Genomic DNA, 53,905 nt, shown 5'->3' on the forward strand with positions numbered 1-53,905 from the left:
TGTAGACGGCGGCGGGGTCGCACCGAACGCGCGCGGCGTTCGTGACGTGCTTATGAAGAACGTGCCAACCTTTGCGTACACCCTATGGCGGTGTACCATAGCGACCATAAGGCCATAGTCCCTATGGTCACTAAATCATTGAAAACCACAAGAGCAGATATACTTCTCATTCTTTAATAGTTCAAATAACCGATTACACCATCACATCTTAATAGTCATAATTGGAAATACATAATCCCCACCATAGCACAGCTACTACGCTGGTCTTCCATCTCCACCCCTGTGGAAGGGCTGACAGTTTTATTGCGATAGCAATTATATGGACATTCCAAAGCAGATTTATGCCATCGGCGTCGCCGTCGTCGTCACTGTCGCCGTTGCCGTCGCCGTGAGGTCCCTTATGACGTCAGTGGAGATGAAATCGTCGCCGCGCGCCGCCGAATGCTGTATGTGCGAGTCAAAGGGCGCGAGGGACACGCGCTTTCACGGGAGTGAACCCACGGCGGAGAACAAACGCGCGTTCTGCGCCGTGCTCCCTTAAGGGCTGCACAAGTAGGCGTTCTTTCCTCCTTTACAATCACCATATATGTAGAGCAAGCGCGCCTTCTTCCGACGCGCGATAGGCCGTGGGGGGAAGGGAGGCAACGTTAAGCTGCGGCACCAAGTGCCTATTTATATCAGAGGCTCCGGCAACAGCCACCAACGCCGCACGTATGTTGTGCGAACGCGGGCAAAACGCCGACGGCGTCGACATCAGTTCTGCGTGTTGCCGGTGCTGCTACATGTCAAAGTTTATACAGCTGATAAAGCTACTATCATTACTCCGTATAGCTCTCTACAAATTTGCTGTCGCAATTGATGCTTCGCCTTTCAGGTGAAACGGCGACAACTTTTTAATTAAAATATAATGTCGGATAATCCTGGAGCGAAATAAAGTGAGCAATTTAAAACTCATATCGAACTACGTATATAGTACGAATTTGAACAAAGCCGGCAGCAGATTATCTGGAGATAAAAATAATCCCAAGAAACGCTCCTAGACAAATTTTTTCAGGGAGTACCGGGCATACTCCAGACATGTCTAACTCCAACTTTAGTGCTCGTCTATCTTATGTGCACCACATATGGCACTTTCCATTTTAGTCTTCAAATGCGCAGTCAGGATTGTGCGCTTCAGATGTGCAAATAGAAAGTTACTCACATGCACCAATATAATTTTCTTGGACAAGAAACCTCATCGAAAGGATCAATACTGACACGTATACATGTTTATCTTTCACCGGTGGCCGCTTTCCACCGGCTAACAAATGTTAAACGTTATCGCTCGGCGCAGGACGCGCCTGTATCGGAAGTTTCTAGAACGTTATCGATGCTTCTTTTTCATTGCCTGTTTTCACCGACGCTTCTGTTATCTGATTGCATGACTGAGGCGAATTGTCTAGAACTTTCTGGAAGACACGCGGGCATCAGGGATTAATCTAGAACCTTCGATGACTCAGGTATAAAAGCCGACGCGTTTCGCCGCTGATCAGATTTTCGACGATCGCCGACTGTGTTCGCCGCTATCGTTGTGCGTTGAGTGTACCTTGCTTTTGTGGGCACAGGTTCGCCCAATAAACCACCAGTTTCGTCGCACACAGTTTTACGACTGTTTACTTCAGCGTCACTACCACGTGACAATACATAGGCGTTCAATGAATGCTGATTCAATATTGCTGTATGAGTGGGTAAAAATATCCAGCATACATATTCGCAACTTAGTAAGTCCCTTGTTTGAACTCAGCAATATAACGGAGAACTCACGAAAAAAATTAGGGGCAGCTTCACACTAGTGGTGCGAAGACTGGGCAAACAGCGAAGCTGGCGCCCCACCTAGGTTTATCTCAGTTCGGCCTAGTTGTTGCGAGGTTATGCTTCGAGACTCGGCAACCTTTTGCGCAAGATTACCCCGGAATTATCGACAGCCCAAGGAGCAACCAACACTCGGTCATGAAAGTATCTTGACGCTTCTGGACCCTCAAACGCTTTTGCTCGGTTTCGCGGGATCGTAACTCCGGATCTTCTGTGAATCGCCGATTTTTCGCCGCCGCTTCGGCTGCGCGATAATCGGGATCGGACCGAAGTCGTCTCACTCGCTCTCAGGTAGCGGCGCGGCGGCTTTCGCGCCGCGCTTCCTCTTCTTCGGGAGTGACGCTCTTTTTCGGCTGCCCCATCTTCGCGGTGATGTACTCGGCGCGGAGACGGCTGGGCTTTTGTGTCGGCGCGGCGGCGACGCGGAGCTATATATCCCGTGGGTCGGCGCAGTGACGTCACGGCTTAGGTTCGCCTCTGCGCAGCAGGGGCAACCACTCCGCATGGCGCGGTGACGTCATGGTTTGGCAAAGCTAAGGCGAACCGATGCGGCGCGCGCGACGGCGTCACGGCTCACGCAGCTGTGGAGAGGCTCGGTGCGGTCGGCGCAGCTGGAGCGAAGCGTTGCTAGGTGACGCATTGTGACGTCATCGCCAGGCAGAGGTTTTGCGGCGTACACTCGACGGACCGTCCTCGAGCTTAAACAGCTTCGCTGGGTTCACAGGGGTAGGTGCCATTGCGCTTGGACCCTTTCCGCACTACAGCCAGGATCGGTCACGTGACAGGCAAGCGGTACAGCCAGATAGTCACGTGACAGGAAAGCGGTAGTTCTTTGCGCCTCGCGCGGTCGCCCATCTGCCCTGCATGATGTCTGCGTACGTGCGTGCGTCTGTTCAGTGCCGTGGAACATTTACAGAAGGAACGCCGTTCCCTCTGCCGTTCCTTCGTAAACCTAACAAGTTACTTTTACAGTTCCACCGACCCTGAACGAAACGGTGGCGTGCCTGCGTTCCTCCCAAAAGGAAATAGTTCCAGGAATGACGTTCCTTGGAGCGCCCTTCCGTACAACACTGCGTGATACAGACGTAAGCGACTCAGTCTCTTCCCCCTCCACCGCCGTGGTAACGCATGCGGGGGATGCATACCGGGGCTACAGGTAAACAGCTTCGCTGTAAAAGCGTAGTGCCGCGTAAAACGGGCTTCGCAGTGCGATGGCTACGAGAGGGCGCCAGGGTATTGCGCGTCAGAGATATGGAAACAAAGAACTGCATGAGCGGCGGTCTGCCTGCGGCATCTGCTGTGAATCGCACCCACACGTCACCTACGCGCTTCTTCTCGCGATCTCCCAATTAACGAGGAAGTCGCGCCACACTTCGCACCGTTTGCAACCTGCCGCACGCGATAGATTACCCGCGCCAGGCTGTATATCGCGAAATGAAAGCGCGTATTGAGCTGCGCTCAAATTTCGCATTAGGCAGTAGTGTTATCCTCGGTTAATTTTTTTATCAGGGTGGTTCCTGCAAACAAAGTAAATCAAGGGCTATGAAAAGAAGTTTTTGTAAATTTCAATCGGGGTGGGAATCGAACCCAGGCCTCCAGGGTGCATGACAAGCACGCTTCCCCGATGCCACTATGGCTTCTTATTTTGTTCTCTATTGTACCTTGTGATCAACGTTTCAAAGACATTGGCAAACAAAATGTACAGTAGTATCTGTAGCTCTTCGGCGAGTTCGTATGTACTAAAAGGCTTAATTTTGGCCAATTGACCGATAACAGCAATCCCCTCCGGTGGATCATTTGGTGCCTCATAGACATCTCGTATATAAATAACAGCTACAATGAAATACCATCTTGCGAACAAGAATGGACGTCAGACATGCGCACGTGAGTCCACAATCGGCAAGATGCTGTGCATACACAAAATCATGAACATATCGCTGGTGATAAGAGGTTTATTGACGGTGCGATCGTTCGGTCCAAGGACGCTACGAGTACGAACGGCGAGGCACCGTCTCGAAAGACACCAGCGACCAGCAGCGCGAGCAGAGCGAGCCAAGCGTTGGCGATGCTGCTGGATGGAGGCGCGACTTCCTCTTTACAATTGCCCCAGCAGAAAAGGGGCTATCGTGGCGACCTAAGCGGCTCGAAGCAGAGGGTCATGGCCACGTGGAGGAGGTCACGTCCAGGCCGGCTCATGCCGACAGGTGGAGAAAGTGGCTCGATGAGAAAGTTCACCGAGGACGTTCGCTCCAAGACGCGGTAAGGCCCTTCGCACTTCGTGACGAGTTTCGAGGAAAGCCAAGGAGTTTGGCAAATAACAGCCAGCCATACAAGAAACCGTGGGGCATAGGCGGGATTAGGAAAGGAGTCGGAGCGGCTTTCCTTCTAGCGCTGTTGTTCTTGTGATGTAAAGGTGTGCGCGGCTTGTCGGGCAGCTTCGTGCACAAGTGGGCACTCGGAAGCGTCAGGACGGTATCGAAGGAGAGTGTCGATGGTATGCGAAGGCTCGCGTCCATACAGGAGAAAGAAAGGTGAAACTCCCGTAGTAGCTTGTATGGCGGTGTTGTATGCGAAAGTTACAAAAAGAAGAACGCGGTCCCAGTTACCATGACCAGATGCCACGTACATAGCGAGCATATCGCCGAGAGTGCGGTTCATCCGTTCTGTGAGCCCGTTAGTCTGCGGGTGGTAGGCCGTGCTCATTCGATGAATAATGTGGCATTCCGAAAGCAGAGCTTCGACGAATTCGGAGAGCAAATCATCTACAAGAGAACAGAAAATACACACATAGTGTCTGAATTGAAAGTTCGGTGGAGAATCCTCTGATCTCCAACACGTTTCCTTGTCTTCTCGAAAAATGCTAGAAAAGAAAACTAGGGCATGTGATCACTTACACCAAACGTGATAACTTCTGAAAACACGTCATTTAGAGCCTGATTTGAAATGCACAAGTCTATGCATGTTTCAGTGTCCGTGGTTATTCTGGTTGGTGAACGAATAACATTGAAACAGTTAACCGATTCCAATAAATTGACAACAAGTTGCATTTGTGGATTTACCAGTAAAAAAATTAGGCTCAAATCTCCTACAAGAACAATAGGGAGGCACAAATCAGCTGCACATTCAAGTATACAGCAGTGGCATATACAGAAGTAAAAACGTCGCTGGCGACGTGCTTGCGGAAGAGGTGGCATCCTCTAATCATGACATCGGCAACTTCGGTCCGCGTTTTGTGCAGAGGGCCCGAGATGGCACCACAGTACCCGTGGCCGAGGAGAGGTCGCTTCAGGGTCTCGAACGCCGCTCGAAATAAATAAAAAAAATCAGCCTTCACACTATAACGAGCGCAAAAAGATAAAAACGGCGAACAAATACGAGATTTTGACGATACAGCCACAGATATCTGTTGAATATGTTCAATGCACCACCTCGAAGGTTCGCGATAGGAGGATACCTTCGCATTCGGATATGTGAACTCGTGCATTTAAACATATGACAGTGAAGTCGCGTTGAAATATGATAGAAGTTAGTTCAGTTTGTTGAAGTAATGTTTGCCTAGTTAGACAAAAATAACATATTAGCCGTAGTTTTACAGCAGCGACACGTACTGTCGATTGCTGTCTCGAACATTCGAAGCAATTAGCGGTTGTTGATTATGCAGAAAAAAATTGTTAATAATATAACCTGTGTTAACGCTAGCTTGTCGCATATAAAACTGAATTTTAGCGAAGTGCCAGAAGCTAAGCTTGAGGCACCGACGACGCTTTACGGCATGAAAAAAACATCCTGGTTTGGCACCGCGAGAAGGGGAGACAAGTTTACAGTGATGGCTATGTGTTTCCGATTCTCCTCTGTTCCCACCCGAGTGATATTTTTCACTCACTCTCTGTGTCTTATGTAGTCACCAAGAGACAGCATTACGACTTGATCCTTTAAGGAACACATCCATTTGGATGTGTGGAGTGTTTACGAGCGTAGCCAGTCCACCGTGGTGGTGCATTGGTTACGGTGACCGACTGCTGACCGAAGGTCGCTGGTTTGATCCCGGCCGCGGCGGTCGCATTTCGATGCGACCGCCGCGGAAGAACACCAGATTGTCGAAGTTTCCGGAGCCCCCCTACAGCGTGCCTCATAATCATATCGTGGTTTTAGCATGTAGAACCCCAAATATTCTCATTGTTACAAGCGTAGCTCTCGCACGGAGAGAGAAGGACGGCACACGCAGGTAGGGATGGTTCATAGAAAAGGACCAACTCACGGCGTAGATGAACTTAATAACGGCACCTTTTATGACAGTGATGTAGAGATGCATCAATTCGTGAACACATCGCTTTATTTTAGTTCAGCGCCACAAACAGAATAAAAAAGCACTTCAACTCAAGAGGAAAGCATTATTGAAGACACACATGAAAAACGAAAATTATGCACTTCAACTTTGAGGCAGCAACTCACTGGACTAGTTTTGAAAGCTTGCGCAACTTTTGAAATTTGTGGCTTTCATTCTATTTGAGTTGCATCCACACTCGTGACACTCCTACATAGTAGTGCAGAACTTGTGGCATGATGTCTACTTTATGTTCCTGACATAGAAATGACATGTTGTAGTTATCTAACACAAAGTCTATGGTTTTCTCTGTCTTTGTCAAGTGAGCAGGGCAGTCAGTAAACGTCGTCGGCACGGCGTCTTTTGCCAGAGCCGCCTTTCGTGGTGCACTCACAAGAACGAGTCCTTTGTAAACTGCTTTCCACGTCTTCGTCACGGACCTCGGCTCGAAGTGCTTCTCGCGCACGTAGTCAGTCGACTGGAGCACGCGGTCCGTGCGCGGAATCGCATGACGCCACATCTTCATGCGGTCCGCTTCTCCGGGTGCAGAAAAAAGCGGCACTTTTTCAGTGCAGGTGTTGCAGCCAGATTTGCACCGTGGCACAAAACACGTCTAGTCCATTTCACGGCTTGCTCACACGAATAGCACAGCTTGTCATCGCACAAAAAGAATGAAAACAAGGACGCAACGTGGCGACAACTGCTTCGACTAGACGGCGACCGCTCGTTCACAAATGCGCAATAGGGGCCAGCTCGCCCGGATCTCGGCCACGCGACCACTCCTGCCATCTCGCGGCATGATGGAGTAGAGATACCGATGTTCACCGCAGCGAGTGCACGGCGGCGGCGCTCCGTCGTTCCACCTGTACTTCTAACACCGTGATCCCGACTACAGAACAATGCTGATTCGCAGGGATGGCATTATCCCGCGTGCATCGCAAAATGGGAAGGTCGGATTTCGAACAGTCAGTCACTGAACAGTGACTGGCTGTTTGAAATCGGACCTTCCCATTTTCGAAGAAGGCTTTATTAGAAATGAGCGGGACCTTCTCTCAGCTATATGCAGTAAAGCCAATCATTACGAAGTTGAAGGTGGAGTTGAAAATACTTCTTCATATTCATTACTGCCCTTCACTACAAATTACGCCCAATGGCGCGCAAAAATTTGAACAGGCATAGAAGAAGATGGCCTTGCGGCCCACAGAACCGCAAATGGCCACGCGTGCGCTGAAATTTTAATAAAACAGGGAAAGAAACTTTGGCTCCTCGACAAACGATTTCTTAGCACCTGACTTGATTGCCTTTACGATAGCTGCCTTCTGTTTTAATGTGATCATGTTTCGTTTCCGCTTTCCAATTGGCCCTTTTGTAGCATCATGAAACTTCTTTATATCTATATCTTTGATATCTTTTGTCTTCTAATTACAGGTGCCAAATTTGAGGTCAAGCATCATTAGGAACACACTGAATTTTGTAGGTGTGCATCATCCTGTGCAACTGACAGAGTCAGCTCCCTGAATCTTGAAGCGACCAATGTGTGATAACTGGCAGCCACAAAGCAAAACTCCAGAAGGTGCATTAGAAACATCTTGCTTATGAGGTGGCGGGTTATTGTATTGTTTTAATAAAACGTATTTGAAACCTCTGGCCAACTTAACGCTTCGTTAATGTGAAAAACCATGTGTGAGGTGAAGCGTAACACTAATGTCTGGTATCACTTTTTTGGCCTTGACAATACTTAATTGATCCTGTAGTGGGTTGTTAAAAATGGGCCATTGACACTGGTGCTGCCAATACGGCCAAGATTTCCTTCAATATTGCAACGATTAGGAACATTCCCATTCGTTTGTCAGGTAGCAGGACACACTCAATTTTGTTATACATATTTTAACATTAAGAGGGTGTTTTGGGTTTCTAAACTCTTGTTTGTAGGCCAAATATTTAAGCAAGACAAACTTCCGTGATAGTGTGGTGGAGCCCTTAATAATATTCGATCTGGAAATCTCGAGCAGTGTTGCGAATCTAAGTAAAATGATCATGGGTCTTACCAGAATATCCCATGTGTGCAGTGTATGCCAGTTCTAGCCAGATCACTGAAGCTAAGCAGCATTTCGTTGATCGGTAGAGATAGGAAAGAGACAGACCATCTCGATTGCAATTATGTGAATAAATTTCTGCATCTACAGAATCTTTAAATTTCGCCACCTTTGTGCTAGTGCTTCCTCTGACAATCCTGTTCCCTAGGAGATTGACATGTTTGGCAGATCTCGCTATCATCTTTGCAGCTACTCCATCACCAAGTGAACAAGTGGTGCTTTTCAATTCAGTTTTAGGGTGCTGACGGTTCCATAAATGTCAAACAGTCCTGACTAGACATTGTGCAACCACTTTTTTGAAGAGCTTTGAAATGGCTTGAATGATGTCTTGGAATCATAAAGAACCTGTCCCTCAACAAATATACGGCGACGTTACGTAACTACTAACTAGCAGGCGCCGTACCTTGGTCTTGGAGAATCTGAATAAACGGTTAAAAAAACCTTTTAAAAGCAGCTCCACGATGTTCTAATTTCATTGTGTAAATATTAATAATACAGATAATCGTCCTATTCCTCAATTTGGTGGTGCATTAGACGGTCTTCACGAAACTACAAGATGTCTTCAGACATCCGACAAAGTTGCATTAAGATGGCTGCAAGACGTCTGAAATACCTTGCCAAGATTTCTAAAAGACGTCGTGTAGACGTTGAATCTTTTGCATATCTTGTAAAGACTTCTTGCAGACGACTAAAAGACTAATGTGTTTTGAGTGGGTACGCCCACAGTCATGGCATTAAGAGATACTGAAAGTAAAGGATAATCATCAATTCGAATATACAACTTACAGTTCTAGTGTGGAAGAAAAAGTAAAAATAGAAAAAGAGTACAAAAAAGCGTGGAAGTAACAAAGAAAAATTAGTCTTTCAGCGCAATATGTTATAGTTCTGCATATCTTAATACGCACGGCATATCAGACTACCAAGCAAACATTTCTGTTGCTGAACCGATCAATGGAGGCTTCAAAGGGCATAAAAATAGGTACAGATAAATGTAGACCAAGACTGCGAAGTACAGGGCGTTATATATTATACGCGCAAGCGTGAGGGTCCCTCGATGGGATGCTTGAAGCCGCGAAGGAAGCTAGCACCCGAAGAGGAAGGCGCCTGGAGGTGGAGAAGAGTATCGCGCGCCGAGGGAAAGTACGAAGTAGTACGCTACAGTTAGCGCTATCTTGAAAGCGATCTGCGATGCGGGCAGTCTAGACGCACTGAGGACCAACAGCTTCGTGTGCACTGTAGCACCCATGCGCTTGCGCGTCATCCTCGTTCACTACGTGAAACGTCACTGTAACTTCCTTTTTTCTTATTGCAGAGAATCGTCCACAAAAAACAAATCTGTGAGAGCCCATCTCACGATGACTGGCAACGGTAATACAATTTACAATGATGCACTATAGCGATGCACCATGTTTCTGAAAAGATGTTTATTTGAAATATGTATTGGCGATTCTGAGACTTCCGTGAAACCGTGGGGTTCTGCATGCCAAAGCCACAATTTGATGAAAAGGCAGGCCTTAGCAGGGGACTCGGGATTAATTTCGACCACCTGAGGTTGTTTAACGTGCACGCCATTGACGGTATACCCGGGCGTTTTTACATTTCGCCCCCATCGAAATGCGGCCCCTTTGACTGAGACTTCCGTTTATTCGGCAAATGCGCATACTGTTCTATGGTTTCGACCCACATCCCCACTTCTCTGGTATCGGCGTCCCTGAGCATGAAGACGAAAATAGCATTACATAATGACGACGCCCTGCCCACAATGCAGTTTCTTATGCACAGTCCTGGCGCATTCAGGTTCATTCATCATCATCAGCAGCACATATTTATATCCACTGCAGGACGAAGGCCTGTCCTTGCGGTCTCCAATTACCTGTGACTTACGCTAGCTGGTTCCAACTTGCGCCTGAAAATTTGCTAACGTCATCAGCCCACCTAGTTTTCTGCCGTCCTCGGCTGCGCTTCCCTTCGTATCCATTCTGTTACTCTAATGGTCCACCGGTTATCCATCCTACGCATTACATGGCCTGCCCAGCTTCATTTTTAACAGCGAAGCTAGCTGTTTAAGCTAGCCGTAATTTGTGGTGAGTAGCGGTGGTAGCCATGGCTACCCGGAGGAGGAGGAGACCGCGTGCTTGCGCACGTGGTCTCTTCCTAGCCAGCTCCCTGCGTTCCCGACCCCTGCCTCTCTTCTCACCGCGGCGCGCTGAGCCGGGATAAAAAAAAAGGCGAAGGCATGCACTGAACCGCGCAAAGCTTGATATTGCCGACTGATATCGAGCGGCTAGCCTCCAACGCGTTCGGCGTCGGCAAGCAGCAGCGTTCTTGGCATTATACCAACCTTGCTTAGCCTGCTTGCGTTTGTGGCATGCCAGGAACGCTGTCGATCGCACGCGCCGACGCGTCCAGCGCTAGTCACGCGAAATGTAGCGAAAGGGAAGGTACCTACGAAAATGATCGCTCGAGAATACCATCCTACATGCGTCGTTAAGTTAAACCACGTTAAGACCTAGCAGGCAACCAAGTTCATACCCAGCAGTAGCCACCAGTAAGCGTCGCTATGCCTAAGCTTTGCGCGACCAAGTGCAAACTAGCCTGATTTTTTCCTCTTGATGTCCAGTGCATACGGCAGGCATTGCCAAATATTGACTGGGAGCTTACCACTGTCGTTGAAAAAAAATTGTACAATCATTGCATTCTACTGGTGCTACCATATGGGGCCGAAACTTGAAGGTTACAAAGCAGCTCTAAAACAGTTAAAGAGTGCACGAACCGCAATGGAACGGGAAATGTTAGGCCTAACATTAAGAGGCAGGAAGAGAGCGGTGTGGATCAGAGAACAAACAGGCATAGCCAATATTCTAATTGACATTAGGAGAGTCTGGTTCATTACTATCATTCAACCTGATAATGGTACATAGTATATTGTGGCTGCCAATTTGCCACTCTGAAAGATGCGCTCATGGTGTGATGGGCTCAGTATCGAGGAACGAAAGAGCACAATTATTTCGTGCATATTGCTGTAACTGAGCTCACGCGGAGTTACACTGGTTTATAAAAAGTAAACGATCCATTCCTTATCACGACACCTTTACGTGGCTTGCGGCAGAATTTTTAAATTCCCTTTGCAGAAATAATCAATATTATTTCAAACTTACTGCTCCATAATTACCCTTGCTTACACTCATGGCCATCTGTTTTGTTTGATGTTGCAACTATATACCACTATTGATCGTGTGATCCGCTAACTCTAATAGGGTACCCTACAGTAATCCGACAGTATTGATAAATAAATAAAATGCGTGTCCACGGTATTCATGTAAATGTCCAAAAGGAAATTTTTACAAATACGTAAAGTGGTTGTATTGCTGATGTACTACTTGTTTTGAAAAGAGGATATTGAATAACAGCAATAAAATCAATAACAACTTAAATAGATCAGAATATGAGCGCAACGTTCTCGATCGGAAATCTCCGTCGAGTCCTAGTTCACAATTATAACCGATGGCGCGTTATATTTTAGAAAAGCACACAATCGGGAGGTCGTTTTTGGTATTGTATTTTAGTATTCAGAGTTCTTGGACGTCACGTTTGTGTCGTATTCTCTTGATTGCGCTATGGTAACTTCCGCGTCGGGTAATGGCTGGGACCATTCCACAGTGCTTCCTGTGGCGTTGAAATCAGATGTCTTTGTTTCTTTCAGCGCTAGTATTTCTTTCGCAGCGGTCTTTAGTCGAAAATAGGCGAACGTCTGTGGGTGCTCCTTCGTTCCACCCCAGTACGCAGCGCAGTCGCCGCTGGTATCCTCAAGTTCAAGGTCGTAAACAGCCCAGCCGACGCCAGCCGCGACGGAGGGGTCCAGCGCATGCTGTACTGAATGTGTCTGAAAAAAAAATGAGTAAGTATAGGTACACATTGCAAGTTAAACTGGGAAAAGGCTCTCACCACTAGCTCATTTAGGGGAGAAAGTTAGAAATTATATTGACAATTGACAACTTATGGAACACAATGAAGGGATGTGGCGAACAGTGGTCAGACAAGGGTTTTCACTCGAGCCAATGTTTCTTTCGATATGTGTAAGAGAAGGTGAAGTGTTTGCTGGTAAGGATAGCGAAGCCAGTACGCGAGGAGCTTTAGTGATGGTGGCAAGATTGCGCGGTATTTCATAGTACCACGGTCACTTCATCAAATAGCACCTGTTAGTTTTGATCGAGTGACCGTGATAGTACATGACTTTAGGAGAATGCCGTGATCGATATATGACATTTTTGTAAATTATAGCGACTGCATTCTTTGAGATAAGGCATTTTTTGAATATTTACTGAGAGACTTCCGTGATAGTACATGACTTTATGAGAGTGCTGTGATCGATATATGACGTTTTGTAAATTATAGCGACTGCATTCCTGAACATCAAACATTATTTTGCAGATTTTTGGCTTCCAGACTTTTAAACGAAAATAGATTAGAGCGCATACGGCAGGCGTTACCAAATAATGAGCGGGAGCCTGCCACTGTCGTTGAAAAAAAAACTGTGCAATTATTGCAATCTACCACTACTCGCATATGGGGCATAACTTGGAGGTTAACAAAGAAGTATGAGAACAAGTTAAAAACTGCAAAACGCGGTGCGAGAAAAATGTTACCAGTGACTTTAAGAGACACTAACGGAGCGGTGTGGATCAGAGGGCAAACGGGACTGGCTGATGTTCTAGTTGAGATTACGACAAAGAAAGGCTGCGGCAGTGCTCATCTCAAGATTACTGTTGACGTTTATAAATCTCTCACTTACTCACTCAGTCGCTCCATCAATCAATAGCCATTTATTTTCGCTCCAATCAGCAAAAGATTTTTGGTCATGATTTGGTAGGGCCAACAGTGTGCACTGAAGCTCATTCTTATTCTTCTGCAAACGTCCTTCTCATGATCAGGGTCTCCTGTGGGTAACTGGCTTAGATAAGCACAGCCTCGCACAGATTCTAGAGGCCAGCTGCCAACAATAAATTCATGTTCTCTTGCGAGGCTTGCATGGCTTCTGCATATTAATCTTCAACCCTTTCAATTTTTCGGCTAGGGTCCTTAATCATTTATTGCTACTCATATTTAGCGTTGCAACGCTAAATAAGAGTACATTGTCCTTTCAGCGTGCTGAAAGAACAATTTCGTCTACAAACCATACGTTGCTGATATATTCGCCGTTCATTCTCACTCCTGACATTTCCCAGTCCAATAGCTTCAAGTGAATACCTCTTCTAAGGATGCAGTGTATGGGCATTCGAGCAATTGTCTCCTTTTCTGACCCCTTTCTTAATCGCTATTGTTCCACGTTTCTTATGGAGAATTGTGGTTGCTGTGGAAGTTTACAGATATTTGCTACGATATTCACGTATGCTTCCTGTACTTTTCGACTACGCAATGCTCCATGACTGCTAGTATCCACACTAGATCAAATGCCTTTTCATAATCTATGAAAGGAGCGGCCGCATTTCGATGGGGTCAAAATGTATAAATGCCCGTGTACCGGGCATAGTTTGCTCATTAAAAACCGCAGGTGATCTAAACTGATCCGCAGTTTCCATCTACGGCGTGCCTCATAATCAGATCATAGTTTTCGCACGTAAAATGGCAGAATTTAATTTCTGGTATTGTGGGACGTCCCCGACCCCCTTCTCCCGTTCACGCGCGACTTGGGTCATTCGCCCGTGCGATCGCTGGGGACACGCCATTCCAGCCTTATTGTGGATAGCGTAAACTCCCCGGGCCGCTGGCGCCGGCGCGACGCGGAGCCTGCCGCTTGCAGGCGCGGCTGATGTTGCGCCGTGCGCCGCGCGTATGAACAGTGCCTGAGGATCGGGCCCCTCTCGCCCCGACATCTCTCTCCTTCAGCATGCGAGGTATGCGGGCCCCTTCTCCCGGCACATTCACCTTCTGTGCTGTCGGACGTGCGGACCCACTTGGTCCCGCGCCCTTCTGAACAAGGCGGCCCCCTTTGTGTAGCGAACCTAGCTCGGAAGTGCCTGTGTGGCGGAGTGGACTGCCCGAGAGCTCTCACCCGTATTCTGTGACTGCCACCTTAGTGCCGTCACCGCCGTCTTTTATACAGAACATTTATACGCATTTTATAGAAAACTATGAATAAAGCCCCATTCATTTGTACCATGGCTGGAGTCATCTCCAGCTATGGTACAAATGCCTTGCCGGTGAGTCAGCGAAACTGCTGATGCGCCCCTTTGCGTGCGCTCTGAAGTCGGGACGAGCTACCTGTCCCCTTAGGCCTTAGCTAACCGGTACCGGGGACGTTAGCGGGAAGCCTACATTATATTTAGGTTGGTTGAACATCACGCATATTTGAATTGCCTGGTTGATGACACGAATGTAATTCATTGTAGAAAGACCCTTCCTGAAGCAAGCCAGTGTTCTGAGTTGGCTGAAGTCCAGCGTTGCCCACAGTCTATTTGATTACCTTGGAGAATAATTTGTACAATATTTAACGCAAGTTAGGGCGCCTATAATTCTTCAATTCTTCAATGTCTCCCTCCATATGAATTAGTATAATGTTGGCATCGCTCCAACTGGGTGGTAGACTTGAAGTCTTGAGGCACTGCGTATAAAAGGTTGCAAGTTTTTCAAGCACATGTATCTTGCATCTTTTAATTGAATCGACTGCTATTCCTTGTTCTTCTGTCGCATTTTCGTGGTACAAGCTGGTACAAGAGAAGCGAAGCTCAGTCGAGAATGATAGATAATTGTTGGTGTGAGGCAATTGTGAAATTTGCAGATGGAAGGTAGAATCAGCTGGCACAAGACAGGAGTAATTGGAGATCGCTGGGAAGGGCCTTCATCTTGCAGTGGACAAAATAGGCTGGTGATGATGATGATGAGTGTCTGAGTGCGCGTGGTCTCATACCTGCGCAGAAAACTATAAAATAAGTTCAGTGATGCTCGTATTCACATGATCGGTTTGTCCACGCTTTCTTATATCCGCCTATGAATCTAGAATTTTTTTTGCCACAAGGGAAGTAGAGATAATGTTTGTTGGGGCTACTGCGACAAAAGCAGCCATTTTCAACTTCTCATCCCCTATGTGCTTTACATTCCCATGGTCAATATGTAGCCATGCAGTGAGCCTGGATTTCTAGGTTCGATGTAAACAGCATTTGCCCACACAGAACGAGCTCAATAAAAGGTAAACATCTTACTTGATTCATGATGTCCGTAGATGTCATGAAAGTGCGCCATCTACCATGTACTGGGTCGTCCTGGTAATGACACAGCATGCTTTCTCTTTGCCCACCGCTCTTGAAGGTTGACTTGGTATTGCACACCTTTAAAGAGCAAACGGCGCACCTTTAAGAGAATCGCTATTTTTTATTGCGGTATCAATTACACGGACGCTCGAATCTCCACCGTCTTTGGCGCCGCCATGGCCGCCGATGTCGTGCAGTCATTCTAATGGCGGTGTAAACGCGGCCCTGGCGTGCAGAGTTAGAAAGACTGTAGAGACGCCCAGTGCACTTGGCTAAGCAAGTGACGAATTGGATGCTAGCGCATGTTTCGTGCGCAGTGTGCGCACACAAATTAGTGTTCCTGCTGATCAGCTGTGTGCAAACACTGTCGGTTCTCTTCAGGCCAGTGTTTGCACACAGCTGATCAGCAGGAAAACTAATTCGTGTGCGCACACTGGCCTGAGCAGAACCGACAGTAAAGTGAAGGTAACTCTCTGTAATCTATTTGATGGGGCGGTTACAAATGCCGACAGCTTCCGTTCGGTCTAATTTCGTGAACCATCAAGGAGCGACGTCTGCAACGACGGCCGTGGCCTGTCCCTACAAGCTAGCTTTCTCAGACGCCTTCAGTGCAACGCTTAACATTGCTATCACTTCCACTGCTTCACGCACAGGTGAAACTGCCAATTGAATCTTTAGTCTACTTAATTGAGACGGAAATATCTTATCACAGCATTTCTCCGTGACACTGCTTGTTTCAAGCCTTCTATGAGTCATGTTCCTCTCAGATGGCTGCGGGCACAGAGGCATGGCCCAAAAGGACAGAAGCAACTTAATCCTTTCACCGAGACATTCCTACACAACGATACCATATCGTGCAAGAGTAAACCAAATTATTTCTCCAAGGCGCGTAGTCTGTGCACTTTAGTGCCTCAGTGACACAAATTCGTTTAGTGCGGCGGTTGATGAGCGGCGGTTGATGAGCGAAACCGCGTACGTGAGCAAGAAAGATCTGAATTTGATATTGTTTTTCATTATTTTCGCCGGTGTTATGATTGTAAAAAATACAACCACTACAGTACGCGGATCGGTAAAATATTACGGCAGGAACAGGGGACCACAACGTATAATGCAATATTTCGTGAAGCCAGCTTATCTCGATATCGCATTGCTATTGTTGAAGATAAAATAGATTTTATCGTAAGTATGCCTCATTTAGTCTAGAAAACCAACGTTTTGTTGTTTTTGTTTTCTTGTGCGTGCTGGCGCCATATATAGCTCTTTCCCTACACAATAAAGACAGTTTCACTCACATCGTCGTATTTTTTTTAAATTGGGGCATCTATAATTTGATCCTGTTGGACATCAATGACCTTGTCAGTCGAGGCGAGCGCACGTAGATAGTATACCACATGACATTTTAGCTGAGGTCAAGACAACTCGTCGCAGAACATCCCTCGCGTGAAACTGCTTTAATAAGCAGCTGTTCTCGCCCAGTTTCTATACTAGTGCTTGGCCTAGCATGACATCCTAATTGCAAATGCTACGATATTGCAGATTATTTACCGTCATAATTCAGCAAAATTCAAAGCTTCGAATTGGAATGCCATTTTGAAATTGATATACAGTAATTCTGTGTTGCTGTGTAGATAATTTTCGCACAGTCAGGCAGGCAAAATTTCTTTTGCTTTGCTTTTTTACCATTTACAGCACTCATGCGTAGAACTCTCAGGAAATAAACACGTGATGGGTTACTAGTAGATCGCAGCAGTGAGACGCTATAAAATGTTATTTCTGCTCGTTTGCATGATATTCATTCCAACGTGCTTAGGAATTAAATTTTTTATTTATTTATTTATTTACAGAGTACCTACATCGTCATAAAGGCATTATGTAGGGGGGAACAAAACATAACCAGTAATACAGAATAGCTCTTGCACAGATATACTCACAAACAGAAGCACTACAATAGCATTTAGAGAGAGACATACAAGTAATGTGAAACAAACAGGTTTTCAAGATATATAGCAAATACATTTGTTTTACAATGTATTTGCTTACAATGTATTTTACAGATTGTATTTTACATGTTTACAAAACAGCGCTGGTGTGTGTCCCCTTCTTGTCTTCTTGTCGTGTTTTTCCGCGCTGTTTTCCTCTTTCGAGTATGTACCGTACTAGCCCAAGCCTCTACGGTCTTGTTTTACAAGAGTGCCGTCACAGCATAGAATAGAATAGTTCGTTGTTTGACACATTTACTATATCATTTGATAAAGTATTCCATTGTCTAATTGATTTAGGGAAAAAAGAGTAGTAAAACGTGTTTGTTCTGCAGTTATAGGCTGAAATCTTTGTGTTGTTATCCCAGCGAGTCGATATGTAATCTGGTTCCAGAAGATAGATATAGCGATTCATACCCGTCTCACTGTTATATATTCGGTGCAATATTTTAGCCTTAACTTCGGCCTACGCATATGTAGCAGATCCCATCCTAAAGTGGCCTTCATTTCGGAAACGCTAGAGTACGGGCTGTAATTATTGGAAACAAACCTTACTGCTTGGTTCTGTAGTTTTTCCAGTCTATTATTGAGGTAATCTTGATAGGGATCCCATATTACACAAGCATAATCAAGTATTGTTCTGACATGTAAGAAGTATAAAGTTTCTTTAACTTCGCGCGTTGCCTGTTTGAAATTTCTGCGAATAAAATGTAACATCCTACTAGCTTCTGCTATGACAGTGTCAATCTGTTTATGCCAAGTGAGTGATTCGGTGAAATAGACTCCTAGATACTTGTATTCCGACTATATGTCAATAAGCGTGCCATTGATGTGATATAGGTGCAGAAATTTGGATAATTTTCTGGAAAAACTTGTGCTACTTCACTTCTTTATATTTAAATTCATGTTGCATTTTTTACATCAGTTCGCTACCTTATCTAAATCTGTTTGCAAAGTATCTATGTCATTTTCAGTAGTAATTTCTCTGTAAATCACACAGTCATCGGCAAATACCTTTATGGGTGATGTAATTAGTCGACAACGTCATTTATGTAGATTAAAAAACAAGGGGCCCAGTACACTTCCCTGAGGAACGTCCGAAGAAACAGTTATTGGTGAAGATGCGGCGTTGTTTAGGACTACAAACTGGGTTCTTCCGTTTAGGTAGTTTCGTATCCAATTTTGAACGTTTTTGTTTACATTTATTGCAGCAAGCTTTACATCTAAGAACTTATGGGACACAGTATCGAAAGCTTTTTAAAAATCAATAAAATACAATCTGAAAGGCTATATTTTAACCATGCTTGGTGTTAGTTAAGATATTTACGTAGGGTGTGGCGCTTTTCTGCTGTGCCATGTACTTTGTAATAGATACTTTGCATTGACCATGCACTTATGAGATTCCTGAATTTCACAAACATTGTGAGAAATCTCCGGCAAAATGGGAAAAAGCACAGCGATTACTGCATACGGTTTTATTGAGATGAACACCTACGCTTTCCTCTGATGGTTTGTGCCACATAAATTTGTCCATTTTAAGCAAGAATTGGATCAGCAGTCGGATACTAGTGCAAGAATACTGCAAGTCCCATAAACTACATTGGTTGACCCAATGTGCATCATTATATATTTTATTTCCTTTTGGACCTTCGGCGAATGATGGTTTATTTTGGCAGTTGGTTCACCCAACAATCTTCTTTCATTTTTACTACTGCTCTACTGAAAAACGCAAGATGAATTCTGTCAAGCTCGCAGTCTGTAATTTTTGAGTCGCAGTCCGCTGACTTATTTTCTCTGTAAAATTGCTTCAAGAGACCCTTCAAGTTCTTTTATGCCATCTTGATTTTGCAAAGTGGGCGAATGCTTGTGACAGTTGAAATTATGCTGCTTCAAGAACAGTGACATTTTGCTGATTCCTCACAGATCTAATGGCCTCAATTATTATTTATTGGATTCCTTTATTTCTCTCAATAATATTTCTTGGATTTACTAAGTAGTTTACATGTTTCCGTGCATGAATACTTAAAGGAGCACTGTTAAGTCATTTTGTAATTTGCCCATTTTTTATCGTTAACTGAAGGTACTGGAGCACAAAAATACAAGAAACACTGGCAAACCTCAAAGCGTATAACAGCTTTGTAAAAACATATTTTGGTTTACCTTTCCCAGAAGGTGTACGTGTCGTTACATCTTTACACAGAACCTGGTCACGTGGCAGTAAAGTATGGCGATGTTTTTTCACTCGCCCCGGTTTCTTCTGTAGTCAGGTACGTTGCTGCATGGAGCCGCGTCATAAGCGGTGGCGCAGCAGACAACGCAGCCACTTTGAGCGAGTGCCAAATCGTCGCCATGTCCAGCTACCACTTGGTCACCTTCTGCTTCCTTTCGTCAAGGCAGATACGCTTATGATAAGAAAGCAAAAGTGATTCGAATGAAATCTGTTACAGGAAATTATTTACGGTGCTTTGAGGCTTGTCATAATGTATTGGGGGCCATCGAGTTCCAAAAATGTTCTCTAACGCAAAAAAATTGAGAAGGTCGAAATAGTTATGTCAGTGCTGCTTTATTGCCTGCGAAACCTGTTTTTTCTCTATAATTACAAAGCGCTGTTCCTGCTGCTCCTTTGTTCTTTTCAGAAATAAACAGCTGATACAGTGCGGCGTATAAGAAAGCTATCAAAATACACGATACCTCCAATAGAATGGTTTATTAAGTTCGACTTTGCGTCTTAATAGAAAAGAAAACATTAAGGATCCCCCGAAAATATGAAAGCAACTTTTTCCTATATATTTTAAATAACCGCTAGGCCTACAGGCTCACCTTACTATAGAAAGATTGAATGGGACACGGTTTCGTTGCACATTAGCAAGTCACGCTTTTACTACAATGCTAATTCAATAATTTGCTACAATGCGTATAAAGCATATTTCTTTCTCGAGAAAGTGAACCATTGGGAGCATTACCTCATGCGACGCGACTAAAACAAGGAGGCAACAATAAGTGGCTGTTCCGTCCGAAGGGCGAAACATTCACAGCGATAGTAAGGTTTAGAGTTGCGCTTATACTTCGTAAATGGAGTTCTATCTATACGTGGCTGGCACATGTTGGCAGGACGAAGCGCGCAAGGAACGTGTCATTGGGCAGAAGGAACAGTGCCCCGATAGCTACCAGGCGTCTCACAACGCTCGCACGGTGAGCATTGTCGGTAGTGACATTGCAGGTGTCGCACCTCGACGCAGCACGAAATGGGACCGAATGGAAACGATGGCCGTCAGACAGCGCCCTGCGGTACATTACATAGCGCTAGTATCTCGCTTAGTGTCGGTATACTCAGACCAGTGCATACACGCAACCCTTTAGCAGAAACGCGAGTGGCCTCGTAAAGTGCCTGTGCACACCGCTCATGCTAGCAGCGACAGCAAGAACGCCGACCTGGCCCCAACACCGAGCCGATTCAGTGTAGCGTTGATGGTGAATCCACTTCGTCTCTATCGTCTATACGCTACCATCCGCGTGCGAACTGCAGATGCGCCATTGATAGCGAGAATGTGCGACCATCCCGGCGGCTGTGCCGACAGCGTGAATGCGCCTGCAGCATCCGTCCAAATGATATCGCAATAAAACATGTGCCTCAAGTCAAGCGCTTACTGGCATCCTTGTATCAGTCGCAATCTTTGAGATAATATCAAAGACGAACCTACTAACCCTTCACCAAGATATCACTATTCCTTAATCACTGGATTTGTTGGATGGTTATTCCTTAAAGAAACGCTGTCAAAGTAATTTTCATGACTGAAATTTTATTAAAATTATAGGCTTTCTTGCCATAAGAAATTGCAAAATATATGCAATGCAAGATAAGCAAGGCAAGCAAGCATAATAAAATATGGGCACACGCACGCAAAACTACACTATATAATGAAAACAGTGTGTTTTTCTTTCCTAAATGCATTGCCTTTTATTTTTTACAATTGCATTCATCAAACGATCAGTTGCCTCTGCAGGATGATGGGCCTTCTATGGCTTATGATTTTCGGAATGTTGGAGAAGCTGCACTAACCTCACCATTTTCTCTGTAAAATTGCTCCATGAGATCCTTCAAGTTCTTTTATGCCATCTTGATTTTGCAAAGAGGGCGAATGCTTGTGACAGTTGAAATTATGCTGCTTCAAGATCATTGCGGTTGCTTAATAATGGTTTAATAACAGTACAGTATACATGTAAATACAAATTTGTATTACTGCAACAAGAAATATTTCATTCTAAATATTTTGTGGAAACGTGGCCATTTTGATACAAAGAAAATGATACAGTTCATATTGAACACACTTCTGAATGATTGTGGAGGCGACAAATAAACACAAAGCTCTCTACAATTACAAAATATGGTTTAAAATGCGGCGTTCTTGCTTATTTTAATAATCCGAAGCCCACAACGCAACGAATTATAGCATAGAACTGGTTATTGCTGAACGTATTTTTATGTTAACGTTACTACGTCATTTTCATTATAGCTGCTGATAACCTAATGGTTTCTCATTGCTTCTTCTAAGTGGCACTACTGCTGCTTAGTGAAATATTAGCCTGCCAGAATTACACTGATTTGTTTTTCGCTTTTTCGTGCGGCTTGATGTAAACTAAATTGAAAGCTTCGGAGATTGTATTGCGCACATACACTCCATCGTCATCGCACTGCCACAAGTTGCGAATGAGGTGTCTTTTCCCACAAATATTTCTTACCGTAGTGAACGGTTGGAGAAAAGCGTTGGAACAATTCAGTCCTCTTAAACGTGGACTTTCGTTGCTGTGGTCTCTGTTGACGTCATATTGTAAGACGCCTAAGGACAGCGATAGGAGCAACGGCACCTGCACGTTGTGGCGGAGCTTCAAGGAGTTCAGGATGCTGGTTGCCTGTCGCTGCACAAAATAGGACAGCCTAAATAAGGCACCTCTTAATTCAGAGTGGTGTTATGATACAAAAGAACAACGTTTTGGGAAAAATCAATGATATAATACTACACCTTATGTTTTAGCACACATATACAACTGCGTCATTTTAAAGCAATCCCATAGGTTACATGTGCATATAACACTACGTTAGCCCATTGAATAAAGTGTCGAAACTCGTGTTTAAAGCGTTAAACTCCCGATCTGATTATGTGGCATGCCCTACTGGGAAACTCCGGAGTATTTTTTACCACCTGACCGTTCTTTAACGTGCACATAAGTCGAAGTGCACAATCTTTTCTGCATGTCGCCCCTATCGAAATGCGGCCACCGAGGCCAGGCTCAGACCCACAACATAGCCCTTATGAAAATGGCCACGACCTTTATGTTTCCTGTCTGTTTCCTTCTTGTGCCCTATGTGACCTTTATGTTTCCTTGCCCTTTATGTGACCTTGAGGAAACATACTTCGTGTGTACCGCATGTTTACTCATTCTTTCGTACGACTCGAGGAAGCAAACTGAATCTTTCCTGTAGGATGTGTCCTTTGTGTTTACGGCAGGATGTTACCTGTGTGTGCACTCTATGTTACCTGGCTGTGCACTCCCTCCAGTGCACATCGAGGTAACATAGAGTGCACACAGTAATTATCTGAACTTAACACATGATACGGCTAGAACTATTATTTTATTATTATTAGAACCACTATTTTTCCTGGCGTATCCAGGAAAAATAATGGAGGGGGGGGCTCGGTTTTTTCGGCCCTCGACTTCGTGAAGCTACGTTTCCTTTCCTGCTCTACGCAAATTACACGCTGAAATTCAAAACGTGCGGTCGCTGCTAAAAGATGCCTGTCTTTTCAAAACTGCGTGTGATTGCTGTGTTGACATTCGCAGGGGTATAAGTAGGGCAGCGCGGATCCTGTAAATGCTTGCGTGGGCGGGCAACTGAATAATTTTTAATTGTCAGTTGGCTGAGTCGTTAAAGATGTGTACGGAGCATGGCCATATTTGTTTGTTTACGCGTGCATGCAAGCAGTACGCCTGTTTCACTTCGACCGAAGCTCCAGCTGCCGCAGCAAGCAAGCCATCGGCACGTTTTGTCGTCTTTATTCCTTACGCTACGAGGAAATATGGTTCCACCGATTCAAGATGAGGTCACATATTCTCTAAAACACGACACTTGGCGCCATAAGAAGCGTGTACATGGGCGGTGATCACGAATTTGTCATCGGTGGTTGTCGTAGCAGCCGAAGGCCGTCCGCCATTGCAAGCAGACGGAGCAGAGGTGCACGGGCTGCGCGCTGATTGGCTCATGTCCGCCAGCAATAGTTAGCGCATCGTTCGCCTAAAATTCCTGTATATGCGTTATAAAAAAGACTGCACACCCAGGCACTTTGAACTTAATAAATGCTGTTTAAATACCGGCCTTCTTTCCAGCTACAACTTCCTCCGCGCAACAAAATTAAATCTCGAAGGCCGTGCTTTTGCAAACTACATTTTCTAGAAGCGAATGTAAATCTCGGAGGCTACGTTCACTTGTTTACCGCAGTGTGGCGCTGCTGCAGTGTGACGTCCATGCCCGGTAAAATTACTGGGTGTTATATTGAGCTGGGCCCGCTGGGCCACGTGTGTGCAAGAGTGCTCGTTGCAGCAAGGCGGTAATTTAATCATGTTTTGGAAGTGTCTCGACAAACTGTGGTCCTTGTCGTGTGTATTAATCATCATGAAACCTCTGGACTTGTGTAATGATATCATTTCGTCGTATGTTTCGTGTGAAACGCCAGTGTCTGGAGTCTACTACAGCGCCCATCCGAGCTTCCTTTGTTCTCGCCAGTACGGGTTCTCTCGTGAAAAACGTGGTGCTGTGGCTTCGAATCATGGTCTGCGGAAGAAATTGTTGAAAGTTGTGCTTTCGTGTGCTGGAGTTTATCGGCAATTAGACAGTGTTTGCTCCAGAAAGAGCGTCGGCACCGAGGTGCCTTCGAGACAAGAAGCGTTTGATGACTTCACATCGTGAAAGGTAAGCAAGTCTCGCGCTTGCGCGCATTCTTGTCGCTTATACAGGGTGTTTCAGTTGTTACGTAGCTTGGCAGAGCCAAGGTAATGTTGCTTGCCGTCGCTTGGAGATACTTCGATTATTTTTTGCATTCCGCCTCATTAGATAATTAGTCTTAATTGATGAACTTCTCAATTATTATTATTAGACTAAAGTGTCAATGAAAAAGTTGTAGAGCGACATGAGAAACTCGATACAGATTTCTTTTACTCCGTAAGTCTTACATAAAAGTGTTTTTCCGAGCGTGAAAGATGCCCGCGAATACCCGCAAAGCGCGTAGAGCGGCCAGTCGCACGGCAATTTTGCATGTATTCGCGGGCTTCTTTTACGCTCGGTGAAAAGGAGAAAAAAAAAAACTTTCGAGCAGATAGCAAAAAACACGCTCGGGCAGATAGCAACAGCGCAGTCTGTTTAAAATAATTAGTTTAAAGCTTCAGTGTTGACAGTGCCATACCTAGCGCATCACCAAAACAACTGCGCTTAATGTTTGTATAACGCGATGATTTCTTTTCTATTTATGACAGCTTGATAATCCCCTTTTCAAGTGACGTTTTATAACTCCTGTAAGTGTTTCCTCTTAGTAGGTTGTACTCTATTAGCCGCACGCTATTATGCTTCCCCGTGTGCTAGGAGGTCAGGGCTCCTCAAGCTGTTCTCACAGCTTTTACCTGTCCTCGTAACTTTTTCTTGCTGCGGAATAAAATCAATTCAATCGTTTTCACTTCTGCACGTTTCTTAGCTGTGTGCATACAGACCAAACTGTTCTTGGATATATGAAATTTACTGCATAAGTGAAAACGCTTGGCCTTTTATTTTTCAGGTGTCTTGTGAGCTCTCATCCAAGCACCCCATTCCAAAGGTCTGCTGTGAGCCGATGTGGCATATGGAAGTAACATGCAGATAGTTCAATAAACTACTTGTAGTTTCAGAGAAACCTTTGCAAAGTATTGTCGACACTTTCTTTTAAAAGTGCAAGCACTTATCCAACGTGACATCTCTGCATCAGAATATTACACTTTACATTTGTGACAAAAACATCTAGAACAGCGACACTGCATGCTGTGAGGAAAGTACAAGTTGTACTGCAAGTGTTATACTAAAATTATTATTATAGAACAATATTGTGTGAATTTCTGTGCCCTAGCAGAGTTCCAATCAGTATGCTTATTATAAACCATATATGCTTATCTTTAAAACTCACACAATGTGCATAAATATAAAATGGGCACAGAGAACTCATCTATGCATGTCTACAGAAAATGCAGGATACAGGATCTTTTCAGTAGGGCCACATGAAGGGTGCATAAAGGTGGGAGTCATGAAGGAAACATAAAAGCAGTGGCCAAATTTCAGCATCTAGAATACATAAAGTACGGTAACATGAAGGATACATAAAGGACGGACACACGAAGGAAACATAAAAGCAGTGGCCAAATTTCAACATCTAGGATACATAAAGTACGGTAACATGAAGGATACATAAAGGACGGACACATGAAGGAAACATAAAAGCAGTGGCCAAATTTCAACACGCAGGAAACATAAAGGATGTTTCCTCATGTGACCCCTAGGAAACATACAGTAATCATAAAGGACACAACCATTTTCATAAGGGAGAGCTCAGTAGTGCGACGCCAAAGCCGCTAAGCTGCCACCGCAGGTAGCCCTATAATACCAAACGTTGTCAAGACGTAATACCTAGAATTTGTAATACAGGTTGTGATTACGATATATGGAAAATACCACCAAAATCGGACTCCACATTACTGTGGTACGGAGAGCTAAAATATTATGAGAAAATGACCAGTTCTTCAGTCTTAACAACTTTAGGATTTTGCGTTATCTTTTTATAGGTTAAGACTTCACAGTAAGATCGTATTTTCTTGCGTTCAGTAAAGCGCATGAGATCCATGCCTTCTGTATAGATTGAGAAAGAATAAAACCATTCTTTTAAGTCAATTTAACCAGTAGAAGAAAGAGCTGCTACAAACAAAGAGCTTACTTTTGCATGCCTAGCGGCACCAAAATGTCTCAAGAATGCAAGAAATAACGCGGCCAATAGTTTTCTATAGCCAAACGGAACAAGTGAAATAGTGCAGCAAAATTTGACCGAAAGTGAAGCAGTGCACCAAGCAGGCCTTGTTTCAGTGTTGTTAGAAAGAATAAACCAAGAACACTGTTTATGCAAGCTGGAAGCGTGAAGCCCCTAGAGATAGTACGATCCCGTACACTCCAATAATCATGGGAAATGGCGCAGTGCTCCCGTACGTACCACAGGAATACGATGCTTGTCGTTGAACAAATCGCCACTCCAGCTGCACATGGGTTCCACTTGGCAACGGTTGGCGGAGGACGCACCAAGACGGAGGATGGTATGAACCACAATAATGAGGAAGTCCACCGAGCTAGTAAATGCACAAGGACAGGAATGTAACTGAACCTGTCTGAATAATTAATTGTACGCAAAACATCAACATTTGTAAAATCGCGCACAATACAATGCCAAATTGTAGGAAAACAAACAGGAAGCTGAGGTGTTTATTATTCGCATTTTTTTTGCTCAAAATGTCATAAACTGCGAAAACGAAGTCGTGTACAAGTGCAGCCTCAACATATACACACCGTTACATCTTAACAACTACACTATTCTTTATCTGCAATTCTCTCTTGAAAATGTTTGACTTCTGGAATCGTACCAAATTATGCTTCATATCTTTTGAAACATACTTAATCACTCCTGCTAGAGGTTTCATCTCAATCGAACAACTACAGACGTCGTGTTTGCCCATACATTACACTTTATATGCCCTCCATTCCAACCAAATATCAGCTTAGTGCACCCTATTGTTTTCTCGGGACACCGCTAAAAATGTCATAAAATGGTGAATAAGCTCTCTTGAGCAATTGCTCAAGTGACTTTTCACAAACGGTGTAATTTACCCTCATGCATTTATGTTCTTGGTGTCCATAGTATTTTTGCAATGGCAACATTCGAAATTCAGCGTTGTTTGTAGCAACATATATATATATATATATATATATATATATATTGTTTTGGGAAAACAGTAAATACTGTTTCTGTATAGTCGTACATGCTTATAAAGGATTAATGTTGAAATGAGAAAGAAGAAACGCATCTACTTGATCGTGAACATATCTAAAAGATATTCATTTCAAACGTGGTTTACTTCGCAATGACACGTTAGTCACCGTATAGTTCTCAGATCCAATCTGTATCCATCAAAATAAAGAAATAAAAGAATCAAATAAACAAGGAATAAACGACGCGTCCGAAGTCACGCTGCAAGCATAAATCCGCGCGAAAAGCCAGTTTTAAGCGACGGTAGCTATTGAGTGGTATTGAAGACCTCTCTAGTGTACGGCACTACGACGCCAAACTTGTTCTCAAAAGTCAGAGACATAAAAATGCAGCTTGAATGCTCGCGACGCCCACCGGCTATACGTACTTTCAAGTTTGGCAAAGCAGTGAAGTGAGCCCATGCTACCCCTGCTGTCACCTTACGCCATGGCGGAAGGAAACCCCAGGAGACGCCCTGGCCAGCACAAACGTATTGGAGAAGGTGTGGCGGAAGTCACGTGCTGTTTCTCGCAAAGGAGCACTGGGACGGGTAGCCCAAATGTCAACGTTGCCATGGCAACCACGCTCCTGAAGCTTTCGCTGCTGCTCGCGATCTCTGAAAAGTGACATACGATTTTTCCGCCGGTGTCTTTCCCGCAGCACCTTTTGTTCGCGAGAAAAGCTGACTTTGGAGTGTGGTGTGTAAGCTTGAAAGTTGTGTTTTGGGTCTGTGAGTGTGTGTGTCGGCCAGCAACAGATACACTCAAGCAATCACGGCGCGAATCTTCGTTGTCTTCTTCAATGTGCCACGGAAAAACACAGGAGCGCGTCTGCTTCACTAAACCTGCTACAGAAGTTCTGTAGGCTTTGTTTTGACGCGCGTCAGGAGCACACACTTCCGGCGGCTCGTAACAATGCAAGTTCAAAGTTCGCGCCCATCTGCTCCGGCGAGCTGCAGAACCCCTGATTGGAGGCGCAAAGAGAGATGGCACACCAACATGGCTGCACTTCCGGCTTCAAAAAAGTGACGTCAGGGCCTCTCCTGTTTTGTTTCCTTCCTCAATGCCTTACGCAAAGCAGCGGCAACTCGAGTGCCGTCGCGTTATGCGCGGCGCATAAGCGGAGCGGCACCGTTTGGCCACCTCTCCTATTATACCACCCGGGTTTTGCGAGAGCCAATGAGAGCCGCGCGTGTCCTCGCCTACTCCGCGCCTCGGCTTTGGAGGGTACAGAATTGAGAAGAAAAAAGGAGGAGGGGGAGTACGGGCGAGGAGGTACGGGCGAGGAGAAATAGGTTACGCTAGCGAGGAATTTACCAACAAGTGTTCGATGAGGGCTTGCGGATGAAGAGAGTGCTTCATTTTTCCGATTTCTTATAATCATTCGGCATTGATGTTTTCGACATCTTCAGCTGCAGTCCCATTAATACTTATAGCGAACGTCTTCTGAATTTGCGCCCGAACAGACGAGCGGTAAAAAGAGAAGCATTTGAACTTTAAAATTTTCGGTATTCTGCGAAAATTATTTTGCGAAACCTAACATTGTTGAAGATTATGTAAGTAGAACGCGGCAGGTATAAGGGACTTTGCCAAATCACTACTAAATGTTCTGCAAATTATGTTTCGAGCAGATCTAATAGATTTATTGCCCATATTTAAACCAAACTGTCTGAAACATTCTCTGCACAGGACACTCATTTCCTGCAGGTTTAAACTTGGTGTTGAATTTTGTTTTCCCAGAACATTAAGAAGTATCGCCAAACGCCACCTCCAATTCATCCTTAAAGGTACCCTGAAATTATTTTGACGATTTCGTACAAACGTACTCAGTCGTTAGAGTAGGTCCTTCAGATCATTAATTGACGCATCTAAGCGCTCCACGTAAAGCGTGTAATTTAGTACAAGGTTTTAAAAACGTACATCGCTACCGATCGCAGCACGACAATCGGCTTAGTTTTCAGCCTCCCCTGACCAAGTGACACGATTTGACCATATCACTTCAGTAGGGCGAGCTATCCGATTGGCTGCCCAGGGCACGTCATCTCTAATTTTTCCAACATTATGCTGACCAAATGTTGTTCGTAATAGTTTGGATGTTAGTTAATTTGCTTCTATAAAAAGAAAGTGACAGAAAGAGAATGCAAAAAGGACACTGTATCACTACACTAAAAGCACCTCCGGCACACACCAAGTGTCGTCTGCTTCTGTTACAATGTGCTCCGTGTTGACGAGAGCTGCGCGGTCCGTGTTGGTCTCATTCTTTCTTTTCACGAGCACCATGGTTCGCCCTTGCGTTGTGGGCTGCAAACTTAGCGATCGGCGACATGTCAAGCTGCGACATCGTGCCCCGCTGCAAGGCAGCAGACGAGCGGAGTGGCTGCAGCGCATCGGACTGTCAGTATCCAAACGGCGCCAGCATCTACGCGTTTGCGGTCGTCACTTCACGCGGAAAGATTACGACCACGATAGAGTTTAGCGTGTCCGGTATTAGGGTAAACGCAAGCGCAAGTGTACTGGCCGTTTTCTTCTTGCTGGGGTTTTACGTGCCAAAACCAGTTGTGATTATGAGGCACGTCGTAGAGGAGGTCTCCGGATTAATTTTGACCGCCTGGGGTTACGGGCTGTTTTACGTGATGAACAAAGGCGCAAACGTGAACTGCTTGCACGGTGCAGCCACCTGGCGGCACAAAGCTCAACCGAAGACACAGCTAATATAGCAGGAATCAAGTTTTTCCTACTTTGCTTCTGGCTCAAATTTTCGACAGGAGCGTAATCTTGAAACACGTTGTCTTTTTATAGGTTACAGCAATATTAGCTGATTTGGCAATATTAGCAATATTAAATATTTGGTTGATTAAGCTCTTCGCCACCAGATGGCTGGACCGTGCATGCCGATCTAAAACCCCTTGATGTTAGAAAGTAGCGACACGCTTTGATCTACGCCGCAACACCCTCGCCGGCGCGGTCAACCTCCTCTTTTTCTCCCCCTCTTTCGCGGAGGCAGCGCATCCGCCACGCTGAATAGCTGCGGCGCTCGAGACTACCCCGTCAGGTGACCCTGACGTCACGAAAACGGCGCGAAACTTGCTTTCGCACGTCTTTAGTTTTTCCCGCTCGCCATGAGCAGTCCAAGTGGTGGTCGCCCTGCCGCTCCCAACGTGTGTTTCCCAAGTTTTTCTATCCTTTCGTAGGAATGTGAGATTCGTTCTCCGTGAAAATGCCTTGCTGCTGCGCGTTTCAATGCAGCAGCAGGCCAGAGAAAGGGCAAGCCTTATTTTATATCCCCCGAGGTGAACTGAATGTCGTGCGTCGGAAGCAGTGGCTCCATAACATCGGGAGAAGGGATTTCGCCCCTTCTAAGCAAGCCGTTCTTTGCGAGGTGAATGTTGCAGCTTTCCTCATATTTGTGGATGAAGTTGCATGGAGATTTTACTGCTCTTCGCATAGCCGGACTCTTCGTTCAGTTTAATACAGAGCACCGATAACTGTGCGTATACTTTCTTTTTAAGTGAGTCGGCTGAAATTTTCGTTGACTCTTCGAGCCGTGACAAAGCTTTTTGTGTTTTCGCGCGTGCGTTAGTTTTCAAATGTATGTAATTTGTGAGTTAATGCCTGTAACTCATATTTTGTAGTTGTGTGCGTGTGTGCGTGCGTGTTTGTGTATGTGCGTGCGTGTATGTGTGTGCGCGCGCGTGTGTGCGCGCGTGTGTGTGTGCGTGTGATCCTTGCGCCTGATACTTGTGAAGCCAAGGAACTATTTTACTCTTATTGCGTGCTTATTGTATCTTTGCAAAGTTTCAATACTGCGAGCATTTTTTTTCTTTATGTACTTTATGTTGCGAAGGCATGAACCGCAATATATAGGTAGATAAGTGGTATTATGTATTATGTATTATTCGCGCATGCTCATTAAGTACAAGCCACGCGCTTCTGATAATCTCCCTCAATTCTGATAAACTTGACATCTTGAAGTCTGTAAGTTAATTATCAAGTGCCAGTCTTAGAAGTTTCCGTGTAAGCAATCAGCTTTTTTTTTGAGAGAGAGAGAGAGATTTAGGTTACTCCCAGAGGTGATGGAATGTAATTTCTCGTCGTTTCATAGTGACGGAATACAGGCGCGTGTGTAAAGTTCTATGTTGGCTGTTTCGCAAACACAGCACGTATTTCGCACAGTGGCATTGGTACAAAGGCTTTTGGCCCACTCATTTTGGCGAATTCACTTTAAGTAAACTATCACATTTCTTCTTGGTCACCCTCTCTGAGCCTTTAAGAGCAAAGATTGTGAACCAAATTCTCGTTTATACTCTACGCTGCTCATATTGTATGCACCCAATACACCTCCGCGTTACGGACAACCCAAGTGGCGACGTAGAGGTAAACAGCTCAGCCACTGCTTGGTACTCATTTTTTCGGAGAGCTTCCGCTTGTATTTATCGAATCGTCCTAAAAAAATGGCACGACGTTCTATCGGAAGCGTACTTTCGTCATGACAGCTTCACAAGGGATAAATTCCCATACAACGCTTCAAAGGGCCGAATAAACAAGCGCGCGCATTGATTCTAATGCGGCTGCAGCGAGCCACTGGAGGGTTCAGCGCCGCGCCGGCCCGGTGAGGGGGAGAAATCCGAGGAGAATTGAGAAGGAAAGCGCGCGCGCGGGGGAGAGTGTCGCTACTTTCTAACATCAAGGGGTTTTATGCCGATCAGGCCGCTCACGTACGTCTACGAAGCTTCTTCATCCGTGGCCGGGCTCGACTGGCGCGCGCGCTCGCTTCTTACGGCCTTCTCACCCGGGGCGCTGCGACCCTCTCCCTTCCTCCCCTGCTCCGCGTGCATGCGCTTGCCTTCGCGCTCGCACGATCGTTTTCCCGCGCATTTTATTCGGTACTCTGTCAGTGTTGTTCAGTACGCAGTAATTTTTGGGATCCTGAAGACGGTCGTACAGCCTTTAGTACGCGCGGCCACAGCCAATACTTGGCGCCGTTCATTGCACATCGGTATATAATTGCTGTGTGATGGTGTATTGTTTTGTTCCATATTGCAAGTCCCGTTCCGGGAAAACACCCGGTGTTTCTTTTCACCAGTGCACAAGCAATGAGTTTCTAGCCAAGAGTTTCTAGCGCTTTTGGACAAGATAGTGTTTTTTTTTTTTTTCGATAAAGCCTCCGAACACCCGCCACGCAGGAAGAGCAGTCCAGCCCCATTTACAACGCGCTCCCATCTTGAGCTGCCCTTTAGGTGCTGACGACAGCCATGCGAGACTATCCGCAAATCTAATTGCCAAGAAGTTTCTGAGAATACTCCTTCTAAATCACTCAAACCAACTGACTGACGAAAACGACAAGCCTTCGGCCTATGTACACAAGCCGCCAAGGAAACACTTCAAGATTGTAATTGTGATTAAGACACATTTGTGGGCTACTTTGTCCCCAAGAGTTTTCGCCTGAAAGTATGGCAACCATTGTAATACCCTTGTCACACACCTGCAGCACGTGTAATGTCATTCGCAGCAATTGAGATTAAGTGTTAATGCCATTTTTGTTGCTTCTACACGGGCATAGTGAAAGACATTGAAAGCTAATGGCATTCGCCCATTGAATAAGTTTCCCGAACTCATTTACGCGCGACTTGTGTAATCTCGACAAAAGGGGCTTGACAAAAATTACAAAAATGATAAGTTAAAACAAAGTGTAATGCATTTTCAAATAACCATCCAATGTTTACCATTGTATTGCTAACAATACAGTCAAAATATGTAAACAAGAAGCACGATTTATAAGGTCTCGTTATCATAGCAGCCTGCCGAAAAACATTGCCATCAATTGCGAATGCCATATTGTTTAACCGTGTAGACTGGTAAAACACCCGTTTACTTAGATTTAGGTGCAAGTTAAAGAACCCCAGGTGCTCCAAATTTCCGGAGTCCCCCACTACGGCGTGCCTCATAATCAGATCGTGGTTTTGGCAAGTAAAACCCCATTTTTTTTTCGTAACACAAGACCGCAATGACATTCGGTGTGAACGTCATTTACTGCAAATGACATTACATGTACCGTGTGACAGGGGTATAAGTGCGTACGAGCAATAAATATTTCTTTTCAGTCCTCAAAATGCGTTTGATGGCGGAGAGCTGTTCTCTCGGCGCATGCATCTCCATGTTCCCCAGTGAATTTAAAGAAGCTCGATGTATTATTACGCTTACACTGCAGGCATTTATAAGAAGTCTAGATGAACCATTTACGCGTCCTGTACAATTAGGCGACTTGTTCTTGAATGCACGGTGAGGTAAGCGCGCCCGACCCCATCTTCCAGCGGTGCGCGCGCTGAACAGATCGGCTCGGAACAGCTGAGCAGGGATAGCAGGCTTAAAATCCCTATATAAGAAAAGTACCGCCATCTACTCTTTCCTCCGCCGCCTCCTCTCCTAAAGCGCTTGCTTTTTCTTTACTTTTTGCTTGCGAAAGCCATGTCGACGGTGGCGCACCTATAGAAAGTCCACGTTGAAGCTTTCAGGCCGGGCGCGCGCCGCCGCCGCCGGTGACTGCGGCTGCGCAGAGGACTTTCAACATGGCTCTGAGGCGGAGAAAAGAAAATATAAAGTGAAAAGCGCGCGCTATCATCGTCCAATCGGAGATACAGGAGAGAGAGAGAAGCGGCGTTTATCAAAGGATGGCGGTACTTTTCTTATATAGGGATTTTAAGCAGGGTGAGGTCGCAGCGCCCCCCACCAAGCAGCGCTGATAGGCAAGAACTAGCCCCGATGCGAAGGAAGAAGCGAGCGCGCGCGCCAGTCGAGCCCGGCCAATGCCACCTAGAAAAATTGGCCCGGCCGCGCTTCATCAGAGCGGTATGAAGGGGCTTTAGTTTACGCGTCTGCCTATACGTCAAAACACCCAGCTCACCTGTGGTTACCGAAATACCGGACACGCTCGGCGCTGCGACAGAACGATCGCAACGCACGCTGCTTGATCGCTCTAGCTGGGAATCGACGGCCAGGCGGCTAGCGGAGAGGTTGGAAAGCGTTCGCCGCTGGCTCCAAGGCAACCCGAAGTAGACGACAACACGTCACAACATGACGTAGAGCCAGCGAAGGCGAAGCTTAGCCCCGATTACTCGGCGAACGAGTTGAGGAGAAAATGCATGGCTAGGGAGGAGGGTAACTTGTAATCGTCCGTAGCTCTCCTATTATGAGACGCGTCACTTAAATTGTGGCGCGAATGGTTTACTGCAGCTGTACCGTACGCGTCTACAAAATTTGTCCGAACCGTTTCAGGGACCCTTTAAACTCCGTGCATCATTTACGAATATTTTAGCGCTTCTAGTCGCACTAATAGATTTGCTGTAAATAAAAAAGGACGCATTGTTAGGACCTTATGTGTGGGCTTAGGTGCACTTACGCCGCCACTTCAGCAACCAGTCCACTGACGTAGCCGTCCGCAGTGCTCCGTGTGCGCTCTATCTGGAGGCCCAGAAAGACGGTGAACGGCTTGCTCGACCACTCGCGCAGGTACTGAACAAGAGACGGACGTGAAATCGATAAGATAAGAAATCAGCACGGCGCACTGCACTTTAGAAAATGTTACGGAGCCGTTAAACGGGAATATGTATCCAAGCTTCTGGATTTGTTTTTTGTTTTTAAATGTTCTTAAAATTACTGCAAGTTGTACGCTTTTCTACAAACACCAGTGCGTTCTCGAGAGCAGTGTCTGACAGAATGGTATTACGTATCTTTCTAAATTGGCAATAGCTTGCACTGTAGGACTGTGCAAGTTATTGCCAATTTAGAAAGATACGTGAGGTTTAGTCCTTACGTATCTACGTATCTACGTCTCTTATGTATCTATCTTACGTATCAAGATACTGTAGGACTACAACTTGCACTGTAGTTTCGCATCGGCCAGCAGAGCGTCCCTTCTGAATGTCACTTCTGCTTTAAATATGGCCTTGATAACATGCGGTCCTGGGGTATTAGGAGAGAAAAATAATTTTTCTTTAGTGCAAATTGTTTTTTTATCACCCGTCGAAGCCACTTTCACTAGAGAATGTAGCTACACTGGCGATGCGAATATCTAGCGTCATGCCAGCCAGTGACGTCGGACAATAAGCATGGAAAGCGAAGGGAATAGTTAAAAAAATCACCGCATATCCAAGACGTGAATGATGATTAGTGGGCGAAGCACCGGGGGATCAATCGGGTAACCGTGAATCCCCCGTACATTGCCTTGTGATCAGTGCAATAGCACGGCGACGCCGGCAAGCGGACCCGGAGGCGGCGAGAGCGCGGGAAGCGGCGACAAAACGCCGGAAGCGTTCTCTACCTGAGGTTGGTGGCGCCGATGCTCGGTTCAAGCGCGAGCTTCGCGAGCCCTCAGCTGCGGGTACACTTGCTGTCGTTGCCGTTTTGCTGCAGCTTCCCGCGCCCTTGACTCCGGGTCCGCTTGTTGTCTGCGTCGCCGTGCTGCAGCAGCTTTTCGAGCCCTCGACTCCGCTTGAAGTTGAGCCGCCACTCTGGCCTTTTCATCCATAGCGGGTGCGCCGTTATCAGAAGCGACCGTTATCAACCAACGCTGAAGAGAGAAAGCAAGCGCGCGTAGGGAACGACCACAGCACCCCTAGCGGACGCCATGCAAACCAGAGCTACGGACGACGAGGGAGGAACAAGGCTCGGCCCTAAGGTGCTTCGCCTCTAAAAGGCGGCCTCTGGATAAGAATGGGGATACAATTTCAGGGTACAAAGTTGCAGAGTACAATCAACCTCTCTAGGTGGTTTTCATACACAATGAAAATGTATTTGGCTCAGCAGAGATAGCAGCAGTGATGGAGGCAATGCGTAGTCAAGGAGTACAGGAGGCATACGTGAATTTCTTGGGAAATATCTGCAAATATTCACAGCTACCATAGTTCTCCACAAAATAAAGTTGAAAATTACCTATCAAGAAAGGGGTCAGGCAAGGAGACACAATCCCTCCAATGCTATTCACGAATAGTACATGCTCAGACGAAGTATTCAAGCCATTAGACTGGGAACGCTTAGGAGTGAGGATCAACGGCGAATATCTCAGCAACCTTTGGTTTGCAGATAACATTGCCCTGTTCAGCAACACTGGCGTCGAATTCCGACCACAAATTAAAGACCTTAACCGAGAAAGTGGAAGATTATTATGGTGCAGACAGATATAATGTTCTACTGCCTGGCAAGAGAACACGAATTAAAGATCTCCAGTCAGCCTCTACAATTGGTTCAGGAGTACCTTTATGTATCTTAATTAGTCACAGGGGACACTGATCATGAAAACAAATTTTTACAGAAGAATAAAAGTGGGTTGGTGTGAATGCGTAAACATTACCAAGCCCTCACAGGCAGCTTACGCCTATAATTGAAAAAAAAAGTTTACAATCGTGCAATTCTACCGGTGCTAACATGTGGGGTAGAAACTTGGAGGTTAACGAAGAAGCTGGAGCACAAGTTAAGGAGTGCGCAAGGAGCAATGGAAAGAAAAAGTAGCAGTTTCGCCCAAAAGGCGAATCATCAATTGCGATAGCAACTTAGTACAGAGCTATACGGAGTAAGCATAGTAGTTTTATCGGCTGCTTGAACTTGGACACATTCGCTTACTAACTGAATTAACAAGCATGGTGTCAGCGCGCAAAACCAAACATGAATAGATCATATTCGATGACCGCAGACAACCACTGTCAAAACGCTGGCGTGAGCAAGCGCGATGGCCGCAGCGAGCGAAGGTTCGTGCGGTCTATCGCTTCAATGGCAACTGAACGGCCAAAGCACAGTGCATACAAAGGTAAGAGCCGAGTGGAGATCGCTTTCAAGGTAGGGTGCGCGCGACAGCTCGCAGCAGCGCAAAGTACAAGTGCAAAGGCGACGACGACGGCGACGCCGAGGGCAGAAATCCGCTTGGAGTGTCCATATAATTGCTATCGCAATAAACATTCACCGACGATTACGATACTCCCTAATGTAAAATTTGAGCGCTGCTCTATACGTGTTTTAATTTCCCGATATATTGGCTGGCGCAGACAATATGTCTCGTGCGGCACGTTGCAAACGAAGCGAAGTGTGGGAGATGGCTAATCGGGAGATGGCGAGAGGCAGCGCGTGGCTGACGCGTGGGAGAGATTCACAGCAGTTGCCGCAGACAGACTTCCCTTCATGCAGCACTTTGTTTTCCAACAGAGAACGCGCGCTACTCCGGCGCCGTGTCGTAGTCATCGTCGTCGCAAAACCCGTGTTGTGAGGCACTACGCTATTCTTGTCACACTGTCGCCCCACCCTGCTCCTCCGCTTCCCTCCTCCCGCTTTATTTGTTATCGCCGTCTTTCATCTCCCGCTGCGCTCCGCGTTCGCTTTCATCCTTCACTGTGCTCGTTCGCTCGCTTACGGGAGACAATGCCGACGCTCGTCGCAGGAACGGACGGCAGAAAATTAGGTGAGATGATGTGAGTCGGAAATTTGCAGGCGCAAGTAGGAAGCAGCTATCACTAGAGAGGGGTAATCGGAAATCGGTTGCAGAGGCCTTCGTCCTGCAGTGGACACGAAAGGCTGGTTAAGATGCTGGTGACATTACTTTGATCTTAGTGCTTGTGGTTTCACACGCTCTTGTCATTGCGTTTATTGCTTTTTATATAAAAAGCCTTATAAAAAGGCCTTATATTGGACTAAATTCCAAAGTAATCGGTCATCATCATCATCAGCCCATATTTATGTCCACTGCGGGACGAAGACCTCTCTCCCTGCTATCTCCAATTAACCCTGTATTGCGCTAGCTTATTCCAACTTGCGCCTGCAAATTTCCTAACTTCATCATTTCACCTAGTTCTCTGCCGTCCTCGACAGCGCTTCCCTTCTTTTGGTATCCGTTCTGTAACTCTAATCGCCCACCGGCTATCAATCCTACGCATTACATGGCCTGCCCGGCTCCATTTTTCCCTCTTGATCTCCATTAGAATATGGGTTTTCCCCGTTTCCTGTCTGATCCACACCGCTACCTTCCCGTTAGGCCTAACATTTCTCGTTCCATCGCTCTTTGTGCGGTCCTTAACTTGCTCACGAGCTTCTTTGTTAACCTCCAAGTTTCTGCCCCATGTGTTAGCACCGGTAGAATACAATGATTGATACAATGGTACAATGATTTTCAACGACAGTGGTAAGCTCCCAGTCAGGATTTGGCAATGCTTTAAATTCAGGAGTCAGTAAGACTGCGAACACACATAATCGCTGGTGATGGCAGCGGTTCCGCTTGTCGATGAGTCCATGGCGTAATCCTTCCCATGTCGGGCTTTGGTGATAGAGGTCCTTTGTTAAAATCCTGCGATCCGTTAACTTATTATTGTTTATTTGACTATTATTTATGATGTAGTACTGCGCTGTAAATTATTAGCGTGCGGTGTCACTAAGCCGTTTAAAATCAGAAGGACGAAGTGTAGTCAAATACATCTATTAACCATCATTCCCATACTAGCTGAACCGCCCTGTTTGCAGCTGACGTAGGAACTAGCCCCGCAGTTCCCTGTAGTACCTTTGAGAAACTATATTAGTTATTTACCGCCCCAAAAAGTCGGAGGAGGCGTGTACGAATATACTCACAAAAAGCATCGCGTGGTGCTTCCACAACTTGCTGCCGTCGTTGGCAGAGCTGGCCATCCGGTGTCGAACAAAACCATAGCCACGGATGTTCTTCGTCCGATAGCGGCCTATGATGGCCACTGCATGTTTTTGCACATCGAGGCTGTCGTAGAAATCTGAGTCGGCGTCCAGGGAAAGTAGGTAATCGGTGGAAGAGGCAACGGCAGCCATCTTTAGAAAGGCGTTGAACGCCGCTTCTGCAAGAAACCGTTGAAGAGGCTATCGTCACGAAGCTGGTAGTGCTGTATGTTCTGGTGATCATGGTAGGACAAGTTTAGTGAATCTGTTTTGACAGACTAAAGTGGCGTAAGAACTCCTTGAAAAGTTATGCCATTCATTATGTACGCATGACGAACGCAGTAGAACACGCGTCGGATTGAGGGCACGCTTGACTTTTCTAAAGTTTCGCGGTATCATGGTCGCAATGAGGGCGACGAATTTTTGTTTGCGGAAAACGTATGCATTGGTTTCCGCGCGTCGTAAAGAGAGATATTCTGTTATATTAAGTGTTCTGGCAAGTGCCTGCCATATAGCAATATAATTAGTTGCAATAAGCATGCTAAAGCTGCGTGTAACGTCGCTGTGCGCTGTCACAGAACCTTTGCAGTGGCATGACACTGTGTTGTGGCGAAGGTTTAGTTGTTGACAAATGTATAACTCACAAGGTATAACACTATAGATTTCATTCGTACCTCGACAAACTTATCTAAACAGGGTAGCGGTTTTCGAAATGCGCTTCACACCTCGTGTAAAGCTAGTGAGCGAAGGATGCGATCAAAGTAACAATATTGCCGCGAAGCACTGTTTCGTTTATGTTGAACTACCACGGAAAGCTTCTCTAATAGCCTCGTTGGCTACGCGATACGTCTCCAGAGTGCGCTTGCATGAACACTGTAATTTTTTTTAGTTAGCATACCTTGCACTGGAGGCGCAATGTTAAAAAGACAGCGGAGCTGATGGGCACTTAGCTATCCTGGCTTTTGGGCTAGGCTAACCACTACCAAGTTATCCCCAGCATATTCCGGAATTTATTGATTATTGATCTATTATCGATTAGCTATTGATTGACTAATGATTGGCTATCGCAAGGTATTGGCCACGTATTTTGGCTAGGCTAAGCACTACCACATCATCACCAGCATTTCCCGGAATTTATTATTTGTTGATTATCAATTAGCTATTGATTGGCTATCGACTGGCTATCGCAAGGTATTGGCCACGTTTTTGGGCTTGGCTAATCACTACCAAATTATCTTCAGCAGCATTTTTCGGAATTTATTGATTATTGATCTATTATCGATTACCAATTGATTGGCTATCGATTGGCTATCGCAAGGTATTGACCCCGTATTCGGCTAGGTTAAACACTACCAAGTCATCTCCAGCATTTTCCGGAATTTATTGATTATTGATCGACTATCGATGAGCGATTGATTGGCTATATATTGGCTATCGCAAGGTATTGGCCACGTATTTGGTCTAGGGAAGCACTACCACACGGGATTTCATATGTAGTGAAAGCCTATCATTCGGTAATGTAAAACCTAATGTGTAATTAATGTATAGCTCAATTTATGACAATTTGCACCAGGCTTTCGCCTTCAAGTGTTACAAAGAGTGTAACGCCGAGCGGAATTTTTAAATATTGGCGCTCGCCACATTCCTATCAAGAATGTCGACGACGCGACAATGCCGCCCTGGCGAGTATCTTTTGTACAACAACGTTGCTACTCACTCAAACCGTGAGTAGCAACGACACAAACAAGCACCACGCACAGATAAACACACGCTAATCCGCCAATTCCCGCAGTCCACGCCGAGAGGTGGCGCCTGGTGTCGAGAGTATTGGAGCGCGCCCGCAGCCTGCGTGCGAGGCTAAAATAATACATAGTACATAGAAATATACACCGTGGCGGCCTCACATAAATCTGATGGTACCGTAGTTTTTCTTATGGAAGAGCTGAAGGGCACAATCAGATAAGCAGCACGACTTGAGGGAATGTTTCAGAACACATGACGGTAATATAAAACAAGGTAAATCTACTTTTCACGAATAATCAATATTGCACATTTGCATGGAATATCGTCACAATTTGACACGATAACCAGTTATGTCAATAAAAATGCGGCAGAATGCATCTCACATTGACTGCCGACGCTAATGCGCTCGCATTGAATCAATCAACTTATTGCCACCGTCGAAACGAGTTAAGTATGAGGCGTTTACTGAAGTGGGACTCCTCTTTCGCGCTTCCCTAAGAACAAATGGCACTATCTTGTGCCGCCGCGGCGAAGCCTGGGATGGCACCCGAAATGCATTGCGCGACGGTGCGTGCGAACGCTGAGAAACGCGTTATGCTGCAACCGGGTTCCTCTCGCGCACTTATTGTTGGACGCGTTGCGCCGTCTAGTGGCATTGGCGAGAAGTCCGCGCGTGGCCTCCAAGACGAGCAGCTTGGTGCGCGGGTGTCTTCAAATGCTGAGAATTGTTCCATCGCTTGCTGCACACTCGGTGGCACACTCTCAGTGAGCCAAGTTGGCGAGAGCAGAGCGGCACAAACGCGGTGCTTTCAAGGCGCCGCTCGCTAAAGCGCTGGCGTGAAAGGCGTTCATTCAAAAGCGACACATACCCATTGCCATTGTGACGCAGCCTGCTATGCGTCGGGTTGCTGTCCTTAACGAACCCTTTTGACGTGGGCTTGATTCCGCTTAAGGCCGATCCACGCGACGGACCGAGTCCGCGGGCCGATCAGTCACGTTGTGCGACGTCACGGTCCGCTGCGGTCCGACCCGGCGCAGAGCACATCCACACGATAGACCGCCATAGCACATGACAGCGCGGACCAACCAGCTACACCCTCGGCCACAGTGCTCTCGACTCAACAAACTCGCGCCGCGTATGTATCGCGCATTGGAGTCGTCAAAATGGAGGCGGAGCAGGAACTTCGTTTGGCCGCGGAAGGGCAGACATGAAACGACTGGCTTTTGCTGAGCCGAAAACTTTGCATTTGGTTGAAGACACTGTGTTACCAAACAGCATCCGTTGGCTACGCTAAAATCGCAGCGGTCTGCATGCGGTCTGCCCCAAAACTCGGCGAATTGTTTGACCGCGAGGATCGTGGTCTTGCGCGGACCAACAGCGGTCCGCTCGAACTGGTGACGTCCTATTACGTGAAGCGCGGACCGCGGTCCAAAATAGCGATCGGCCTTTAACGTCGGATATATTCAAGCGACCTTTTTCGTTATTGTAGACCTAGTTACCCAAGTTGGCGTCAATAACGTTCATTGAGGAGCGGCACACACCAATTGGCACATAACCGGTGACCCAAGTTGACATCAAAGAGGTTCGTTGAAGACGAGCACAGACTAAGTGGTATATACCTAGTGCTTTAAGTCCGCGTCAAATAGTTTCTTGGGACAGTTGTTGCCACAGTTGCCTCTTGTTGTGAAGACGGGGGTCCGAGCGGCCACGAAGGTTCCATGCCCTGTGACATGCCAAGGGCCTATCGAAATACAGGTCCAGAACGACGTCCGAGTTTACAAGAAGTGCTCCGTGCACACTAGATGACAAACTTTTTACATGTCCGAGCCCCTCCAGTACACTCAAACTCCACTTTTTAACCCTTTATTGACGAGTGTTGCTACAGGGAACATACAAGAAAAAAAATCATTTTTTGTTGTCGAGTTTCAGTATTCAGTACGGAGTTTCTGGCCAAACATCTTTGGCCAACACTGAATGACAGGCATCAAGCGTCATTTTTTGGTTCAGAGCAGGAAGACATTTGGCACGCGGCCCACGGTCTTTTGAAAGCAAGGTCAGACGAGACAGGCCGATGCAAGATATCCCGCTGAAGTGGTGTCACACATGGGATGTAAAGCGAATGAAATGTGTGCCTATGGTTCACGTATGATGAGAGCTGGCTATACAAATTGAAAACGAAGCCTTACGTGGCTTGTGGGGAAGCCCACTTCAAGTTTCTTGCCTGGGGTTTTCGCCGCATTGCTGAAAAAATGGCCGCAAGACACTTCTTTTTGTTGATTATGCTTATTCTTGATGTGTTTTGCACATTTAGATACGAAATAAACTTTTTCTGTATATTTATATGACTCGCCATTAAAGGGTTAAGCAGCTAATTTGCTTCTTTCGCTCAACGAGCGAAAGTAAATTCAATGTCCTCTCAGCCAATTTGAATTGTCGCACAGTCCACAAAATCCAACACATGCTGTCGCACCCCATCGTCGGACACGACCCTGCTGTCCAACCTTCGACCCGCCCGAATGAAGAGGCCATGGCATGTGAAACATGAGTCGACGCTGTTACTACTCGTCGGCGTTGGCACTTTGCATTAATTAGTGGGCTCTCCGTTAAGTCCAGCTGGTAGCCAGTTCAGCAATCTCGTCTTGAAAGTTGCTGCCGCTTTCAAAGGATGCGGCGGTTCTAGGCACCTTGAAGGGTGGTTTTTGTCTGTCCTACAATAGTCGGCGCTGAGCCCTGTCTTTGTCCGGGCGGGCGTTGGTGCTTCGTAGGAAGCGGAAAACGAATAGGCTTGCCGTTTAGACACGCGCATGGCCGATGACCCATTGCGATTTGGGGTACCGGAACTCGTCTCGTTCGTCAGCTGTGGGTCGTCGAACAGACGAAGACGCAACACGTAGCAACTCTCATTTATCTTGAGGTGACGCGGGTTTCGTCGCCAGTTGTTTCACGTCCAAAAGGCGATAAAGCGAGGGTGGGATTCCATAGCTGCACAGTCGCCGGTGAAGCACCTTTTGTCGATAAGAAACGTCAGACACAAAACTACCCAGTGCCACATCTACAGTGACACATGTCGTCATGTAAAAGTTTCGTTGAATAGTTGAACGCATGTACACGTTGGCACACACTCAGTAACCAAAGTGTGCTCGTTGATGGCGCATTCCAAATAAAAAAAAATTTGGCATGCGCCACTAGGTATGTGCCACTCATGAATAAGCCTATGGAAGATCAACTTGGGTCAGTGGGTATGTCTGACTCGGTATAGGAAATGGTTCAATGATAGTAAAAACCTGCGCTGCTAGATTTTGCAGTATGGCCAAAGGCAAGCGCGGGAAAGGATCCTCACGAAATACACGCCGCATGCATGACGCGCTTCAGTGATGACAATACGGCGGGCCGCTATGTTGCTTCACTGTAAGTAGCATTAATGTCAATATTCACCGTGAAATAGGTTCTGTCGGTATATTTATATCATTTGAATGAGACACGTACTAAAATATTGTTAGAGCTATCTTTCTTTAATCACTGTGCCTCTTTCTCATAAATACTGGGTTTTTACTTGCCTGAAGCACGATCTCATTATGAGGCAGGTAGTTATGGGGGAGTCGAGAATGAGTTTGGCCACCTGGGATTCTTTTACGTACCCCCAATGCCCAGTGTACAAGCGTGTTCCCAATTCTTCCCCATTGGAAAGGTGCCGCCGTGACCGAGATCGACCGTGCAACCTCGTGTTCAGCAGTACTACGTCATTGCTTGAACTACCGTGGCGTGTCTAGAGATCTTATGAAAACTAGTGTATGTACCTGTAAAGTCAGGAAATAATTATTCATATAGGGAATGAAAGCAGGAGCTTACGGTTGGAGACGGCCACGTAGTCCTTAGACTCTCTCGACACTTTGACGTCCGCGAATATCACGAACTTGCAAATGCCGCTCGGGAGTGACATCGGCTGGCGAAGCTGATCACCGACCACGCACACCACAAGAGGGCGCTCTGTTTAAAGTACCGTGTGACAAACAAGGTACATATTGAGGAAAAAAAAGATTAGTGAAATGTATACAAAAGTGCTACATAAAAACATATATAGCATACCTAATTAAATCAAGCAAGCTAGGTGACTATTTTTGACTTCCCCGTTTCAAAGAGGGCCCAATTCAATCATCACAATCATCATCCTCATCGTAGACTGGTTATTTGCATGCAGGATGATGAGCAGCATTCACAAAGCCAGCAAAACAAAACAAAATACGACAGAGAAGCAATTCTCAACGGCTAAAATTATCTACTGCAAACAGTTAGCATCATTTTTAACAATCACCGAAATATTTATAATTGATTGCAAAGGCCCGATGACGTTACAGGTGTTTTAACAACAGGCTCCATAGCAGAAAGATCAATCAAAAGTGGTTGTGGATCCGGGGCACTTGGCTGATAATTGCGGACAGTCTAAGTGGGATCCAATGAGATCCCGCAGAACCCCGAAATTAGGGATGTGTAACGAATAAACTAATCAGGCTCGAAGTTCTCAGCAGACAAATGAAAGAGACACGAAACGGCGCGTTGCGCGAAACTCACACGAAACGGTTGCAGCGCGCAACCATCGGCTTCGGCTGCGGTCGGAAGATTTCTGGCAACTCCCTGCAGTTGCAGAATGTAGCTCAAGTGCAGTTACAATCCTGCTCAAATTCATCACTTAATGTAGATACAATTCTGCTCAAATCCTGCGCTTCTGTAGTTAAAGTTCAGTGCTAATGCAGCTCCACTAACATGAAACCTGGGGAAGTAAGAATCAGTGATGCGCCGGTGCAGAAATAACCTTGAAGGGAGGAGCAATCGAGTGCTTGTGGGGTGGTGGGGCCTTCTCTTGCGCGGCGCTGGTACCAGCCTGGCGTTTTAGAACCGAGTTTACCAAGATTCTGCATATAATGCACCTATTGCTTGATTATTACTGTCTTTTAAATTATTCTGAATCATGTTAATTTATTTTTGATCAATTATGCACTTGTTTGTCGGCGTGATCACGACGGCCGCCGCCGACAGCCTGGGCCCATAAAGTGCTTCGCACATAAAAGTGTAATATGCTTTTTCTAAATACAAAGAGACGGTGAGAATCGCTTCAGTATTCCCTCCGTTCTGGTCCCGAAAACCAAGGCCGATTTGTTTTGTTAATGGTTGGGTTTACGGGCATGCTCGGTGGATATTACTTTGCTTTCCTTTCTGCCCCCAGCGGTACATGGCTACAGTAAGTATGGCTTGTAAATCCCGTACCTGACCTCGCAGTCTTCTTTGTGGTGTTAATATTTTGTTGCGATAGCAACTATATGGACACTCCAAGTGGATTTCTGCCGCCGGCGTCGCCGTGAGGTTCTGCATAGATGCCAAGGGCGATAAAATCGTCGCCGCCCGCTGTCTGCTGTATGTGCGCGTGAGAGCACGCGAGGGACGCGGGCTTTCACGGGGAGCGAACGCACGGCGGAGAGCATACGCGACATCTTCCCTGGCGCGAAAGGCCACGACAGGATGGGAGGGAGGGAGCGAGTAGGCACATATCTACAAACAGAAACTTATTTGTATGAAAACGTTGCGAGGCGAGAAGGTGGTAAAGACTTCCGACGCTGCTCGACGAGTGTCCTGTTCTGATCTCGTCGAAAACCTCAGAGCCGCCGCCAGAGGTACCGGCAACAGTCAACACTAACGCCGCGCGCGTTCGAGGCGAACGCGGGCAAAACGCCGACGGCGTCGACAGCAGTTCTGCGCGTTGCTGGTGCTGCTACATGTCCAAGTGCATACAGCTGATAAAACTACTGTCCTTACTTCGCTTAGCTCTCTACTAATTTGCTATCGCAATTGATGCTTCGCCTTTCGGGTGAAACTGCAACATTTTTTAACAGCGTAGCTGTTTAAGATCGAGGTTCGGCTACAAATCATTCGCAGAAACTCCGCCGGGCTATGACGTCGCTGCGTTGCCTAGCAACCACTCTACACAGCTGCGCCAGGCTTTGCGGAGCTTCGCACATGTGTCTTGACGTCACCGCTCCAACTTCCGCATCGCTTCACCTAGCCGCGCCAAGCTGCGCCTAGCTTTGACGTCACTATGCGTCACCTAGCAACCACCTGGAATGTCTGCGCCCGGCCGCGCCACGCTGCACCGCTTCCACAGCCGTGTAGGCGGAGAAAAAAAAAGCCATGACGACACTGCGCGCCGCTTCGTTCGTGGCCATCGTATAAAGCTCCGTGCCGGCGCTGCGGCACATTGCCTAGTGTCTCTGCGCCGAGCACATCGTTTGGTGGTAGTGGTGAAAACATTTATTCGGTTATGGAAAGACAGGAGGTATGCTTGGACCAGCCCGTAAGGGACTGGTCCTGACAAATACTGGGTGGAGGTCCCTAGTTCTGGACCCCAGTGGCGGTAGCCGCCGCCCGGGCGCGCCCAACTAAGGCTTGTTGGGCCTGTAAGTCGTGGAAGCCGAGCAGGGTCGCCTCCCAGTCCTCCCGGGTTGGGTTGGGGATGGCAGGGATGGCCGGGTTGGAGGGGCAGGCCCAACCATGTGATAGGTGTCCGAAGACACCACACCACAGTGCGGGCAGTTGCCACTAAAGGAGGGGTCAAAATCATTTAGAACTGCCGGGCACAGCAACGTATTGGTTACAAGGCGGAGAAAGAGCCGCTCATCCTCCTTCCTAAGGCCTTTACATGGGCGGGGGTAAAGGCGATGACTCTTGATAGTATATTGTAATAACTTTAAAGGTATAGGCCGGATTAAAATCGGGCTCCTGATCGGGTGAGGAGGAGAAAACAGCCCGGTGAGAGCGCGCGCGGGCGGCTGCGTCTGCTGCCTCGTTTCCTGCTAACCCCTGATGAGCAGGGCACCATACAAGGTAACGGTGTGCGGGGCCCGTATCCCGTATGCAATTTCTGTAGATATGATAAGCTAGAAAGTGGGTCCAGCCTTGTTCGACGTTCCGACAGGCCCCTCGCGAGTCGGTGATTATGTATTTCGAATCGGAATGTGAGGCCGCGAGAGCTATGGCGACTTCTTCCGCGTGTGTTGCATTGCGGGCTCTAAAGGTGAGGCCATTAACTGTGTTGCTGTTGTGAACTACCTCCGCTGTGTACCATCCCCCGTGGTGAGGACCGGAGGCGTCCACGTAGTAGACACCTATTTTGTTGCCGTAATGTCGGGCTAGAGCTCCCGCGCGCGCCAGGCGCCGGCCATTGGGATCTTCGTGTGACATGTTACTTCAAACAGGTCGCACGTGCAGGGCGCATCTCCACAGTTCTGGGATGCGAAACTTATAATCCATGGGAATTGTGTGTTGGATATGGAGTCGAGTTGGCGCCGCCTATAAAAATGGTTCGGCCTAAGAACTACGTAACCCCCGAGGAAGAAGATGCTCAACGGGAAGCCCGTCGCACCGCTGCTTGTGAACGAATGCAACGGCTGCGATGAATCCCGGAATATGGTGCTCGTGAATCGTTGTCAAAGCAACAGCAAAGAACGAGTACAAAACTCAGTAAAATCTTCGTATAACATAGTAATACCACGGCCGCTGGATAAAAAAATCATCGCATATCCACGAAGTGAATGATGATGAGTGGGCGAAGCATCGGGGGATCATTCGGGTAGGTGGTGGTGGTGAAAACATTTATTTTAGGAAAATACAAGAGTTGACCCCCGAAGGCGGGACACCTAAGTGAACTCCCTAGTCCGGGATTCCATTGGAGATGGCCGCCGCTCGGGCACGTGCTACCAGGGCGCGCTGGGCGCACAAGGTAGAGCAGCTGAGCAGGGTCACCTCCCAGGCCTCTCGTGTGGGAACGGGAAAAGGGGGGAGAGAGGAAAAGAGAAAGAGGGGCATGCTGCAACCATGTGGTAGGTGTCGGCCAGGACCCCAGAATAGCGACAGTGCCCACTTGTATTAGGCAAAAAATGGCGAGCCACGGCAGGACACAACAGGGTGTTGGTCTGTAAGCGGCGCAGGGTTCGCTCATCGGCCTTAGACAAACCCCAGACCGGGGCCGGAAAAAGCCGACGACCATCGCGGTAATAGGCCAAGATTTCTCGAAACGATGTGAGCAACTGGGTTGCAGGATCAGTAGAGGGGGGAGAAGGGGTAACGGCCCGGGGAAGAAGCGCGCCGGCGGCCGCATCGGCGGCCTCGTTACCAGGAAGACCCTCGTGTCCCGGGGACCAGACAAGTCGGACGGGGTGAGCTACGAAACGCCGGGAGGCGGCCCGGAGTAGGTGAGCCGCGAGGGGCGAGACGGAACCGGCAAGGTATCGGGAGCAGGCAGAGTGGGAGTACGAGATGATGACCCTTGCGTTGGGGTGGGAGGCCGCCAAGGCAATGGCCACCTCCTCCACTCGAGCTGAAGTAGAGGCCCTAAAGGAGAGGCCATCAATCGTGTTCCCTCGTGGATCACGGCAGCCGAAAAGTAGCCAGAGGGGGAAGGACCCGCGTCATCCACATAGAAGACACCGGGGCGAGATCAGTGTTGGAATGTAAGGGCACGAACACGAGCGGCCCGACGACCAGGGTGGGAGACAGTAACCATATTACGAGGGAGAGGGGCAACCCAGAGTTTCTGGCGCCAAGAGTCGGGAATCGGATCGGGGGGCGGCCGAGGAAGAATAGGTTGAAGAGCAAGGCGCGCAAGCAGACGGCGCCCAGGAGACGTCTGAGACAGGCGACCAAGTTGGTTAACGAGGTGAGCCTCCCGAAGCTCCGAGTAGGAGTTGTGCACCCCCAAAGCCGCAAAACGACGGTTGGAAGTGGACACCGGGAGGTCCAGCGCACACCGGGAGGGAATCCAGCTGGGCCTCGTGGTGGCGACCGAGACGGAGGTAGGGGGCTGCGTACACGATCCGACTGATGACGAACGCTTGGGCCAAACGAAGGGCATCCCGCCCTCGCAGGCCGCCACGTTTCGTAGACACCTGACGAATCATGCGGCTCACCTGCTCCCCCGTACGGCGGAGGCGGGTAAGGGTAGAGCCCGGGTTGAGAGAGGACGAAATAAAAAGTCCCAGAACACGGAGCTCGGTGACCACGGGGATGGGACCCGAGGGCAAGGAGAGCCGGGGTGGGGGTAAACAGGAAAGAGAAGTGCCGATTTCTGCGGGGCGCACTCCAGACCACAAGAGGTGGCGTAAGTGTCCACTATAGAAGCAGCCTGTTCAAGACGCTGCCCGATTTGAGCGGGGTTGCCAGAATTAGTCCAGACGGTGATGTCATCGGCGTAAAATGCGTGTTGGATACCCTCCACCTGGGCCAGAAGAGCAGGAAGGCGTAGCATGGCCAGATTAAAGAGGAGCGGAGAGAGAACCGCTCCCTGAGGTGTTCCCCGTGTGCCCATGGGGTACGGCCCGTGTTCAGAGTCATCGACGCGGATGAAGGCAGAGCGGTGAGAAAGGAAAGCGCGGATGTATGCAAACGCTTTTGAGCCGCAATGTGTCGTGTTGAGATTGGCGAGGATACTACTATGTGTGACGTTGTCAAATGCGCCGCACAGGTCGAGCGCAAGAATGGCTTTGTCGTTGTGGCGCATAGTAGTAGGATCAATAATGTCGCGGTGAAGCTGGAGGAGGACGTCTTGTGCGGACAGATGCGGGCGGAAGCCGCACACAGTGTCCGCGAAGGTCCCCTCCCGCTCCAGGTAGGCGGAAAGGCGATCCCTAACAATGGCTTCCATGAGTTTCCCTACACAAGAGGTGAGAGAAATGGGGCGGAGGGCCTCGATGTGAACGGGGTTGCCAGGTTTGGGTATAAATGTAACGAGAGAGGTAGTCCATTCTGTGGGGAGGGGGCACCCATCCCAGACAGAATTCATGACGTGAAGAAGGGAGAGATAGGCCGAGTCGGGAAGGTTAGCGAGCAGGGTGACCGTGATGCCATCGCGACCCGGGGCCGTACCCCGTCTCATTTTGGCCAACGCAGCCCGAAGGTCAGGCAGCGTGAAGGGAGCATCAAGCTCAAGGTTGGGACGGCCCGAGTACTGATACTCCGGCCCAACCAGGTCCACCGTGCGACAGAAGTACCGGTCGCGCAGCTTGTCCGCGAGCTGAGCCGAGGTGCCAGGGAACCCGTGCAGAGCGCGGCGCAGTTGTCGTTGTGTTTCCCCTCGCGTGGAAGAGGGATCCAGAAGGCTCCGAAAGAGGCACCACGTCCCCCTGGAACCCATCTGACTTGCGGCCTTCGTGCAGGTTTCGACCCAGTTTGTATCACTGAGGTGGGCAGCATAAGCAGCCGCTTCCTCTGTGAGGGCAGCAATGCGTGCTTTGAGCTTGCGATTCAACTTGTGGCGACGCCAGCGGCGCAAGAGGCCGCGGCGAGCGTCCCAAAGGTGGAGAAGGTGCGGGTCCATGGCGGGAGCAGCCTGAGTTGTCTGTATGACACGGGTGTGAGAGAATTGAGTCGAGAGGGCTTGGGCGGCCCAGGCGGAGTACCCGTCGGGGGAGGACAGGGGAAGGAAAGGCTGGGTTCGAAAAGCAGGCCAGTCCGTGAGGCGGGCCGCACCCCATGTTTTGCGCACTATCCGCGTGGAGAAGGCGATTCGCAGCAGACAGTGGTCGCTACCAAGAGACTCCTCGAGGTTCTCCCAAGTAGCGTCCCGGATATGTTTGGTGAGAGAGAGGTCCGGACACGTGTCACGAGTAACCGAGTTGCCCCCCCGCGTCGGACAAGCCGGGTCCGTGAGCAACTTGAGGCCGAGCGTGGAGATAAGCTCCTTGAGCTTACGGCCCCGGGCCTTGTCATAGTGGTAGCCCCAGTGCAGACTGGGGGCATTGAAGTCCCCAACAATGACCAGGGGGTCACGAGCAGCGGTGTTAAGGGCGCGATAAAAGAGTTCCGAGAAGGTGACGCGCGGAAGATGAGGAGGGCAATAGACATTAAGAACATGAATTGGGGGGGTCACGGCGCCGCGAGGGGAGCACCGTAACCATGGAGTAATCGTGTTGGAGGGTGAGATCAAGATCGACTTGCACCGCTGTATAAGATTTGTGGACGAGGATACTGGTTGTCGGGCCCCCTGAGTAAGAACAGTAGCTAGAAAGAGAAGGATTGAGACCAGCCTCCTGGAGAGCCAGGACGGCCGGCAGAGAGCCCCGGGATTGAAGGAAGAGGAGTAGGTGAGAGCGCTTCTGCCTATTCCCGAAACCGCGACAGTTCCACTGGATGAGCGCGAATTGTGACGAAGGTTAGGAGCTCGAGGAGGGCACCACCATAGTGAAAAAGATGAGTTAGGGGTCATCCTCCATCGCCTGGGCCGACACCAGGACCGGGTCCGGTACTGGAGGAGCAGGAGAGGGAGGAATGAGTACCGGGTTGAAGGTGGTGTTAGCGGTCCCAGCGAGTTTGCGGCGGCGCGGGGTGTCGTTGGGAGACGCCGAGCGCGAGCGCGACTTTTTGAACCTGAATTGAGAGCACGCCCATATCTGGACGGCCTTGAGAACCTCAGCTGTAATTTTTGGCACGACGGTCTCTCCGATGCGTTGAATGAGCAGATCGGGTAGGGCTCGTAGTGCACGCTTCATGGTAAGGCTGCGTTGTTCGAGACCCGTGAGACAGTCTTGAATGGGAAGAGTAGTATTGATCAGAGGAAGATCATCCAGGGGGACCTGAATTGGGGGAAGGGCCGAGGAGGGATCTTGCGAGACCGCGGCGGCGACTGCCCGAGTTTGCGGGTGCTCCTGGGAGGGAGTCCCGGCGGGAGAAGAACTGGGGTTGGGATGGGGGGAAACGGCCACTGAGGCAAGTGGAAGGGCCGACTTAGGTTGGGGGGAAGGAGTTGGGAGCGAAGGGACTCGAGTTGCTTGGCCAGAGCAGCGACCTGGCGCTGAAGCTCGGAGTTCTGCCGCTGGAGAGTAAGTTCAAGCGGGGTGGGGGCAGCGGAGGGAATGGAGGGGAGAGGCCTGGAGGCAACCCCTGCCCAGCTACTCACCTGAGGTGGAGCCGCGAGTGGCGGGAAGTGTTCCGGAGTAGCCGGTGGCGGGGCCTTGGACGGGGAGCCGGACTTGGGTTGAGTCAAGGGCGCGTGGCCTTGATAGGGAGTACGAGGTGGTGGCGAGGCCGGGTGTGAGGAGACCGGCTGGGAGGGCTTGATAGGCTTATGGTACTTGCCGGGGCAGCCCCGTGCCCCGGTTTCGTGCGGCCCGGTGCACAGGATGCAGTGGGGTTGGTAGTGATGTTGAGCAAGGCCCTCAGGCGTGGTAGGCACCTGGGAGCCGCAGCGGGAGCAGAAGCCTGGTTTGGGGCAAGCCGTGGCCCTGTGGCCAATGGTGCCGCAGCAAGAACATACACGAACCGTCTTCTTATAGAGGCGGACGTAGGCCACCTGGCCGCGATAGAAGATGAAACGCGGGACCTTCGGGCCCTCGAAGGTCACAACCGCCACGTTGGAGTCCCCGAGTTTGCGGGCCGTGAGGATAGTGACTTTCGGCCACTCCAGATTCGGCTTGATTCACGAGGACGATGCAGCCGGGTCGATGTTGATGACGCCACGGCAGATGTCCCCAGACGCCTTGGCGTGGCCCTGAAACGGGAGCTGCTGGTCCCCTACGGGTAGCATGATGTCACCAAGGAGTCGTTGAGCAATAGGGATCGAGGTGAGGCTGCACACCAGCACATTTTGGTCCCACACTGGCCACACGTGGAGGTTGGCAGCCGAGCAGTCCCCCAGAAAGGCACGCACCGCGTTACCAGCGCGTTCCGATGGGAGCACCGTCTTGAGGTCAAATGAGGCACGCGGTTTGAGCACAATGATGAGGTCGTCACGTCCTATGCGGGGCGTGCATCGCGGCCGCCAAGCAGGCTTACGTGGCGCCTGAGGAGGAGACGAGTTGGGAGCACCTCCTGGGAGAAGGTGCGTCGACATTCCCGCAACCGCCGGTTGCGAGGCAGCCGGCGTCCCCTTCAGCTTGGGCGTCTT

The 53,905-nt window shown here is 47.8% G+C and overlaps 1 protein-coding gene across 1 annotated transcript; it reads right to left on the reverse strand.

Annotated features, from left to right (window-relative positions):
* Positions 1 to 11,833: 11,833 nt before the first annotated feature.
* On the reverse strand, positions 11,834 to 39,407 carry LOC125939808 (uncharacterized). The gene is made up of 6 exons (XM_049655254.1): positions 39,180 to 39,407; positions 34,975 to 35,087; positions 26,773 to 26,905; positions 22,238 to 22,414; positions 15,471 to 15,596; positions 11,834 to 12,154 (listed from the first exon to the last, which is right to left on the reverse strand). The coding sequence occupies exons 1-6, from the start codon at positions 39,387 to 39,389 to the stop codon at positions 11,834 to 11,836; spliced, it is 1,080 nt and encodes a 359-aa protein (XP_049511211.1). The 5' UTR covers positions 39,390 to 39,407.
* Between the last annotated feature and the right edge of the window lie 14,498 nt (positions 39,408 to 53,905).

This window comes from Dermacentor silvarum, chromosome 9 (genome assembly GCF_013339745.2).
Source record: "Dermacentor silvarum isolate Dsil-2018 chromosome 9, BIME_Dsil_1.4, whole genome shotgun sequence".
In the NCBI taxonomy this organism is placed as follows: domain Eukaryota; kingdom Metazoa; phylum Arthropoda; class Arachnida; order Ixodida; family Ixodidae; genus Dermacentor; species Dermacentor silvarum.

Coding starts and splice junctions, on each gene's coding strand:
- LOC125939808 (XM_049655254.1), bottom strand. CDS start 39,389: ATGGCTGCCGTTGCCTCTTCCACCGATTACCTACTTTCCCTGGACGCC. Junction 35,088..39,179: donor AGCACCACGCGATGCTTTTT/GTGAGTATATTC, acceptor TCTCTTGTTCAG/TACCTGCGCGAGTGGTCGAG. Junction 15,597..22,237: donor TTCTCCAACCGTTCACTACG/GTAAGAAATATT, acceptor TGCTCTTTAAAG/GTGTGCAATACCAAGTCAAC.